The sequence below is a fragment of the Magallana gigas genome, chromosome 3, assembly GCF_963853765.1.
Source record: "Magallana gigas chromosome 3, xbMagGiga1.1, whole genome shotgun sequence".
Lineage (NCBI taxonomy): Eukaryota > Metazoa > Mollusca > Bivalvia > Ostreida > Ostreidae > Magallana > Magallana gigas.
In genome coordinates this window covers 23,687,198-23,755,003 of record NC_088855.1, presented here as the reverse complement: position 1 = coordinate 23,755,003, position 67,806 = coordinate 23,687,198, and the positions used below count along the sequence as shown (strand labels likewise).

General features: G+C 33.3%; 3 protein-coding genes across 4 annotated transcripts; 2 read left to right on the top strand and 1 right to left on the bottom strand.

Annotated features, from left to right (window-relative positions):
• The first annotated feature begins 22,430 nt into the window (after nt 1-22,430).
• Nucleotides 22,431-29,449, top strand: LOC105318647 (Fanconi anemia group E protein). Its single transcript, XM_066079003.1, has 13 exons — nt 22,431-22,510; nt 24,303-24,513; nt 25,082-25,271; nt 25,681-25,807; nt 26,046-26,123; nt 26,316-26,368; nt 26,480-26,572; nt 27,309-27,452; nt 27,860-27,974; nt 28,081-28,156; nt 28,366-28,438; nt 28,542-28,667; nt 29,241-29,449. Exons 2-13 carry the CDS (start codon nt 24,314-24,316, stop codon nt 29,340-29,342), a joined length of 1,377 nt encoding a protein of 458 aa, XP_065935075.1. The 5' UTR covers nt 22,431-22,510; nt 24,303-24,313; the 3' UTR covers nt 29,343-29,449.
• A 3,436-nt stretch (nt 29,450-32,885) lies between these two features.
• On the bottom strand, nt 32,886-35,260 carry LOC105318645 (metabotropic glutamate receptor-like protein P). 2 transcript variants are annotated; one of them, XM_011415863.4, is made up of 3 exons: nt 35,118-35,260; nt 34,377-34,450; nt 32,886-34,015 (listed from the first exon to the last, which is right to left on the bottom strand). In XM_011415863.4, exons 1-3 carry the CDS (start codon nt 35,189-35,191, stop codon nt 33,069-33,071), a joined length of 1,095 nt encoding a protein of 364 aa, XP_011414165.3. In that variant the 5' UTR covers nt 35,192-35,260; the 3' UTR covers nt 32,886-33,068. The 2 variants fall into 2 exon arrangements, with proteins under 2 accessions (XP_011414165.3, XP_011414166.3); XM_011415864.4 differs by having other exon boundaries at nt 34,990-35,124.
• A 2,204-nt stretch (nt 35,261-37,464) lies between these two features.
• On the top strand, nt 37,465-54,888 carry LOC105318643 (ubiquitin-associated and SH3 domain-containing protein B). The gene is made up of 12 exons (XM_011415862.4): nt 37,465-37,638; nt 38,122-38,175; nt 42,124-42,310; nt 42,972-43,164; nt 43,421-43,590; nt 46,364-46,572; nt 48,749-48,854; nt 49,840-49,984; nt 50,342-50,461; nt 50,580-50,672; nt 51,201-51,440; nt 51,776-54,888. The coding sequence occupies exons 1-12, from the start codon at nt 37,526-37,528 to the stop codon at nt 52,018-52,020; spliced, it is 1,875 nt and encodes a 624-aa protein (XP_011414164.4). The 5' UTR covers nt 37,465-37,525; the 3' UTR covers nt 52,021-54,888.
• The last annotated feature ends 12,918 nt before the right edge of the window (nt 54,889-67,806 follow it).

Sequence of the window (67,806 nt, the reverse complement as noted above, 5' to 3'; positions counted from 1 at the left end):
CCCCTGACGGAATCCGGTCTCAAAAGAGGCGATATAAGCACCGATTTCCGGTGCCAGGGCGCTGAGTTGACCCTATCATACAGGTTCCATACATTATTGTAGGGTCTCTATACAGGGCGCCTAGCGCCCAAACTAGGAGGTGTGCCATCTAGCTGAGACCGGATCCTCGGGGGTACTGGTGTCCCCTGACGGAATCCGGTCTCAAAAGAGGCGATATAAGCACCAATTTCCGGCGCCAGGGTGCTGAGTTGACCCTATCATACAGGTTCCATACATTATTGTAGGGTCTCTATACAGGGCGCCTAGCGCCCAAACTAGGAAGTGTGCCATCTAGCTGAGACCGGATCCTCGGGGGTACTGGTGTCCCCTGACGGAATCCGGTCTCAAAAGAGGCGATATAAGCACCGATTTCCGGCGCCAGGGCGCTGAGTTGACCCTATCATACAGGTTCCATACATTATTGTAGGGTCTCTATACAGGGCGCCTAGCGCCCAAACTAGGAAGTGTGCCATCTAGCTGAGACCGGATCCTCGGGGGTACTGGTGTCCCCTGACGGAATCCGGTCTCAAAAGAGGCGATATAAGCACCGATTTCCGGCGCCAGGGCGCTGAGTTGACCCTATCATACAGGTTCCATACATTATTGTAGGGTCTCTATACAGGGCGCCTAGCGCCCAAACTAGGAGGTGTGCCATCTAGCTGAGACCGGATCTTCGGGGTACTGGTGTTCCCTGACGGAATCCGGTCTCAAAAGAGGCGATATAAGCACCGATTTCCGGCGCCAGGGCGCTGAGTTGACCCTATCATACAGGTTCCATACATTATTGTAGGGTCTCTATACAGGGCGCCTAGCGCCCAAACTAGGAGGTGTGCCATCTAGCTGAGACCGGATCCTCGGGGGTACGGGTGTCCGCTGACGGAATCTGGTCTCAAAAGGGGCAATATAAGCATTGATTTCCGGCGCCAGGGGCGCTGAGTTGACCCCGTCATACTGGTTCCATACATTAAGACTGGGTCCCTATACAGGGCGCCTAGCGCAAGACAGGGTCTTTAGGGTGATTAGATATTTTTGATAACGTATTTGGAAAATATAGTCCGGGTGGGATTCTTTTGGTTATTTTTTAAAACATTGATGTTGATTTGTTTTGTTACTTATTTGAATGTGAAAGTCGTTGTTATTTTTTTTATCTACTTTTTATCTTTTCAAATGTATTTAGCCTTGCTTGTAAAGATAGCCTAGTCAAGTAATGAGTGATTATAAAATCAGAAGGGGGTGTATCTATGCAAGAGATACCTAGATGGCCGAGTGGGTAGCGCGGTGGCCGCAAATAAAAGATAAAAAAAAAATTTAAGCGCGGTGGCCGCTCACTGCTAGGAAAATAGGTTCCAGAGGTCGTGGGTTCAAGCCTCGGTCGGGGCGGAGGTGGTGCTCCAACAAAAGTGATTGTCCCTGTGTTTTATATGTATGTATATCATACACTATGGGCTGCTAAATGTCAATTTGAGAGTTATTGCAATGTTTGTGCTTATTATATATATATATATATATATATATATATATATATATTTATATATATATATATATATATATATATATATATATATATATATATATATATATATATATATATATATATATATATATATATATATATATATATATATATATCAGGCTTGGGGCGAATTACATTGTAAAGTAATGCATTACATTACCATTACTTCATGAATTGGGGCATTAAATTACCATTACCATTACTTGATTTTATTGAAGTAATGCATTACATTACCATTACTTGAGTAAAGTAATGCATTACCATTACCATTACTTTGTTTTAAAAAAGTTAAGCTAAATAAGAGTTTTGTAAATATTTCATATAATAAAACACTCTTTAACATTTCTACAGGTTCATGTCCAGTATCAGGTTCAAATTCAATGACTATACAAGATTCATTCTTCATTTGCTCAATATATAATCATCTTGTGGCATTATGAACAACATCTTACAAAAGTAAATAGATATTTATAGACATTTGACATGGTATAATGTCAGATATAAAAAGAGACACAGAAGAACATGCATAACAAAAAACAAATTATGGAATAATGTTGCGGTTATTTAAAGCTAAACAGATATTTCCCCAGATTACACAAATAATTATAATTTTGGACCCTTAATTGTATTAATTTATAAACAGAGGGTTTTCCCAGTAATATTTTTTAATCAGATTTCTTTATACTGAGGACACTTTAAGGCAAAGGATTGCTGTTGCACTATATGATCATCAAAGTTTCAAAGGGTTCATCTTTTAACTGCATCCTGTTAGGTTTGAAAATCTTCCCAGCTATACTAAATAAACGTTCTACAGGAGCAGTGAAAGCTGGGACTGAAGATTTTTTGGGGAAATCTTTATCTTAGGATATATATAAAGTGCAATAATAGAAAATTACATGAATCTTGTATTTTCTATCGATGCAAAATAATGTTCTTTATATACAACAGAGAGAGAGAGAGAAATTATTTTCAAATGGGTTATAATAATAATTTATATATTATAATTTTGGAAGTGATTTTGATTTTCATCATGGATGGACAGGGCATTCATTTTGTTTTTAAATTAAAGGTGCGTGTCTGTCCTCTATTTTATTGGGACATAGCCAAGGGAAGGGGATTAGGGTGTAGCGCTTCTTATAACAATAGATTGTTTTGATACTTAGAGTATCCTGGGGGCATAGTGTGTGTTGTTGACACATTCTTTAATGAAGTGAAAACTAATTAGAGTAAATTAAATGATTTTAAACTCTTAATAACAACACTATTAAAAATGTTATGGAATTGTGTTGTTATATCTAGTAATATTAAGAATTTAAAAATGAACTTAAAACATTTTTATAATACAACTAAAACATTTTTATCTCAAGAATTATTTTTTTCTTCTTTTAAATAATTTTAATCAAATACAATTTCAGCTAATCATTTATTTATCACATATTTTAAAGTGAACATGCATAAATAAGCATAGTAATGCAAAGTAATGCCATGTAATGCCAGCATTACACTAGATTTTGGAAAGTAATGAATTACATTACCATTACTTGTAATGCTAATTTTGTGGCATTACACATTACTAGCATTACTTTGAAAACATGTAATGCATTGCAATGCATTACCATTACATTTAGCATTACCCCAAGCCTGATATATATATATATATATATATATATATATATATATATATATATATATATATATATATATATATATATATATATATATATATATATATATATATATATATATATATATCTTCTCTCTCTCTCTCTCTCTCTCTCTCTCTCTCTCTCTCTCTCTCTCTCTCCATTTGTACATACATTTGTATTCTTTTGATATTTAATTTGATTAAATCATAATGTAATGGCATTGTGTTTTTGTACCATAATTTGTTACATTATAATTTTAATTAATTTTTATACCCAATTATTACATGTTATATCTTTATCTAATTATTCAGAAACAGCATCTTAGATTCGTTTTAGATTCTACATGTATTACAGAGATGAAACAAAGCGAAAAAACAAAAATGGACGCATATTGATTTTTTCTCTCATTTTCTTTTTGCTGCTTTTATAATTTAATCTTATGACTCTGAATTCATGCATGAAGTTTTTGATATATTTTAATTAGATAGATAGATTGATTTGAGTTTGTTATAAAGTTTCAAGCTCATGCTGAAATGATAACTCTGTGACGAAATAAAGTTTAGCTTTGGGTCTGATCCCCTACTATGTTGTTTATATTTTTCTTTACTTTCGTCATTTTTAATAAATGACATATTTCATCATGCACAAGTGTTGAGTTCATTTATCAGACAGCAAACACTGAGCTGCGGTGGGGTTGTGCAGCATGAGAAAACATAAATATCATCTTAGTATTTCGCTTTAGAGTGACCGATTTCATTTTACAATGTACATGATTTCGCCGATGTTTGTAAAAAAAAATCAGATATAGCCATCTTAGGCGCTAGGTGCCCTTTCATAACCGTACCGAAGTTATTACTAAAATTTGTGAAGTTAGGCCACACCAATTTTATTTCTTGGTTATCAGATTCTAGGCAAATAAATATGAGGGCGAGTGGGTGATTTATTAATTTCAAAATTAGAAACTGAAATTTGAAAAATTTTGTGCGGCATAAAAAAAATAGAGGCAAGCGAGTAGATTTTATTTTTAAATATCATTTTCCCCCTGTGAAATACATATAAAAAGCAATAAAAAGTTGGTGACTGTATATGTGTTCGCCATCGTATCAGACTCCTCCTGATGCTAATTCTATCCACACATACAACTCGTTAATCTTAAAATTGCTGACAATCTACATGGACATTTTTTGTATGATCAGAGTAAAAAAAAATGCAATCATGACGAATAAACAAATAAAAGAACCAAAAATGGAGCGGGAAACGGAACGGAACGAAATTTCAGGTCCGGGATTTATTTTCTTTATTATTTTTGGGAAAGCCCTTTTGCAGGCGCGCGCGGACCGGCGACCAAGGATTCAAATTGGTGTGGCCTTACATACACACATAAATATATGACATCGGATATATTTGTCTTTTTATGTCAAACAATTGTACTAATTTATGTTTGTAATATTGCAAGTGAATAGCAGGATGCATGTGGTGCTCTGAGATGGCCTCCTGTTCCAAAAAAACAATTCTGCATTTCTCATTTTCGGCCCTCTCTCTCTCTCTCTCTCTCTCTCTCTCTCTCTCTATTAATTAACGAAATGACGGGCGTACAGACAGGCAGATTATCCGTTCAAGAATATTTCTGTATAGCTAGGGGATTTCATAAATTATTGCCAAATAAATTGCTTCAAAAATCCAAAAAAAATTCCAAAACTGGCTTTCTATATGAAATGCTCGAATAAGGGTTCTATGTCGTGCCGCTAGATTCATTCACATCTTGGCTTTGTATGTTCTTGGGAATTTGTAAAGGACATGCATGTTGGTAATGACCGATCAATGACGTCATCGATGTGGTTTAATACGTCATCGTTTAGACCCGTTACATATAAACGGATGCAGAAGACGATCTACCACATTGAGAATTTCTCTTAAAAGGAGGTGAACGCAGAAATATTTGCTGAGTTGAACTCATTCTAACGCATTGCCTATAAAATATTACTCAATTATCTTATTAATCTATAAAATTACGGTAAGCAATGTATATGTTAACGAACTATGTGAAAGGCATTAAGTAAAACCAAAGAAATGATCTATATTCCCCTTGAGTGTTACTCCGTTTTGTACATGTAAAAACTTTGATTAAAGTTTAAGGTTAACGCATACGATATTGTTTGATCAACTATGATTCACATTATCCGTTATACTGAGTTTTATTGCTAGAACAATGAAAAAACAAAAAGGACAAGAGAAACTAAAGAGAAAAAAAATTGACTACATTGTTCTTGGACGGGCTTTAAGAACGTTTTGTACACCTTCTAATGATGATGATCTATCAGAAAATGGCCCCTTTGGGCAATCAGCTAACTCAATAAGTTGGTCAAACTCAATGAAGAATAGAAAATATCTCAAGCTGATATGGGTATCTAACAGAGGTAACGTAAGAGACACAATAAATGACCATTCTGCTCATGTTATAACCAACCCAGAATATGACCATTCAACCATCGTTAATGAAAAAAGGCCACTTGAAAGCAAACGGAAACGTCTGTCACTAAACAGAAGCAATAGACAGCCGATAGATATTTCGTCTGATGAAGCAGATGATTTAAGTCGGTCAACAAGAAAGTTAAGAAAACAGAAAGTTCCATTTACTCCCCAACCTCACAAACAAGAGTCCAAAACTGAATATTGCATTTGTGGACAGGGATTTGAATTGGTAGATGATGGCAGGATGATAGAATGCCAGTGTTGCAAAACCTGGTATCACTGCTCTTGTTTAAAGTTACCTACATTACCACAAGGTGTATCTGGAAAGCAAATTCAGTTTAAATGTGGAAGAGGCCCTTGTAATGAAGGTGATTTTTTGTTTTTATTGAAGGGCAAGTCTGTTACCCCTGTTAGCTTCATTTTACAAAATATCAATTGCGCAGAGAAATCCATAGCTGAAATTGAGAAAGATAGTAGAGGTCTAGAAAAAGAAATATTGAGGTTTTCAGAAAAAGCAAGTGGCTATATATACAAAGAATTGTCCGAGAAACTCACGATGTGTCTTCTTAACTTAGACAAAATTAATGTATATAACCAGACAAAAGTAAGGTCATACAGAAAGAGAACAGTTGATTATGTCCATCGCCTAATAGAGAAGCTGGACAATGTTAACAGTTACAACCAAGAAGAAAATATAAGTAAGAACACATCCAAAGATGAAGATCTTGAATTAAAAAAAAAATCTCATAGAAGGGATTCTGATTTATGCCCCGATATCAACGCTGATACAATTCTGTCTCCCACTGTCTTAACACCACCCCATGTTTTGCAATCAAATTTCCACCACCATGACTGTGATTCCTCATTTCATCTTGATTCTGGTGTATTTGAAAGTGTTCTAAATGATACCAAACCACAATCAAAATCACAACATGACGTAGATCTTGAAGTTCCTCCACCAACGTTGTTGCAGAGATCTGACATTGCTGATATACTCCACTGCGATATACCAGAGTATTTTAATTATAAGATTCCAACCGATACAGAATTTGTCATTTCAAATGATGACACTCTTCATTTAAAATCCATACAAAATGGAAGGACGTATAGGAGAGGACAATGGCAACATATTTTTGCAAAGGGCTTAAAAGATTCGAACAAACACTGTGTCTTCATGTTCGATGAGCACCGAATAAGCAGTGCTCATATACGACGGAAAAAACATGATACGCCTTTATTTCAGTGCCGAGCACATTGTAAATTCAGCGATTGTCCTGTTGAGGTTCAAATTAAAATGTTAAAGGAAGGCATCGCCAAGGTACAATACAAAGGAGAAATAAAACACAAAACGACCCAAGAACATGCACGCCCAATTAGGAAATCAGAAAGAGACATTTTGAAAGAAAAATTTAGGAACGGGGCAAAACCTCTGAAACATTTCTTAGAAAATTTCCAGAAAAAAGAAACTGCTCAATTGATTTCCGGTAATCTTGATGGAGTTGGAAAAGATGACCATGTCTATCGGCAGATAGCAACAGAAGGTCGACATGTAGGAAGGAAAGATGATGATGTAATAAAGTCTTTGTTAAAAAACATGGAAGATCAAATTAAAGAAGGTCATGGTTTTATTCAAAAAATTTCTGCAAAACCTTGCTACATTTTATTTTGGTCCGAGGAAGGTCTTCAGTTTTATCATAAACTTGCCTCAAAATCTGCTTTATTTTGGGATGCGACTGGGAGTGTTGTAAGGCGGGAAAATGGTAAACAGTATCTTTATTATGAACTCGCCATACAACATCCCGTACGAGGCAAAATGGGCCTTCCTTTAACTGCGATGATTACAGAGGACCAAAGTCTTCCTTGTGTCCAAGACTGGATAGCAAGATTCAGACATGCTGAAAAAAAATTATTTGGTCATAACAATTCATCAAAACCCCAAATGATAATAAGTGATGAGTCTTGGGTTTTTATCATAGCAGCACTTAAAGAATTCAACACAGAAACTTTGCAAGAATTTTTAGAGCGGACTTGGAATTTTTGTTTTGGTAAACAAGTAGAGAAAACAAATTGTAATAAAACCATCGTCCATCTTTGCAAAAGCCATTTCATGAAAAAAGTACGCAGATTTTGTATGGTACATTATAAGCGTAATACAAAACTTGGTATGTATATGGTAAGTTTACTGCTCAATTCAAAATCCATCGATGAAGCCACAGAAATTTTACATGACATAGTCGTTACACTTCAATCAAGAACGATATCTAAGAAAAATCAAGGTTGTATTGATAGATTAATTGGAAAAGTAAATACTTTTGACACTTCGATTTTCAGTGAATTGTTAACTGATGAAGAGAGTATTTCTTCTCAATTTGATCCAACCCGTGTACCCCCTGGAAGGTTTACCGAGGAAGAGTTTTTAAACCTTGCCAATTTTTCTCCTTTTAAATCTTGGGGGCATAAAATTGCAAATACAGCCGCTTGTACATCTGTTGAGGAAAACCACGGATTAAAAAACCCATATCACTCCGAAGTTTTTCTGCAACAAATTCTAAATAAGTACATTCCTATTTTTCCTCTATGGGGTAGTCTTCTAACATCCAATTTCACAGTCCCGGAATGCACAACCCAAGGAACAATAGAAAACAGGTTCAGAATTCTAAAGTTCATAGGTTTAGACGGCAGAAAAAACAGACGGTTGGATGACTTTGCAGAGGAACTAAAAAGGCAAACAATAGAGATACAGCGATTGGCTGCCAAAGACTCTCTAAAGTCTGTAGGAAAACTAAAGAGAAAAAGAAATAGTTCCACTATGAAAGAAAATTGGTGCAAGAAGCAGAAATCCGACTTCTTGGATAATGTAGGCAAGTTTCAAAAAGCACCAACACAACCTCTGTCTTCCCCTAAACCTACTGAAAGAGTAATACATTTGAACAAAGATTCCTTTTGTCCAATTGAAAATCTTGGTGCAACCTGCTGGTTTAATGCAACAATGCAGAGCCTTTGTGTAACAAACATGGCAAAAGCTATCCTCCGCTTGTTTGAAACTGCCCCAATCAACTTAAACAAAGACAAAAATGATAATATGAAAGAATCTATGCGAGATATTATTCAATACATTGCAGACAATACATTAACAGGAGAGAAGGTGCCCAGACAAATAGTTCAAGTCGCGTTACGCAATTTATGCCTTGTAGTTGGAAATCTAGGGAGACATCATGGAGAACAGCAAGATGCAAATGAATTTTATTTGCAGGCATTGTCACCATTAGCACATGATCTTGGTGAAAAACTCGAAGTCAGCCAAGTCTTTACATGCATTGACTGTGGAAGACAATCCAACAAAAATGTTTCCCATCTCCAAAACTTGTGTCTCACTATTCCTAAAAAGCCAGGTATCCAAATGTCTGTAAGTCAATTATTAAAAGACTATTTTGAACATGACATCATAGAAAAATGTTTATGTGGGGGGTTGCTTGATTTGCAGCAAAAGTTGCTGGATGTTCCGAACACATTGGTGATAACAATAAATCGTTTTGAATATGATGTAAAAAGGCATCAGTGTAGAAAAAATGAAGTATCAATTCAATCTGACAAATCAATTGATCTTACACCGTATACGGAAACACTCCAGAACGTAAAATATGCTCTGCGGAGCGCCGTTTGTCATCATGGTCGTTCTATCCACAGTGGACATTATACAGCTTTCGTAAGCAAGGATGGTCATTTTGCAAAGATAAGCGATACCAATATAACATTAGGTTCCGAGTCTGAGCTGTCCAAAGGTTCCTATTTCCTATTTTATGACAGAATAGAGCCCCCGCTTCCTTTGTACACAAATTCTGTTTTGCAATGCATTGGCAATACAAAGGGATTTCGTTCAGCTTTGGCGTCACTTGACAAGGTTTCCTCCCAAAAATGCACAGTTATGATGGAAGGCATTAGAGATGGTAAGACGTTAAACCATGAATCACTCGACTTATTGAAGTGTACAATTGCACAAACATCCCACTGCCAAACGTCAGATGTTCCCGAAAAGTTCGTTAAACAACTTCTGGAAGGATTGTTTGGAAATGCTTCAAACAGTAACACATTTAGAATTGCATCGGAGATTGTTGTCAGTTGCAATTCATGCAAAAGGAAAAGTGTTGTTCCCGAGACACAGTATGCAATATTAACCCCACCTACTTTCTCATGTCATGATATAGCAAACTCATTGTGTATAAATCATGCTTGTCCTCTTTGTTCTTCTAAAAGAGTCGACTACACATCATACGTATCATGGCTTCCTGAGACAATGTGTATTGTTACAAACCAAATTACTACAACAGGAAGTCTACAATTAGAGTTTGATCTCAAGGAATTCATTGATACGACTGTGCCTCTGATAAGTTCGAGTTATAAGCTGCAAACTTTGCTAGCGCATGATAGTGGAGAGTATATGAACATCATTAACGAAAAAGGCAGCCTCTTCATCAAAAATTCTATTGGTAAGCTTGTCCCATTCGAACCCAGCAAACTGAAAGGTATTGGTTTAATTTTAGGTTTTTATGATAGAGTAGAAAAGCAGGTCTTGTTGAAATCTATCCCCAAAAAGACTTTCAGTCTCTCTAAATTATCTGTTTTGCATATTCCAGAGTTAAATGTTACAGAAAAACAAATACAAAACTTCCAAGGGTGTTTTAACACGAAATATCATCTTGATAGATCTGCAGTTCAGTCCATATCAAATGATATGTATTGGCTCTCAAGTGATGATATAAATTGTTATATGGAGATGCTGTCTGCTAACACAAATAAAGATGCGCATATGGTAGATGCTGGATGGTTCAGTCATAAAGTTATTGCCAGTGTATCCTCCACTACTATTAAATGCGACATATTTCAGCTTCAGAGCAAAAGTGTCAATTGGTTTGAAAAATCGCACATAGTCATTCCAATTAACATTCGAAATATTCACTGGATTTTAGTGATAGTTGATATTAAAGAGAAAACAATCTATTACTGTGATTCCAACGGCAAACTAAATAGAATGATTCTCTTTCAGTTGTGTCGGTATCTAGCCTACGATTTCCTAATAAGGAATGGCGAAACTTTGGATATTAGTCGGTGGCAATATGTTGATTACTGTAATGATTCAGAATTCCCTTTGCAAAAGGATGGCACAAGCTGTGGTGTTTACGTTTGTCTAATGGCTAAAGCGATTTTGTCTGGAAAAAAGTTGCCTTTGATGAATCATCTTGCCCATTACATGCGAATGCAGGTAACAAGGGAGTTGCTGTTCAGAAGAATTGAGAATTGAATTATATTGTCAAATATACATGTTACGTCGAAAACAAAACATTAACTTTTCAATTAATTCCCACCTTGGCTTGATCCTGAAAAGAACGCTAGAGATAAACGCCTTTAGGTTTCCTTATTTTTGAAAATGGCTACGGTAGAGACGACGTTTTCATAGCAAGTCTAAGGTAGCTGGAATAAAACAATAAAAAGATCCCTTTTATGTCTTCTGTTTTTGGTTAATGGTGAGAAAATATCTCATTATAGTAGACCCATGGTGAGTTGTACATATTTTTAATAAAGTCATTGGTTTGTAGTAGATACAGTGGTGAATGTTTTGTTGATGCAAAGTAAGGTGTTAACTGCCCTTGAAAAATTCCAACCAATTTTGATCTGAATCAGTAAAACCAGCTGATTTTACGGCTTTGGAATTGTGTACCGTTTGAAAACAGTGTTTAAGCTGCGTTGTTTAAAATCATTAAGAAAACCATTAGATCCACGCTTAGAATCTGCAAGATCTCGTCTCCTTCAAATTGTTTTATGGTGTTTTTGTTATATGATGAGAAATATTCTTTGGTCATCAAAATAATACACCATAATCGTTCATAAGTTGTACATATTTAGAAAATGAACACAAGTATGTTGTACATAACGCAATCAGTATTTTGTTGATGTAAAATAAGGAGTCGATTTTCATCACAAAGACTAGATATTCTTGAAAATGACTAGGGTAGAGATTAACCTTTTTTCATTGCTTTTTTGCCAAATTATAGGTTCACTGGCATTTGAACAATGAGGTGATACGTCTTTTGTTTTAGTTTCAAGGCGAGAAAATATGAATTAAACCATTTTATAAAAGGCAGAAATGGGACTATGAATTTGCACAATCTAGTGTTTAACTTTATTGGTCCTTTTTTTTGGTTCATAGTTAGGAAACATCTTTTGTCATCAAAATAATATATCATTATCATTGATGAGTTGTACATATTTGGAAAATGGCTACAGGTATGTTGAACATAACGCTATAGATATTTTGTTGATGTAAAATAAGGAGTCAATTTTCATTTAAGAAAAACAAAATTAAGTAAGCTTATACTTGAAAATGACTAGAGTCTAACGTCACTGGCATTTAAACAATGAAGTGATCCGTCTTTTGTTCTTTGATTTGGTTTCAAGACGAGAAAATATCTCAGTATAACGTAATTATTGATGAGTTGTACATATTAAGAAACCTACCGTACTAGTTAAATTGTTGTACATATCGTGAAAAATATTTTGTTAGATGCAATACAAAAAAAAAAAAACAAAAAAAACAAAAAAAAAACCAAAAAATCTGCGTAAAAAAATTGTTAGGACTGATTTTGAAATGAATCCTTGATTATGGTGATTCGTCTTCGAAATCCTTTTACATTTATTACAGATATTTAAAGTATGGTTCAATTTAATCATTTGATAAAAGCAAAAAAATTGGGCAACGAATTTGCATGATCTCGTGTTTTACTTTTTGTGGCTCAAGGATAGAAAATATTTCAGTATAACGTAATTATTGATGAGTTATAAATATTAATAAAATTAGAATAATTTTGTTGTACATTTCGCGGTTGTTAGATGCCAAAGAGAGATGAATTTGCGGAGAAGGAAGTGTTAGAAGTAATTCCGAAATGAGTCCTTGATTAAAGTTTATGGCCTTGAAACCCTATTACATTTATTACAGATATTCAATAGTATGATTAAATTTAACCATTTGATAAAAGCAAAAAAATTGGGCTACGAATTTGCACGATCTCATGTTTACCTATTCTGATCTTTTGTTTTGGTTCCTGGCAAGGAAATATCTCTGGTCATCAAAATAATATATCATAATCATTGATGAGTTGTACATATTTAGAAAATGGTTACAGGTATATTGTACACAACGCTATTGATATTTTGTTGAGGTAAAATAAGGAGTCAATTTTCATCAAAAAGATAAAGTAAGCCAATTCTTGAAAATGACTGGGGTAAAGAAAAACGTTTTGTTCTTTTGTTTAGGAAAGTCTTTTGTCATTGGCATTTAAACAATGAAATGATCCGTCTGTTGTTCTTTGATTTGGTTTCAAGACGAGAAAATATCTCGGTCTAATGTAATTATTGATGAGTTGTACATATTAAGAAAACTACCGTACTAGTTAAATTGTTGTACATATCGTGATAAATATTTTGTTAGATGCCAAAAAAAAATCTGCGTAAAAAAAACTGATTTTGATATGAATCCTTGATTATGGTGATTCGTCTTTGATGAAATCCTTTTACATTTATTACAGATATTTAAAGTATGGTTAAATTTGATCATTTGATAAAAGCAACAACAACAAAAAAGAAGAAAAAAAAGGGCTACGAATTTGCACGATATTATGTGTAGCTATTTTGATCTTTTGTTTTCTTTTTGGTTCCTAGAGAGGAAATATCTCTGGTCATCAAAATAAAATATTATAATCATTGATGAGTTGTATATATTTAGAAAATGGTTACAGGTATGCTATAAACACCTATAGATATTTTGTTGGTGTAAAATAAAGAGTCAATTTTCATCAAAAAGATAAAGTAAGCTTATTCTTCTCTAAATGACTGGGGTAAAGAAATGATCCGTCTTTGTGTCTTTTTTTTTTTGGTTTCAAGGCAAGAAAATATCTCAGTATAACTTAATTATTGATGAGTTGTACATATTAAGAAAATTGTCATAAACTTGTTGTATATATATCGTGGGGAATAATTTGTTGTTGCAACAAAGGCGTTAGGTTACCTGTAAAAAAGAAAACCAATTACATTTATCAACAGATACTAAAGAAAATGGTTCAATTTAAGCCTCTTAAAAATAGGGCCTGTTTCACAAAGCATACTCAGGACTAAGACATATCTCAGGAGAGAACTATTCCTAAGTTCGTTACTAATCCGTTTCACTAATCCATTTCTATCTTACTAAATTCTTAAGTTATATCTTAACTTTAATAGAGGTGAATCAACGTCTTAGGAATAACATTATCATGGCAGCTATTTATGTTCCACTGAAATGAAATATATGAACATTAAAGTTGTTGAACAAAAATTACTAAAATACACGTATCATTAAGACTTTTCTTAACTTTACTTCTACATTGAAAACTTTAGAACAATCTTAAAGTATATTTCTTCGATTAATTTCTTTTGTGTATTTTTAAGTATTTGATGTCCGATATCTACATCTATTATTTATAACAATGTGCATAATAGCAATGTTTACATTTTTTGGATTTTCTAGTCGCACGCGCAGAAGGATAACGGGTATATTTAAAGATGATGCACTGATAATAATTCAGTTTTACATGTCCAAGAATCAGTGATCGCTTAAGCAGTTTAATTAAAATACTAAATAATTTCTCATTTACAGAAAGACTACACTATTTATACCATCCCTACAGTTTTATTAGGAAATATTTGCCTTTATCCTCAATTCTTCTTCTTGCCGAGATGCTTTTGATTTTGATGTTTCCTTATATATAAAAGAAAACGCCCCATCTTTTTTTAAACCACGTAAAAAAAACACGCGCTCCACTGAACTTCAAAAGTTCCACATTTCTTTGATCTAAATCCTACTTGTCACGACATTTTACTATTGTATTGCATTTGTATTGCATACTGTACTGAATGATACAGTAAAATGGTTTTAATGTAGGAAAGAGTACATCAATATGTTTATTTCAGCACGGGCTATAAATCCACTTGGTCACTTTTTAAAGATTTATAACAAAAATTATAGAATTGATATTTTCATTTGAATCGTGGTGTCTTATCAAAATTATATTTAAAATAGAGAAAATTTATATGTAAATGAAACAAAACAAAAATTATACTTCGATTATTGCATTCTGTCTTAAATTAAATAAACTAAACTTTGACCCGTGCGTGCACGGGTTGACTTTACATAATGGACATTTACGAAATAGATACATCGACACACCGTTTTGTTGACATTTACATAACAAATCTATAAGCCTACCATCTTTGTTTATAGATTAAGGCAGTTTGCAAATAAAATTCAAAATACCTGCACCAGAGTAACTGCTTACAGCTTTGGTATTTCAACACATGTGAAATGATGTCCGTAAGGTATAATTGAATTTTAACTGCTAAGTTATTAGTGTGAAATGAATCAAAAACCCAGTTTCATTTTCGATAAACAAGATTGAGAGTAAGGTGGTGGACATGCTTTGGCGGATCTAAGTTAGGGGTACTTTTGATCAAAATATATACTTCCAGTAAAATATTATTGAATGATTACGTAAAAGTGAATATATTTACTGTAAGCCTATTTAGAAAATACATAGATGTTAAGATTTGACAAATGTGGAATAAATAAACTGAGTCGATTCGTTTCTTCAGTGGGTAATTTTAGTTCGCTTTCGCTTGCGAAGCATGGCCTCTGGGGAGAGAATGGGATAGAACTTTCCAGAACGGGGTAACCAAGAACGCGGATTGACTAATTAATGAAAAGTGTAGGACGAGTTCATCATGCATCGCGGGCAGATACCTTGGATCGGACTTCGATTAATACAAGAAGTTAATAAATTAAATGGAACAATTACTGCTATTTAAGTAATGATGAAAATAACTTTTCAGGACGGGGTGCCAAGAAACGGGTTGATTAAATAACATCATGGCGGAAAGTGTAGGGAGAGGTAACCATCGGGCAGATACTTTGAATCTGACAACTTTAGTTCAAAATATGCAAATAAATATGAATAACCTAGCGTGTTTTAATTTCATACATTTATTTTCATACCACGACAGATTGGTTGTAAACCTTAGACATTATTTTGTAAACATTATTTAATTAACAGATTATTGCATTCTATGTCTATATTGATAAATGATATATGCATAAAATAGGGAAGTTTAATCGGGACTCCCCCCGGCCCCTCAAATGGATTGCTTTTCACAAAAGTCTTTTATCTGAAATACTTATTTTGGACAGTAATAGAAATTTTATTGAAAAACACTAAATACCAATTTACTGGTTTGAAATAAACACAATAAAAAAGTTTATTTTTTCAGTCAGCTGCAAAAAACAGAATTTAAGCCACGTACATGTATATATTATTTATTTCAGTTAATTTTCTCGGGGTCATTATTCTACGTTACACCGGCTCCTCTAAATATCCAACAATGCAGTTTTTAGCTCACCTGAGCTGAAAGCTCACGTGAGCTATTCTGATCGCATTTTGCCCATTGTCCGTCCGTCCGTCTGTCTGTCTGTCCGTCTGTAAACTTTTTTACATTTTGAACTTCTTCTCTAAAACCGCTTGGCCAATTTCAACCAAATTTGGCACAAAGCATCCTTATAGTAAGGAAAATATTAATTGCAGAAATGAAAGACCGATCTTTTTTCAAAGCAGAAAAAACCTCGAAACTGTAGAAAAAGGGGGATGCATTTTTAAAAATCTTCTTCTCAGGAACTACTGAGTCAAATTCAACGAAGTTTAGCATAAATTGTCCTAATGGGAAGGGAAATATAAATTGCCAAAATTAAGGGCTAATTCTGTTTCAAATTTGAGTAATTTACGAAAATAATAAGACAGAGAGAATGGGGGTCAATCAGTTTAACTTCGGATTCGGTATTCCATATCTCAAAACCTCTTTGAAGCGGCCATTTTGAACGTATGAGAAATGGGTCAATCTGACAAAGATGAATTTGGTTGTTGGGGATCAGTTTGCGTGCGAAAGGAATATTTGAAACATGCAAGATACATTAATGCCGATTTTGTGAAGTAAATTGAGATTAAATATTCCAATGCGTTGACATCGCCTGTATTTTGTAATTTTTACGTATCAATCAAATATAGACAACGGAAAATAAGACAGCTGACTGTTACTTGCGGAAAATAAGATACATTAACAGGTAAGGTACTTTAACAACTACAATACAAATTCTAATGGTAATACGGTATGGTCTTTGCGTAATAGTTGATTACTGCAATGTGTTTTAGGCTAGTTGTCAGTATTTTCTCTAGTCTATTAATTCATGATCAGTCTAAACGGAGATTAATTTTGCTGATGGAAATACTAAGTGTGTGTACATGTAGCAGAAACATAAATAATTGTTAGCTCACCTGAGGTGAGATATGCAGAGAAATATCTTTAAAAATATTCTTCTCAAAAATCAATTGGCAGAAAAGCTGTAACTTGTGTGGAAGCATCCTCAAGTAGTGTAGATTCAAGCTGTCCAAACCATGATCCCCGGGGGTACGGTGGGGCCCCAATGAGGGATCAAATTTTTAAATGCAAATGTATAGAGAAAAATCATTAAAAATCACTCAAAAACCAGTTAGTCAGGAAAGCTGTAACTTGTGTGGAAGCATCTTTCGGTAGTGTAGATTCAAATTTGTTCAAATCATGAGCCCCGGGGGTACGGTGGGGCCACAATGGGGGTCGAAATCTTTATATATTTGCACGAGGTCTCGCATTCGTTGCATGCGTTTAAGTGCTCGCATCAAGTCTCCTCAAAATAGTGGACATGCACACTATTCACTAAAAACTTGTTTTTCTGGGGGAAAAGATCTTCATATACCCTGAAAATTAATGCAATAAACGAACAACATATGAGTATACGAAATACGTGGATTTCTAAAAAAATGTTTCGTTTGATTTCCTCTGTTACTCTCACTTTTCTTTCATAATTTCGAATCATAGATAGTTAAGTTGGTTTTGTGATATTTAGAGAATCATAATGATTTAATATTTTTGATTTAATCATACTTGTCTACATCATATGCTCATATCAGTTTTTTCAACCTTTGAAATGGCCCTGTCACGTGACTTTCTAGACCAATCAAATATAATAGAATAATCGTATGGAGGTATAATAATCAATGCTGCTGCATCTCTGTTTCCTCTTCGGCGGCATGTTCTCTCGCTTTCAACTATGTCTACTGAAGAGAGTCGGAAACGGGCGGTATATATACCCCCTCTGACTCGCACGAGCATTCATGCCATGGAACACATGATCTCACGTCAAATCGCATTGGCGCACCTTCAATGGTCCGATCATTTGGTCTCTCGCGCGATACTATCGCATTATCTTTCAAAAGTCACTTTCATTGTACAAGAGTCGCATATAGACGCAAGATATATCGCAAGATTTAATGCGTTTACATCGCACAACGCTCGCTTAGATCGTGCGAATTTCGTACGTCGTCGAATACTTTTTTCAGATGCGATTATTTCGGCAACCGTTTACGATTCATATCTAATTTTATCGGTCGCACGAATATTCAGTCGCTTCTGCTCGTGCGCCAATTGTGAAAGGGGCTTTAAATAGCAGAAAATTGCAGACTGTTCATGGGACCTCATTCTTATTGTCTGCCAAATATGGAACGGAATGAACAATTTATAAGGAAATCCTGAAATCAAACGGCACGTTGTAATTGTATGGGGAATGAAAATATACACAATGCATGGGATGTAAGCAGTCGTATGATAATTCCGGTGCATGTATATTTTTTGTATTCCGTTCAATCTAGACCACAGACAGCGTATGAATTACTTCTGAATGTAAGAACTGTGAAAATTACAGTCATCGACTTTATACTGAATAAATTTGCATGTTTCGCATTTCGTCATTTCTTCATTTATCAAGAATAGATCAATCCCGTTTAATTCAAACATTAGAACGACGTGACAAAAACTATAAAAGCTGTAATACATGTACACTGTACATGTGCAGAATGCATTCTCTAAAGACTGTAATACATGTGCAGAATGTATAAATATCCAATGTTTTTGGACTTCCCCGCGTTGGTGTATACTGAACCCACGATTTCTTATTTCGGTATGAGCTTCAATATCTCGATCACTAATATCTCGAATATGATAAAATGATTCAGTTTAAGCCTTTTAAAAAAGGGGGCCTATTTCACAAAGCATAATCAGGACTAAGGCATATGTCAGGGGAAAACTTTTCCTAAGTTTGTTATTTATATGTTTTACTAATCCATTCCTATCTTAATATATTTTAACTTTGATACAGGTAAATTTAAAAATATACATATTATCATGAAAAATATTGACAAAAAAATTGTTATAACATCAGATCCACCATGGCCTCCTATAGTAGTACATTTGTCAGCAGCGTCCCTCCGATGTGTCCTCCTTAGGTACCATGTCCTAAAAAAATTAAACAATACGACAACTTAGCCAATTATGTGCTTACGTTTTGCGATTAGTGTTGTTATATATAAGGAATAAGGAATCATTCTTTGAGTATTATGAGGTGATAATTTTTATCGGGGCGTGATCAAATCCAATAAAGCCCGGAGGGCTTTATGATAGATTTGATCACGCCCCGACCGAAATTATCACCTCAGGAATCATTCTTTGAGTATTATGAGGTGATAATTTTGGTCGGGGCGTGATCTATCCAATAAAGCCCGAAGGGCTTTATGATAGATTTGATCACGCCCCGACCGAAATTATCACCTCATAATATTCAATGAATGATTCCTTATTACTTATATTTATATAATTTTACGCCATCGTACGATTAAATATTTTAAAAACAAACCCTGCTGGCGCCTCGATTTGGCGTCATTTGTATTATGAGTTTTATATTACAAAATCGATACGTAGTGTTTTCACAGACAAAGACACTGGATAATGTAAATATATATATATATATATATATATATATATATATATATATATATATATATATATATATATATATATATATATATATATATATATATATATATATATATATAATGCATGCTCTACACATTCATTATATACCACCATCTAAGCATTACATATACTAAATTAATTGAATTCTAAATTGTTGAAATATGTCGTGTGTACCAGATCATACATATACACAATTGAAAATGCATTAATTCTGAAATATGCCGTCAGAATTTTTTTAAACAATAAAATGCTTTCTTTGGGGATTCATTCGGGATATGAAGGTAACGCGGGTTATGTAATTTTTTTCTGCAATGATCGCTACCTTCATTACCCGCATGAATCATCAAAGAAAGCATTTTATTATTTATTTTAACATCTTTCTTTTAACTAATTAATAAATTGATTATGAAAAGTTACTAAATTACTGTTAATGTACATAAGTACGTTAGCTAAAAGAAACAGCCAAATCGTCCCCTGTGAGACTTTGAGTCTGACATCATCATGATTATTTTGTGCAGTCCATGTTTTTTCTTAGGTTGCTGGTGGCTTCGACCAATCGATAAATGGGCGTGTCCATTTTATTCCTGTCAGCATCTTGTCAGTTTCACCCGTTGTAGATTTCGACCAATCGATAAACGGGGCGTGTAGATTTCAGTCTGGCTGTTTCTATAGAGCTATGAATTAACTATATGTTTCCGTAAGAAATAGAGGAAATGATACTTAGTAGATGTAAATATAAAGATATATTATTGACACATGCGACGTTCCTCATTTTAAGATAATTTTCCTTGATATAACATTTCTCTTTTATTTGCATTTAAACCTGTTAATGCCCAAAAAAAATCGTAGTGTATTACCAGGCTATTTTTGGAGTTAGATATTTTGATTTTGTCTTTTAATAGCATGCAAAATGTAATTGAATGCTTATTGATAAGGTAGCAGTATACATTTTCAACAGAAACTATATATTCAAATAGAAAATTATTAAATAACATGAAAATGTAAATTGGGAATTTAAGAAATGGAAATCTTCACATTGCTGAGATAGGAAAAAGTTGAAAATAATTGATGATAGGCCGCATCTTCAATTAAACTCTATACCCTTTGAATAACATTTACCACCTTAATAAAGTTCATTGCGGTTCATTGTGTTTCATTGCAGTTTACAAGACACGGCGTATTTGGCACCCTTTTTTATACAACATGTCATTTTCCTGTAAAAATACAACTGATGTATTTTACATTATACTTTATTTAAATAAGGCTTCTAATTGATGAGCTAGTCGCTCTATTTAAACCCATGATGAATGGAATCTGTATACATGTAATTATACGGTTCACTTAGCGCCATGGCGGTAATTATCGTTGCCTCTATTACCCTTTTTGAAACCTGATTCCGTCAGGAGACAACTGTACCCCCAAAGATCCGTTGTCAGATGGATGGCACACTTCCTAGTTAGGGCGCAATGGACCCTGTTTCAGAACCATTATATTGTATATAAAACTTGTATTAAAGGGACCATCCAGCGCCCTGGCGCCAGAAATTGGTGCTTATATCCCCCCTTTGGAGACCGGATTCCGTTAAGGCCACCTGTACCCCCGAGGATCCGGTCTCAGCTAGATGGCACACCTCCTAGTTTGGGCGCTAGGCGCCCTGTATAGATACCCTGTCTTAATGTATGGAATTGCATGATGGGGTCAACTCAGCGCCCTGGCGCCGGAAATCGATGCTTATATCACCCCTTTTGAGACCGGATTCCGTCAGGGGACACCCGTACCCCCGAGGATCTGGTCTCAGCTAGATGGCACACCTCCTAGTTTGGGCGCTAGGCGCCCTGTATAGAGACCCTACAATAATGTATGGAACCTGTATGATAGGGTCAACTCAGCGCCCTGGCGCCGGAAATCGGTGCTTATATCGCCTCTTTTGAGACCGGATTCCGTCAGGGGACACCAGTACCCCCGAGGATCCGGTCTCAGCTAGATGGCACACCTCCTAGTTTGGGCGCTAGGCGCCCTGTATAGAGACCCTACAATAATGTATGGAACCTGTATGATAACGTTAACTCAGCGCCCTGGCGCCGGAAATCGGTGCTTATATTGCCTCTTTTGAGACCGGATTCCGTCAGGGGACACCAGTACCCCAGAGGATCCGGTCTCAGCTAGATGGCACACCTCCTAGTTTGGGCGCTAGGCGCCCTGTATAGAGACCCTACAATAATGTATGGAACCTGTATGATAGGGTCAACTCAGCGCCCTGGCGCCGGAAATCGGTGCTTATATCGCCTCTTTTGAGACCGGATTCCGTCAGGGGACACCAGTACCCCCGAGGATCCGGTCTCAGCTAGATGGCACACCTCCTAGTTTGGGCGCTAGGCGCCCTGTATAGAGACCCTACAATAATGTATGGAACCTGTATGATAGGGTCAACTCAGCGCCCTGGCGCCGGAAATCGGTGCTTATATCGCCTCTTTTGAGACCGGATTCCGTCAGGGGACACCAGTACCCCCGAGGATCCGGTCTCAGCTAGATGGCACACCTCCTAGTTTGGGCGCTTTGCGCCCTTTTATCTTATTATACAATGCAATCGGGATCGGACGTCTCTAAAAATAGTCGATAAAAATACGCTAAGAATTGTTATTGGCAGGTAGCTTATTGGCAGGTAGCTTGACTAAAGCATTGATGAAAATTGTTCAGCTCTAATTTGTAAGTTAGCATGTAAGGAAATTAATGCTATTCGAATATTTTGCGATATGGTGGCTGCAGCATGAATAAACGATGTAAAAATCTGAAATAAGTGATTGCATTAATCATATAGACCACACGCTGTTGTACAGTTGTAGCCACTTTATCATCCCACTACCAGCAGGTGCGACCATATAGAAACGTATACCGGGGGCTACTAAGACTTATCAAAATTCTTGACAAACCATAAAAGGTCTTTGGTTATGTTTTATTTTTCCAAAAAAAGTGAAAGTCACATTTGGACGATTTATAATAAGAATTTACATAGGAATAAAAAGATCGATGCATATCTGCAAATATTGTAATTTAGGGGAAGTCGAGGATGAATTCCATTTAATATTTATCTGTCCTTTTTATAAATGTCTACATGTATTGTATTTTAAAAAATATTACTGGACTCGTCCTTCAATGTTTAAGTTCAACTCCTTGCCATTCATAATCGCAAACAATTGTGCCATCTCACAATGTTTCTGCATGAGGCCGGTAAAAAATGGGAATGTCAGACTATTCGTACATCCGTATTACCATTATTATTATTATTTACATAACTTTTTGATTTATTGATTTATAGGGTCTCTCCTCTTATGAATGTGCATTTATGAATAATATTTTTTGTAGAATATTGTATAACGTTAATACTAGTTGTGACGTGTGCTTTTGCTTAGATAGAGTGTATGGATATGTTTATAATAATGTACTTATGTTACAACTGCTTATAATTCATATGAATTTTAGCAAATAAACAATACAAGGGGTTAAAAAAAAACCCCAAAAAATCAAAGCTCTTCTGATGAACTGAAACAACAAAGTGGTTAAAAAATATTTTAGAAACAGACATCACCTGACAAATTCAATCAAAGTGGCAAAACTCTGAACATTTGCAAATTTGAAAGAATAAAAAATTGACCAGTTGCAGATGAATAACACATTTTATTAGTAATACCTTTAAGCAATATTTTTCAAGAAGAGGTTTCAGCGGTTTTAAAATGTCAAAGAGTATGGACAGCCATCTTGGACAACAGCTTTGAAGTTTTAATACTAGGTGTTTGTTATCTCTAAAATTAGTCATCATTCTCACATACACATATATCTTCCATTGGAAGAGCTTGGCTCTCACAGGCTCTAAGGGCCCATAAGAGGGTCCCACCCTTTCTCAATATGTTTTACCATGAAAATGCAACTTAGACTTTAAAATCCAGATATACTTGTATATTTGTATGATACAAAATGTGGGCACTAATAAATGTAACATAGATGTATATCTTTGTAATTCTTGGTTATTTGAATGAGACATGATGTTTCCAACACTACTGCAAATGAGCATGGGAAATAACAACAAAAATATACATGCCTCTCATAATTTTCTCTTATGATATTTTTTATCCGATTCATTAAATATCCTTATTTTCTACTGTCCAGAAAAATCTCATTCTGTCATCTCTATTGTTCTTGATAATCAAAATGGAATAACAAGACCAATATTTATCTTTTTAAGGCAATAACATTTTTTCCTCAATGGAAGTAAGTTAAGCATGAGGAGTGGACATGAGGTAGATGTAAATATAAAGGATCTCTAATGATTTGTGAATGATGGTACTGGGTATATATGATTTTTATCCAGCTCATTTATTTTCTATCCCATTACCAAGAAAACACACGAGTTGGATAAAAATCATATACCATCACAAAGTGTAGAAATTTCTATTTATCACATTTAAATTCTGTTTCGATGAGCAATTTTATTGCTTTTGTATGCAAAATGTTTTAATGCTATTTCAAAATCCCCTGTGATGTCATCCGCAGTTTATTACCCAAAATTTGTTACATGGGTGACATTCACCACATATTGAGGTAAACGTGAAGTAAATATACATGTTTCCAAAATTGATTATTACTAATTTTTTTTTTGTTCACAGAAATTGTATTAATGGACTATTACTTGGGTAACTGGAGATCTCTTGTGGACGAAATTGAGAAAAACAGCAGAGATGAACAGCATTTGACAACTGCAATTCAGTGGTATGAAAATGAGGCATCATCTAGATATGGCTGCCAACCACAATGGAATGAGTTACTGACTTGTTTGCTTCACAAGGAACCTGTAATCAAAAATGGAGTGCTTGAATTGTAATTTTTTTTTTACAATACATTGTCCTTCATAGTTTCTAAATGTGTCCATCTTTGGTTATAAACATCTATTATAGACTGCCATTCTCAAATTAAAAACATAAATGCAAAATGTAAATATTTGTTTAAAGAATGAACAAGGAAAATTAAATTTTTAGACAAGTAACAAAGAAAACAACAGAATACCTTTGAGTGAGCATTCCAGCCGAGTGATTTTGTACTGCAGTTGCATGCTGTCACTGACAGATTGCTGTTGTTTAAATATATACTTCCACCTTCTTTTGCTTGTATAAACTTTTCCATATTATGGGGCACTCATCTGTGTATTGGGTCCAAAGAAAATACTTTATGTTCATTTCAAACAACTTTGAAATAAATGCACGGAATACTATATTCAGAATTCATAATTTTACTCTATCTTAACTGAATTTTTTAAACATTTGTACTATCAGTCCATTAGCAGATGTACATTTTGGGGGAGGGGGTTGAGGGGGGGGGGGGGGTAATTTTTTAATAATTTTCACCATCTGTCTTATTTGTAGCTGATTCATGTTATTTACAATTTCAGTGATCCAGTTTTCCACCTGCTTAACCCTGGATTACAGTCCACTTTCCTTCAGCTCTTGCTCCACTTCAGGCATGTTATACCTAGGTCTGAACTCCTGCCGTTCACTAGAAACATAGCACAGAGGTGTGAGGGTGGGGAGTCGTGGCTGGATGTATACATTAGGATGCTTGCAGCTCACTGCCAGCTGTCGGTGTGTACTGCTATCAGTGCATTAACGTTAGATATCAAACCCAAATTTCTGATTTGGTTTCATTATTATTAAAGGAATGTATTTCTTGATAATATATATTTAATATGGGATGGGGTGGGTAAATGAGATGAAGTAATTTATTATTTGGCTTGTAGAAAAAAAATTGCTGATAGTGCATCTATTTATCTATTTGTTGACCAATGAAGTAAAAAGTTGGCAAAGTCAAAGTTATGAATTACATGTACTAAGGATTAATTTTTATGGCTTTAGTTGTACAAAAATGGTTGCCACAAAACTATTGAGAATCAAATTTGTGATATTTTTAACAAATGAATATTATAATAATATACCACACTCTTATGTATTTTAAAGCAAAGCAAATTCATGTAAAATGAATATCTTTCTTCAGGACTTTAAGGGACTTTCTGAAAGTGGACAAGTTGAAGCCTATAAGTTCACTTCACAGAATGAAGAGCGAGCAGCCATCCTTTGTCAACAGCTCTCTCATGTTACAGTGCCTCCTTCCCAGTTAACAGGTAATATCCACATGACACAATCTCTCTCTTGGCTAGCAAGGAATGCAAGAAATTTAGCTGGTCATTTTTATGCATTAGATTTGTAGAATAGATGAACTATCCATTAAAATTTGTGCTTTGATGGAACCCTTTTAGATGACATTCTAAGAAAAGCAATATGTAGCTTCATGCTTAAATACTTGTGTACTATATATTGTGTAAAGTAGTGATTCTCTCTTTGTTTTATTACATAAATTAGATTCCACAAATTTACCTGAAGCAATTGAAATAACAGAAGAAATTGAGAGTGAGGAACCAAATGTAGAAGAAATGACTGGTAAGTAGAACAGACTCAATATTATCAATCTTAAACAACAAACTTGTCAGATTTTTAGTACTGACATTTCTTTTTTGTTTTCTAGACTGGTACCCTAGTTTTACTAGTTCTTTTAAAACTTACATACATCCAAAAGCTAACATTATAAATATTAATATTCAATAACACACGTTCTTTTTCATTTACCTTTAGATTCAGCATTGGAATCAAAAGAATGTTCTGAACCATTGAATACAGTCACAAAGGTATTGATGAAACATGAGTATACGGTATTTATCATTGCAGTCCACAACATTTCAGTGAGAAATGATAATTTTCTTAATATGGAAGTAAATATTTAAACTTATTCATTGCAGACAAGCTTGATGAAGCTGAGAGAATGTTGGCAGATGGAATGTATTGACTTACCAGAGGAATTCAGTTTATTTTACACATCGACTCCTGATCAGGTGAATAATGCTTATATGCAGAGTAATCGTGAATTCATGCTTCACTTACACTGATGAGAAGCTTATACTGTACTGACTTTAGGTTAACACTGTAGAGAGGTTTAAATCTCATTTGAAACACATTATGATGCCTGCATGTGTACAATACTGGGACATATTTGTAGATTTGATTTTTTTTTTCTGTTTAAAGTGTAAAATAAGGGTGTTTGGAAATGTTCTTGATTTAAAAGAGAAAAGATATGTAATTAACGAGGCTAAAAAAACAACTAAGCTTAGATCATTAATAAAAATACCGGTACATGTGTATGTTGATATCGGTACATTTTTGTTGGTTTTAAAAGGAAACTAAACAATATTTTTAATATAACCTTTACCTAGAGTACTGTGGTTTCATTAATATTCAAGGGTATCAATTTTCGTGGATAAAGTGAAAATCACAGTTTCAAGGACACGTAAATTCGTGGCCAGTGACCCTTATCAATACAAAATGTTAATAGAAATTGCACTTCAATGAACACTTAATTTTGTGGATCATCTTTTTAACGAAATCCACGAAAATTGGTATTCAACGAATATTGATGAATCCACAGTAACCTTCTCAGTCTCAAATTGTTGTTCTAAGCAATATTTCTTGACCTTTCTGTAACAAAATCTTTATCTTTTGTTTTACAAGATCACCCTTTCTGAATTCATTAAGTAAGGTAAAGATGAGTAATACAGATGCAGTCGTTTCTAGGTGACTGACTATTGCCAGATTTTGGACTTTGGGACCTTGACAGAAAATGCCGTGGTATGTGCTGGTCAGCATTTGTTGACAGTCAGTGAAAATATGAGCCACAACAACATTGTACAGTTTCTTCAGTCAGCTCTACTTAAAAAGGTAACAAGGAGTATTGGGAGTTTGCATTGACTATATCAGACTACTGTACTGATGTAGGATAAGTTAATATAACTCCGGTAGTACCAGTAAACATTCCTCCTCTTCGAAAAATAATAAAATCATAGCACAGTCCTAAAATTAGTTTCATAAACTCTTAAGCTTGACAGGGATTAAGATGATTACAGGTTTCTTTGTCTTCTTTTTTTTTTTTGGAGGGGGTCCAATTATTACTGAACCAATGTATATCAGAATGCACTTCATGTACATAGACAAATACTGTATTTGTGGTACAAAGTTATGCATGTAATTGATTTACCCTTATTAATGTAAGTACAGTGTACATGTATTGTCTCATCTGCCCATCTCAAGAAATATACAGTCACTTATTTGAATGTTCATATTTTCAGCTTTCAGAGAATATTTCTAGACCATTATTAGGCTTATTGAAGAAGATGGGAGAAGAAATTCCCAAACCACTGGTTGATGGTATATTTGTGCCACTTGTCATGTCAATGGATCAAAGTAAGTACAGTGTATTACAGTAGCTGTAATCAGACAAAGATCATCTAATGATTATATGTATAAATTGCAATAACATCATTTCATTTGTACTTACATTTCCCTGCAGGTTCCTCAACAACTGAAATTATTTGCAAAATAATGAAAGAATCAATGCAAGCCAAAGATCTGATTCATATGGTTAGGTAAGTTTATACACATATCTTTAAGTCTCCCAAAATCTTTAGTTTTACAGAAATTTTACCAAAGTTTATGATTAGTTCTTAAATATGATAGATGTAAACTACAATGTAGGTAAATATTTTAAGATAATGCTAGAGTTAAGTTTAGTATGATCTGCTTTGTCTATGATTTAGCTTGACACTCCATGTATTTGCTACTTTTATATTTGTAGAAAACTTAACATCATCCAACAAGAGTTAACAGAGAGTCATGTATCTCTATACCAAACACTTGTTGAGCTCAAGGTACTATTTATCATTCTCAAAAACATGCCAAGTTTTGGGGAAAAAAACTATGAACTTTCAGAAAAAATTGTCAACTATATAAAGGTTTTCTTTTTTTAAACAGATTCCAATGGAAGATGAAGATTTGACCACAATGTTGGAAACTCTCAAGAGATCCTCAACAAATTTTTCAAAAAACTTGAAGTTTGGAAAGCTGATCCTTGCAACTGTTAATATATATGGAGATCAGGTAAAATAGGATATAAAGTATGGTACTGTACCCTGTAACACCAGTATCCCTTTGTAAAAATGTCTCCTTTTTTATCCACAAATCCACATTTTTCTTATTTAATTCTTCAATGATTATAAACTAAAAATAATTAAAGTACACGTATTGTGAAAGGCATTTCAAGAAAACTGGCAGAATATTAGTAAATATTGAAAAGGGAGGTATTTTTTTAAAGCCATAATCGTTAGAGCTGTTTTAAAAGAATTATTTTGCTGCTACTGGTATGGAGTTTCAACCATAAGGTCCAGTGGACTACAATTTTTTTTACTGTGTGTGATTCTGATCTATTTTGTATCTACCAAAAAAAGATCAAACAAACTCAAGAAGTTTGTGGCTGATTTGACAGACTTACTATTTATAGTAATCATTTTACCCTCTTCCATTCAGTCCCAGTTACCAGATTACATTTACTGGGTATTTAATAACGAGCTGGGGTCTATTTTTATAATACCTGAATGTTATTATTAGGTTTTATTTCACAATATATTTATAAGAATGGCATTTAATAAAGGAATCATTATAAATTTGTTTCAGATGGACAAGAATCACACATCAACACTGCATCAAATACTTCAAAATCATTCATCTTTCTTGAAGAAGTCGATAAAGTCGGCAGTGCAGAAACTCACAGTTTAATAAAGGATTTTTATTAAATTTATCCAAACTTTATTCCAATGATCGCTAGCTTGTCATTCATTTCATGTTTACTTTAAATATGATTAAACTTATTTTGTCACATGGAAGCACGATCTCTTGTGATTTGTGATGGTATTTTACGTGTCTTCTCGTCAGATTTATCCGTTTTGAATTTTATTCATTTGAGACAAGTAATCGTAATCATTGGGAAGAAAAATAACAAGGAAACGATTTTAAAGATGCAAAAAAAATAATTAAGTATCAATCATTTCACACGTCCTTAGGACGTTTTGTGCATACTGGATTATTTTTACTCCTCAATGAACTTGATCTTTATTGTCAGAAAATCATGACTGAATACATTTTGTTTTAAATACAGAAGTTAATATTATGATAATTCAGTGATTCATAACTAAGTTGTATCAATGTTCGACAATGTTTCACGGATATTTATAAACAACGCATTTTATTAATAACACGTGACTGCTTGAAAATAACAGGCTGTTATATAGGATCTTTTCCTCTGGACTTCCTGCAGTTCCTCTTTAGTAATGCCTAGTTCCTTCACCGTGTCCTCGACTACAATCATTAGGCGCAACAAAAGGTTGTTGGCAATATTCCGGAACTCACGTGCCTCAACTCCAGACCTCTGAAAAATAATAATCTGTGGATGAAGACCCCAAAAGATAGAACAAAATCATTTAGTTCTGTTTTTCTTATCTTGGAATAACTGGAAAATACGTTGAAGTTTTTCTTTTTATCGTACATATGGGACGAAAAAAAGAAAAAGGTAACATTAAGATTTTGAAATAAAAAACCAAAATGAATTGCATACATAATTTAAGAAATGTTGCAGACTTTGAGCCCAATAAATGAATTTGGTAACTGAATCCAGTTAATACCAACAAAGATTTTGAGTCTTTTCCATATGGAATTCCAGATAACTGCTTACTGTCGGCTTATTACTGCTTGATGCCTACTGTTCTTGCCTCTGCGCATATGCGACAAATGCTATACAAGCAGCTCACTTGACATTAAATTGTGCATTCAAAACGCTGTGAAATTTATGCCGATATAATATACCACAGAAACTGTCTATTTGGCTATTTTGATACGTATGATACGGGAATTTTTAATTTGTAGATAAAGGAAAAGTGCAACATTTAGACAAGTTTCAAATTGCAGATTAATGCAACAGTTACTGTTATTAATGAACAACAGATTAAACATGGGTTCAATCTGAATAACTCGATCATTCAGATGTTTTTTTTAAAGTTGTATTTCTATAAGAAAAATCGAATATAGAGTTAATTGACATGGACTGCTAGGGCCCATAAAGAATGTTTAAAATGTTCGAAAGATGCGAAGAACAATTTATGCCCTAGATTTTTACCACTGGATTGCATTTGCTTTTATGTGAACATGAATACCTTGCATCGCAATTAGTTTGGTTCAGTCTTGTGCAATGTCATACAAAAAGGATAAGCACTATCTATTTATAACTTGTTATGCAACAATACTAAAACGTTTCTGTTGTTTACCTAATTCGTTGCGGTTTTCTATGTTTTCAACTTTCGTGGAAACATAATTTTACATCCCTATTCAACTCTTTAATATCAATGGTTTTGCACCATACATGTATGGATTAAAATCAACATTGGCGCCTAAAGAAGAGACATAAGAACCAAACGAACGTAATATTATCGTCGGTGGTGCTCTTTAGATTTTCGTTCCACAATATTAAAAGACGTGCTTTATTATTTACAATGATGACATTTCGTTTTGATATATGTAAAAAAAAAAATATATTTCCAATCTTCATTTAAGATACCTCAAGTAATAATGTCATAAACAATCAGGTAAACTTTTTATTTTTTTAAATAAAAGATATTTATGAAGAATTAAATCGGAAAAATGCCTTGTTGTAAATTTTGAATTTTCCGGGTCCCAGTAAATACAAAATTACAACATGACAAATATAAGATATTTTAAAACACATGTGTTATATATATATATATATATATATATATATATATATATATATATATATATATATATATATATATATATATATATATATATATATATATATATATATATATATATGGCTGAAAGCGCTAACAGTAAACAATTTATTTAATCTGGACTGTCGCATTCTGTTTTATTTATTTAAGTATATATATATATATTTATTGTTTAATTCTTTCTTTAATGGTAATGAAGAAGGCGATTAGTGTAGAAAAAACTACGTAATCAGCTAAATATTAATTTATGATGGAAAAACTGAAAACAAAACAAATAAGTAAGCATTATACATGTACCTTACTTTGATATTTTATTGATTATAAAATTAAATATCTTCTTTTAGCTATAGCATTTTAATACTATATATAATCAGTTGTTTTTCTTACCTCTTTTAAACCTTGATACTCCCCCCTTTGAGATTCCGCAGTTGAAAGGACTGAAGCAATAACATTTGCAGCGACCATAGTTCTTAACAATAGTGGGAACATAGCTTCGGAAAATATTACAAGAAAATGTTCTCGTACGGACTTGTGAGTTCTTTTTAAAAACCATACACCAATTTAACACCGATTGCTTGAATAAATTTTGATTGGGAAATTTACGTATGATTTGCAAGCACAATATGGTTGATATAAAATTGCAATCAGATATGAAAAGCACAGCCTACAGCACACTCATGTTTTTGCTTCATATCGCAATTTCATGCTGAATTATTACTTTTCTCTCCATAATAAGATAATTGTTCCCACTAATATACAATCTGCTACCGAGGCGAAGTGTGTCATTAGATAAAGAAAATATAAGTGTATTAAGGAAACCAGAACTGCGCAAAAAGATACTGAAGTGACCATATTAATCAACACGTTTCAATAACATTGATTTAATTTTAAGAAGGATCGGTGGTTAACAAATTAACAATCAGATTTACATAAAAATTTAAGACGTGATTTATTTACTTATAATCTATTATTAATTTAAAAAAAGAAAGAAAAAATCTCGAAATTAAAATTTGGATATTTTCCTATATTTTTATATTGAGCTTTTTTTTTTTAAAGGAGATAAATACAGTCTAAAATGACCACAACCATTGAGCACTCTTAATATGTAATTAAAACCGTGTGCGAATGAAACACCTTGCTCACAAAAAAGAAACACAGGCTTTGTATATTTAGCTAGCCAGATTATCATGTCCGAAATTCATTACACAGAACATGGTGAACACGTGCATGGCTCATACAATGTGTATTGGCAACAACAAAGACGGGGTAAATACGTTTGAACCATTTAATCTAGGATTTGGTTTGAGGACATTGCCAAAATTAATATTTTTAGCATTTGATAATAATAAGTTTTCAACTTCAATTATATAATCCTTTAAATGCTGATAGGTTCAAGTTTAGTTTGTGAGCGATGCCAGAATAAAAGATGACCCGTATAAGTTACATGTCATGATAAGTTCGATTACCATGTCATATAGCATTACCAGCATATTTCTTATAAAAATATTGTACAAATCTATACTTTCTTCGTTTTTTAATTAAATTAAGCTACATACAGATGTTTCCCTCTACATTTGGAATGTCGTTAAAAACTTGCTAAGGTAGTTATATAATAACTCTTATTTTTCATCGAAAAAGACAAAGTAACATGGTTTTTTGCTTCAATTCTTGGCTCATTTTAATTTTCATTTTGATTTTCACCTTAAACTGCGTTGTTGTTATTGATAGGACGAGACAAATGGTCCTTCATTTGCTTCAGGTATGCCAGTAATCCACGAATTTCTCCCACAACCATCTTCTTCTCTGACTGTTTATCAATGGGTTTTCTTCCATTTCCTTTCGAAATTTGATTTTTTTGCGTTTTTGAATTGGCGGACTTAGTCGGTGAGGAGTTGTTATTGGCATTTTTCCCCGTCTGGTTGGTTGGGTGTTTATTTTGATTTCCAGATTTTTTTGGATGTGTATTAGCGACAGTTCTTGAAGGAATCTGGTTGGGAGTTCTCAACGGCGGTTTCTGTGGCAGCTTCATTTTCCCTTTCGATGTTTTTGTTTTGGTGAGCAATTTCTTTCGTCTTTGGACTTTTTTCTTGCGAGTTGAATTCAACCGATTGCACCGATCTACTTCTATTTTTCTTTCGTTGATACACTCATGATAAATCTGCACACAGGTAGGAGATGTTTTTATTTTGCTACAACTCAACTGAGAAAAAATTCCTTTCTGTTGTTTCTTCGTTTTTTTCTGCACTTGTTTTGGGCGATTCATTTTTCTCGTGGTTTTTTGGATGTTTTTTAGAACTGTACCATTCGCTTTATCCGCCATTTTCTCCTTGTTCGTGTGATGATTATTTCCCGAAGGTTTCTGTTGTTTTGCTTCTACAATTTTCTCCTGTGTTTTATTCTTGTTTACACTGGGCAGCGGTGTAGGTGTCTGCAGATTCGGTTTTGCTCCAGTACTAACTGGAATTGGTCTTTGAGTTGAAATTGGGTTTATACTGGAGTTGGTTATGGTTGTACTTCGTGTGGTTAATACGGGTCCTTTTGGTTGGACACCGGAACTTCTACCCGCATTTCTTTTGCTTGATTCAGAGATTTCACCAATGTCATTATTCAGCTCTGACAACAACTTTTTAAACGGCTCGTCATCATCGTCTGTTAAAAAAAGACAGTGAAATAATAGTACATATGTTATTGGCATGATTCAAAATAGTCAAGAGCTGGTTGAGTTAACTGAGTTGATATGCATGTTGGTAAATACATGGTTTAATGTAAATATTCTTGACTACTTGGCACTTTGCAGAACGGAACAGAAGTAAAGAGATGTAAATTGGGAAATTGAAATACAGGAATATATATATAATCATATAAATAAAACAAAACAATTGTTTTCATTAATTATTTCACATTTGTGGTATCAGGTATTCCTTTCAATTTCAATGATATTAATATTGTATAAAGATATCAAAATACTTGTTTATTAATTAAATTATTTAACAGTTATAAATAGACATACCCGCATTCCTGATCACTGGTGCTTTTTCTCCCTCTAATGCTAATTCATCTAGGATGTTGGTGTTATAATCCTTACTGAAAATTAAATTTGAATAGAAAAGAACTTTGTATTGAACACAAACAAATACAAAGAGTAAGGTTTACCTTCCGCACGTAGTTATTTTTTTTCAACTCAGTTCAAACCAGCTACATGTATGAACCGAAACAACTCAGACCAAGACACGTCAACATTCTGGATGCAGTTATGCATATGATTTTCGTTTAAACAAAACACAACGCGACATGACATTTAGATTGTACTTTTGTATTGAAAACATAGTGCTATTTTGTCGTTTTGCCCCCATCGAAGTTTATAAAAATTCTGTTCAATCAGATATTTGTAACATTTTTTTCTAGTTCGTATTAAACGCAAATAATGTTTGTTGTATTCAGTTATATTTAAGGCTTGTTGATTCAATATTTGTAAACAACAACATGAAATTATAATGTTAGGCTATAAAATACAGCTCTGTATCTCGCTCGACGACTGCCACCCAAATTATTACGGCATGACATCTGAATGATATGGATAATATTTGATTTCACCACAAACACCTAACGGAGAAATCACTTACCCCATCAGCTGTTTGAACTTTTTTAACTATACGAGTTTTGTTTCACATGAATGATTCAGATTGTTGTTTAAAGAAAATGTTACACAAATTGTGAAATTGCCATCGTTATCATCAATTGAGTTACTTACTTCCTCTCACTTAACGAAGAAACTAAGTCGCTGAAAAGAACGAAAAATATGAAAAACAACTTCATCAACATCATTATCGCAAACAATCTATTATCACATACGTCATTATTGTGACGTCATTTTGAAAACACCACGTGATCCTCTATCCCGAGTTGTCGTTCCCGATGCAAAGCGAAGCACAAATCGTACATCTCACGAGGCCTTCGTGCTTGCACTTCGGAAGGCCTCGGGAACCAGGCTAACATCTCATCTCTATTATAACATGTCAACGTATTCCTAACATATAATGCTTTAGGGTGATAGAATTACTGCATGATACCACTGTGTGTTTAGGCCTTAAAAAAAAATAATAAATAAAGTACTGTAACAAACTCTCTATAGGAGAACTTTTTTTTTCGTTTTAGTCACATTGACTTGAGCAATGTAATAGCCTATATTTATAATATATATTATATTATAATTATTGTTTGCATTCTCGAAAAATTTCACTACACTTCTTCTAAAGCAAAAATGAAAAAATAAATCGAGCCAAAGGTTCTTTTTCTGCAGACATTTGAATGTCAAAAGAGGTGAAATCATCTTGTATTCCACCATCTATTTTCAAGTTTCAAGTGTATCTTTGATGGGACACAAACAATAACTATCATGGAAAACAAACATAAAAAATTCCAAGTTCACAACAAACACGTATCCTGTTGTTCTCTGCATGTTGCTATAATGTTTATTTGTACTCTGTTTGGCGATGGATTTCATCCAATGATAGTGCAGAATGGTAAAATTACCAACTTTAATACAGCCATGCATGTACTGGAAAATTGATTTTGTTACTCAACTATATTCTCATCTTCGCAAGCCAAGGGTTTAACGATTCACTCCGTTCCTCTACTCTCTACAACCCAAAATAAAATTGTACCGCAACCTTGGGTCGGAGTGGATTTCCTAACCCTTGGGTTGTATAGAGAAGCGGAGTGGATCGTAAACCCTTGGCTACCAAGATGTATGTTCTTTACAAAACGCACAATTATTAGAACCATTTTAACAAGACCTTGGACTTTCAGTGGGATGTAACGACTAACGACTAACGATCTATTTCTTCCATGAGTCAAAACAAGTTAAAATGACGCTGGTTTCAAGTGAAATATACACCGATTGCGTCAGTAGTCTTTGCTCAAAAGCCAGACAAATCGTGTTGATTTCAAAGAGCCATGCCTGAGTAGCCTACAATGAAATACGTCACATTGCCGTTTGACTCAACTACCCTAAGTCCAAGCTCTTGTTAAAATGGTTCTGTCTGAAAGAATACTATATAATATTTTTCAAAAAATACCGTTTGTAGGAAGATTTCTCTCAAAACAAATTTTGATAAAACTTTTTGCCAGAAACATTAATTTTATATTCAAATGAAGCGATAGTTCAGTGTTCCAATTTTTAATTGCCTTGGGAATAATATCTTTACTGTTATTGAATGGATACAGAATTTGGAACATTTTTCATTGTTGTTTTTTTTCAAAATCATAATGTGATGAAAAAAGTCACTTGTTATTTGTACTTCCTGTGGTAATTCCCTTCCATAATGTTCCGGCATATATCAAATTTAATGTGACAAATCTGTTTTTTGTTACCGACGAATTTATTTGTATTAAACTGGCATAAAAAGAGTTTTTGTGAAGTTAAAATGACTGTATACTGTTTTATGATTCATTGCATGAAACATTGGTAAATATGATAGAAAAAAAAAACTTTCCAGAAAACAGTCAGATATTTCCCGCAATTAAAATGGCGCATTTATAAAACGAACAAGGTGTAATTTTGTTATGTTTTAACACATTCTTAAATTTGACGGTTGCAAATTGTTGACATTTGATTGAAAATTTTGGGCATACAAAAAAACCCGTTATATTCTAATCGTACTTGATTTCAAACGGTGAGGAGTTTTTCCGAAAGTGACGGAGTTAGCAGGGGTTAGGGGGCTATGCGATAATATTTTTGTGTTTAATAATATGCATAAATTCGTCACCAAAATCAAGTATATTTTATTATTTTTATTTTTCAAAGCCTCATTGCCATGCATTGCCAAAAAAAAAAAATTAATACGTGGTTTCCTAACTAACTTTTAATGGCCTCTTTAATATAGGCGCTAGGCCAAATTTAAATCCAGTAGCATTTTATATTCCTAGCTTGTTGAAAATCCCCTTTTTGAATATATACTCTTGAGTGATGATTTGTCTCTTGACTCTTAACAAACGGAAAAACTGTATTTAACCTATAGATACCCTCCCCTGACACGATTTCGATGGCCTGCTATGCATTCCATCGTTGCGGAAGGAAGGGAGGGGGGTCACTTAGTCAACGCTACAGAGTTATATTCCTTGTTCCGACACCCCGGAAGTGTTTTCAGTGATCGAAGTATGGCGTCTGCAAGCTTACCAGCTCGAAGTAATAGGGATGATTCCATCAGGAGGACTAAACAGCAGACTGCCCAGGAAACTTTAATGTCAATGGGATTTCCCAGGAAAAGAGCGTAAGATCTTTGTGTTCTTTTTTGTTCCACCGTTTATGTTCTGTCTTTTGCCAAACATTACAGTGGCGAAAATGTAAAGAGTTTTCGTTGGCACTTGAACAGTAGTGTTTCTTCTGTAAAAATCTTCCCATGTTTACCGAGATTACATCACGTCACAAGACCAGAGTCAAATAGCAGAGGTCTGCAATGTTTAAAGATAACTCGATTAAAAATAAGGCAACTCATTTAAGTTTACACGGAAGGAAAAATTAATCTTTTTTACATGTAATTACATATTAAGGATGTAAATAAAGAATTTTTTCATGTATAAAAAAAAACTACAGGGTTATGAATCCATTTTAGAATTTTTAAAATTTTCTCTCATTTCCACACAACAGTGTGCACAACATAAAACATGCTAATATAGCAATTTTTAAATTTCCCTATATATGATAAATAAGTGAAAATATGCACTAACCTGTACCCTTTCATGTTAATTTTTAGAGAAAAGGCGATTGCAGCTACTGGAGATCGGGGAATTCAACTAGCTTCAGACTGGTGAGTTATATCATTGATTGTACTGTCAATTTATTTGCAACAGCTATAATGCTCTGTACTTAAGGTAATTATCCATTCATCACAAAACAACGTCTGACAAAATTCACGCGTTATTACGTCTTATCCGTGCCCGATCTAATTGAGACCTAACTTTAAAAGGTGTATTTCAAAACAAAGAAACAAGCTGACATAGAAATTGATTCAAAACAAATATATCAAAAATCCTGACAACTGCAATCAATTAGGCCTACCGGGGTATTAATCAGCGAAATAACATGACTGGGTTGTGTCGATTGCGTACTCGTTTTGAAAATATAGACCGCTTACTTATGTCCTGCATAAACATCAATCCATTATAAGGTTGAATTTAATCCAATTATTTGAACATTTTTCCCTGAAAGTCCATAAACATCCAAAATGAAATCCTGACTGAGATCTATATTACAGTGCATAAGGGAGATAAAAACACAAGGGGAAATGATTTGACCTATATCATCTTTATCCTATTCGCTTAGCAACGAGCATAGATTTATTTTCCACAAAAAAAAAAAAAATGTTTTTAAATTAAAATCATGCGCTGAAGAGGTTATTTCATTATAAGAACAGTCTTTAAAACCAGTAAAAAAAGTTTGAATAGAGGTTTTGTCTTGAAGGCATATATCAGGTAGTTAGCATTATCCACGCATGTGACTGCAATTTCTTAATACCGATCTCAATCCATAATACTTACCGATATCCAAAGAAACCATCTTTTGCGATTTAAATAATCCAGATTAATCAACAGTTTGTTTAAATCATGTTTTCTATTTAACAATAATCAAAACATATTTTTTAGAGTTATGAAGTAATAAACCTAAGCACAGTTTTATTTTTATGGATCTTTTTTCAAAATATATATTTTAATGATTTTACCAAAAATATGCCAATTGTGATCCAGAAAATGTCAGTCCCTTAGGTTATTTTATTTCCATTTGATTAAGGGCGTTAAGATGTAAATAATATCAAAATTTTAGAGAATTCTGTACGTAAATAAAATTATAAGAGTTTAAATTCTCTTTGAAAATTTATTCATTTTATCTAATTTATATGCAGATTTATCTATTTTTTGATAAATATAAGCAACTGTTACATAAAAATTTTTGTTTTGAAATAATAATTCCTTTATTTTACATAGGATATAAGTCAAAAAATAGTTTTGTGAAAGTCAAATTTCAGGCTTAGGCTTATATTCTTTTATGAGAAAAGCGCCATTTTCCGCAATCTGTTCTATTTTTAGCAACGGCCCTAGCTTTTAGAATACCGATGGACCAGCCAACAGGGTAAAATTTGATATTAAAGAACATATCCTCAGATACACGTTTGAAAAATATGAAAAAATTCTGTACAAATTTTATTTATCTAGTGGGGTATTGACCATTACCATATATACTCCCTTATAAGTACGGTTCGTCTATAAGTCGGTTGCCTTTTTCCAGCTTTAATTTGAAGATTTTGCTGTTGACTCCCTTATAAATGGGTCACTTTTTCAGGACAATTGATGTACAGATATTCTCAATAAAATACCACATTTTATCATACATGTTTTGAGTTCTAAAAAAAATTGTCCTTGTTTCACCCCATAATTGCTTCAAGACTATTTCTATCATGGGTCTATGATGTTGATATCTTTTGATTTTAAATGCCATTATTTTTTATAACACTAATTATACGTTGGTTATAGCTTCAAAACTACCAGGTATTTACGGTAAATAGAGTCCTTTTGAAAACTTGAAGATAGTGATTTATTTCCTTACTGACTGATTAGGTTGGTAAATAGCCCCTTAAACTGGGGTGTTGGCTTGTGTTGATTTAGGTGACATGACCCCTATATCTGTTATCACCTTAGGTGTGAAAAACTGACTGCTTGAATTTTCTTTTTTTGAACACAGGTCCAATGCATTTATCTGTTTATTATTTAAAAAGAAATATAACTTACTAGTCTCTTGTGAAATTTTTTTACTATGGTTCACCTAGAAGTCGGACCCCCACTTTTCACTCAATTTTCTACTCCCAAAAATCCGACTTATAGGCGAGTATATACGGTACCTAAATTGTAAATAAATGATTTCCCATATTTTTGGTAAATGTATAATTGGCCACTTTTTTTTGCACTAATGGTTTATACATTTTCTGAGAAGCAGTCCCCTGACATACTTTATTTAGGTTTCCCTTTTTATGAAAAATTGGCAAACTTTGGTGTTTTCCTGGTTTTAACACTTGGAACCATTTTAACAAGAGCTTGGACTTTTAGTACATGTTGTTGTATCATACAGCAATGTGACGTAGGCTGGCTACTCAGCCATGGCTCTCTGAAATTAACACAATTTGGCTGGCTTTTAAGCTATAAGACTATAAATGTAATCGGCGTACATGGGTATATTTCACTTGAAACCAGCCTCATTTTTAACATGTTTTGATGCAAGAAATAGTAGAGCTCTACGTCCTACTGAAAGTCCAAGGTCTTGTTAAAATGGTTCTACTTCCATTTGAAACAATCAATGACAGGATTGTCATACCATTCAGTATGTAGCCATGATATTGGAACTATACTAAAAAAGCATGAGAAAGTGACTGAAAAATCCAAATTCATGATGTTCTCTGTCTTAATACCTTTATGTACCACATTTACATTAACCTGGATGATATTTGATAATCAGAAATATGTAAGAATGTGACACTGAAAAGAAAAGTTTGTAATGCTCATGTACATTTGAATTTCCTTTGCCATCAAGTCTAGGACCTTTTACTTTTAATAACTTAAGGTACTAGTTGTGATCTCTATGATATCTTGTTCATATATGCAAAAATAAAATGCCAATTTCCTTTTGTGGCGCCAACAATCAATCTTTTCATGGGAAAAAATTGTTTCAATGTCATAAACTCATGTAACGCTGATTTTGACTTTTAAACGATTATATTTTTAAACAGAATCAAACTGTTCTATTTTTTCCCCTCTAAATATGAGCTTGTGTTGTACCATCGATGTCTTGTCAGTGCATTGAACAGACCATTTTTGGGGTACTTGGTGTGTCCAAGTAGATTTTCTGTTTAATAGATGTACACATGCACCGTGTAACAAAATCACAGCGTGTAACACTTCATGCTTTCCAAGGTGCCGTGTGGTATAATCGTAACCTCTTTTGGAGTCTAAATTTCCTTCTTATTCACCACAAAAGGTTAACACGAATGGGTATGTTGACATAAATGAAAGATGATGTACTTAGATATTCCCTTCCTTTTCACAGATGTCAAATGTTGATTGAGTTTATTTCAAGGATGTTGCTCTTTTTTAACATTTTACCAATGGAAATGCAAGTACAATATTTTTATGTAACTTACTAAAGAGACATTCGTGTTATTACTTAGATATGAGTATCATGATTCTCCTCCTCCAATCAACTTGTTTAAAAATTTGGGTTTATCCTTGTAATAACCATGTAAATCTTGAAAAAATTTAAGAACATATTTTAATGGTTTTGCTTTATCATATAATTATTATTTAAGAGTTATTATATTGTGGATCATTAATAGGGCTTTGTTTACACTCAAATTTATACTGTTCATTTAGGTCTCTTGTAAGAGGTTATAAAGCACATTATTTAGATTCATTTATTCATTAAAATAGCAAAGTGTGTGATCAAGATTTAAATAAAGGAAGATTATATGTGTTTGATGAAGGGTTGTTATTAAACGTTATTACGGGTAATGGCTGGTTCTCACAGGTCGGCCTTAGCAATTTATACCAGTATATGACCACTGATGGTGTTTAAAACTCAAAAGTATATAGGTCTTACAAACATTGATACTTTGCACATATGCATGTACATGTAATTTTATGCTAAGGTGTCAAGTACCATTCAGACTAATGGACCTTTGTAATAATTTGTTACCGATTCTTTATCTTGACAGGCTACTGTCTCATGTGGATGATCCAACATTGGATGATAGAACCTGTAGGGAATATATACTTTACCTCTGTCCGAATGGTAAACTACAGGATGAACTTAACAAATTCTGGGAGAAAAGCATGTCTCAGTGTGGATGGAATGGAGCCCACTCCTACTTCCCACACATCACAATGTGCCCATTCTTTGCTGTGAGTTCTCTTATATACATTTACTTTTTCTGCGAAGTTGATCAATTGAGTCAAAGGTTCTTGTTCTGCAGACATTTGAATGTCAAAAGAATTGGTGATTGTATTTCACGGTCTATTTCAAGTTTCAAGTGTAAAGGGATACAAACTTAAACTATCATGGCAAAAAACTTTTTAAAAATTCCGAGTACATAACAAGGATGTATTCTGTTGTCCTGTGCATAGTGTTACAATGTTTATTTGTAATTGTCATTGATTTCATCCAATGTTAGCATGGTTAAGTGCATCTCAATCTATAGACACTTTGTAATTGTGTACCCCAAAATTAATCCCCTTCACGGTAACTGCAATACTGCACTCTTGCAGGACAAATTGACATAGTTTGGTGAAATATGACGTAACGTCAATTGTTTCATTTACGTCATTTAAATATCTACCCACTAACACTTCGGCAAAGTATATCAATTTGCCCTGCAAGAGAGCAGTACCGCAATTATCATGAAGGGGTCTATTAGATTTGACAGTCATTGCAACAAAACAACTTTATCTTCAACACTGCTGTTCACATGCTATTTGTCACAAAAAAATTCTTATTGATTTAAAAAATTATTTTAACTTCAGTGAATAGTTCCAGAATTTTATTATGTTAATTTTGTTATTGTAGGCTGAAGATAAGGATGTAGGATTTCTAAGCGAGACATTTTTGAAGTTAGAAAACAAACTCAGACAGGCTCCAGACGCTTTGAAATTGGATTTCTTCAGTCAGATGAATTTCATTGGTCTGTTTGTGAAGGAAGGCATGTACGACTTCCTACAGGATTGTGTTTCCATATTTTGCAGAGAATTAAGCAAGCAAGGTAATGGAACAACATTTATAACAAACTTTAAAAGTACAACATATTATACTTTCAATAATCCACGATCTGAATTTTGGTTTCGCTAACTAAAAGAGAATTAAAAGGAAAAGAAGTACATGTAATAATGCTTATGTTAATTGGATGCTATAACACAGGAAGTGCCACATACAATAAATATACATATACTGAGTAATTGGTTATATGAACAATTCTTGAAATAAAGATACTTTTCATCATCCTATTTTAATTTTAAAAGGGATAAAGTTAGAACCTCACAAGAAGCAGCTTCACCTGACTCTAGCTTACCAGTATCCACAGGAACAGCATGACAAGCTTCTGAAGTACGCCAAAGAAATTGATCTGACTGTTGACGTACGATGGGACCTCCGCCTTTACTCCAGAGATCCAAGGGCAAGCAAAAGCGAGGTTAATATCGAACCATTGTAGTTTGTTCATTTACATCTGGATCAAGATTCGAAATTGTTTTAAAATAGTTGTTAGAAGGATGTTAATCTTAAATTCATTCAAAATTATTTCCTGAATATCGATCACCAAATAGGACTTGTACCAGGTTTGTTCTAAGTAAAAAAAAAAAATGTACACAGTTTTTGCTTTTAAAATGTATATACATATGTGGAACCTTCGTTCAGATATTACATACATTTTTAGGAAATGCCTAATAGACAAATATTAAATTTTCATACATTTCCTTGAAATAACTTTTTTTTTTTTTCAAAAATATTTTAGTCAACTTAGTTGTTTATTGATTTTGTTTTATAATTCTTAAGGAAATATATTTCTACATTTAGTAGGAAATATTAGAATTGTTTTTAGATTAAAGATGTTTCTGTGATCAATAATTGAAAGGTTGAATTATATACTATATATCTGGGTAATAGTTTAATTTTTCCTTTATTGCGATCACTTTCATATAAAAAATACAACACACTGAAATTATATTCATTCGACAATATTGTTTGATATTATGAAATTTTTAAATTGCAAATAAAATAGATTTGATATTTACCATAATTTTGCTGATATAATTATGACACATGAAATGGATATAGAGTGCTTTTATTGAGGCAACTAGTTTACTAAGAGAGGATTTGCAACTTCAATGTGGCACATTGTTACAAAAATTGCAAGATGTGCATTTGAACAGAACTTTAAAGGAAATGGTAACTGCAATGTTTTAACTTTCTTTATAAGGCAATTGCAAATAAAAAAATGAATAAAATCTAGAAATTTATTTACGATTTGGTGAAAGCTAATTTTAAAATGCTCTCATCAAAATCAAATCAAGCTTTTAACAAAACAATTAAAAAATAAACGAGGCTGACAAACAACTGACAATATCACAGCATTTTTGTTCTCCTTCGTTTCACTCATCCAAACATAAAGTATTTCTATTCTAAGTATTTTATAAATAACAACACAGGTGTTAGAGTGAGTGAGCTATCAACCAGTTTATTCACCATAACATACAATCAGCACATGACTTTAATAGCGATGAACTGGAATTAAGCCCAATAATTGTATATTTCCAAATATATCTACAAAATATTATGTAAATTTTATATATAAATACATATCAAGTATACTTCATCATACGCACATGTACCTATAAACAAAAACAAAAAAATTGTGTTCGAACAGGTTGATTGCTCTTCGATGACCTGTGTATACCTGATCGGTTCTATATATACTACAACTTCTTGTATAACTGCGCTAAAAGAAGTAGTCCATAAAAAATACAACTTACAGAAATTTATAGATGTAACATGATCCATCAGTAAAACATTGAACAGAAGTCTATTCCATTCTCACAACAAGGATGATAGGTTATGAAGAACTACATGTATTTTGTTTAAATTGGTTCAGACACAAGTGTTCATACATTGTGTAAGTTTTCAATAAACCAAAATTTTAGCAATATACCCTATATTTCTCTCATGATATTACCATGCTAGACATTTAAATCAATTTAAGTTCAGCCATCTTGACAAGCATGGGTGAACCACATAACTGGTATTGAAGAACATCACATATTCAAAAAAAAAAAAGAGATGTACCTTTAATATGGAGATATTAAATATCTTAAATGTTCCTTTGTCAAGTCTATATATGTGGTGCAGCTTGAATAGGAATTTCACTCAAACTCTGTCTTTCACTGTTGTATTTTTGTTTTAGAAGAAAATTTTGATGTTGCATGATTTAATTGTAGAGGTAAAACAAAAGTTCTTTTACATTTATGCATGGATTGAAAGTTTGCCTGGTCATTTAAGCATTTATAAAAAAAACCCCCCAAAACAGAGCTCATAATTCCTGTTATTTAACAAGGCATATTCAATTTCTGAATTGACGTCAAGAACACTTAAAAAAACATTCTCAATTCTCTTACAAAAAAATGGCTCATTGTTAAGTTTTTATATTTTCAGACTTGTTAAAATGTGGTATGTAGCAAATGCAATAGGGTGTTTGATTAACACATTTTACTGTTTAGTTGGTTTCAAGTTGGTTCTGGAAGAATATTAGATGACAAGAATTTTGCTCTTTTTTTAAACTTACCACTAGTATTTTGTATTGCAATAATCAGAAAAAATAACACATGGGGAATAAGTATCAACAAATATATCAACTTTGATAGTGGGTATTTTCTTGATTGACTATATGTCATTGTTTACTTGGTAACATAAATATTGGTTTTAACTAATACCTAAATCAGTCACTACAAAACTTATTTTCACAAGAGTCACTACAAATTGTTTGAAACAGCACTGCGTCTACACATTTTTCTTTAGTTATACAATAACTGGTCCACATAATGAAGCCATGTTGAATAGGATCTGTTCAGTCTGTAATCTTAAGAATATGTGGATTTTTGCTCTCTCTCTCTCTCTCTCTCTCTCTCTCTCTCTCTCTCTCTCTCTCTTTAAAATATCTTTGTTTTAAAGCATACAATGTCATTAAAAAAATTTTTTTTGAAAAACTTAAATTATTGCAGTTACCTTTGAATCCTTTTATAAAAATTTTTGTCGTAAATGTCAAAATAATAGACTAAGTAATATGATTAAAATTGAGCAATTTATGATTACCTTACTTTAGTTTTAGCATTGAAATATTTGATTAATCGATGTACTTTACAAAGTTGCATTTAATTATTTTCCAATACAGTAACTATGATCAACCATTGTAGATTCGTAAAGTAGTTAAGGCCTACACCCCACAAGTCGGTGATGAGTTGGAACTAATAGATGGAGATTACATCTTTCTGGACCCAAAAGAACTGAATAAAACTAAAGATGGCTGGTACCCCGGAGTGTCATGGCTGACAGGGCAGCTCGGCATGTTCCCTGGAGTCTACACACAGAAGACAGCAGAAACATGGACATGGGCTCTTCACAGGTTGTACTAGTAGAATTTTTTTTTTATCAAGTTGAACCTTTCCTCTAAGACTTTTATTTAAAACAAACATTTGCAGGAATCAGTTCATCCATCTTTGGAAAGACCTTAATGCTGGTAACTTGTTCTGCAGCCTTCTTTTTATTATCTGAAAAATTACTAGGAAATTTTTTTTTTTACCAGATTATGATAGATAACATGATGCAGAAGATGTATATTATATGTATAATAGGTGAATTTGGTGGAAAAATATGCAATTTCGATGAAAAAATTGATTTAAAATGATTTTTCAAAATTTTTCATCAGTATTAAAATAAGAACAAAAGTCCCAGGGGGATTAAAACTCATGATATGCATTTCACCAGCCCGATACTTTAACCATGAGCTAGCCATGATGATAAATTGTACCAGATGGATTGATAACAACAGTTTAATAAAACTAATAAATTGCCATCTTGTAGTGTAGTGTCTGTAAAAGTACCGTATGTCTTGAGTGAGGTACTTAATGGATTTATAATTGTTTTTAAATAGTGTTAAAAAAAATATATGTATATCTTGGTAATGAAAGTATATATTCAATGTTGTAGACTACAGTGTAAGTAAATATAAAATGTTGTACACTATATACTGTAGATTCCTAATGAAATGCAAGGAATACTGTATACAGGGTTATTTTCTCCTCATGTTATTTTTGCCCTTCTACATTTTCAAACGGTTTCGCCCAGTCTTGAATTCGCTTAGTTGCAGTTGTGTTAACAAAAATATTATTTGTAACTTAGAATTTGCCAGTCTTAAATTTCACCCTCTGACAACGAGGGCGAAAGGGGCGAAAATTAAACGGCTGCGAATATTTCCCTGTATACAGTAAATGGTTGCCTTAAATCATGAAAACACTTGCGTACAATAAGAATCTACAGTATATAATTTTTATAATGTATATATTGTCATTATTGAAGTAGGCAGGGTGTGTATGCATCAGTTATCATAATACCCCAATATAATAATTCTATATTTCATGTCATCTGATTGGTCTAGAAACAGACAGAGCAAACAAAACGTTGTGTCTCATGGGGAATAAAAATCATATTCCACCTCTTTTGAAACCTCAGGATTTTTCATTCCAGTGTTATGAAAAAATTGAAATGAGATGATGTAAACAGATTAAATCTAAAATAATTTATAATTTTAATTTCAACTACTGTAAATTCCTTATATTACGCGAATAGTTAATTCTGCTGTTTTGTATAAAATCGTGAGAATATAAAAACACGCATTCAGAACTTTTTTTTCCTTATTTCTTATTGTTCTAAACTCTCAAAAATATTTTGCGAGATTGTAAAATCCACAAAGGAGCTTCTTGCGATTTTACGCGGATATTAATTCCTCGCGTTTAATTAGGAATGTACAGTATCTGTGATTTGAATTAATAAAAAAGGGAGAAAATAAGATAGAAAATCAAATATTCATGACGTTTTTGTCTTTTAAAAGTTAAAAAACTATTAGTACTGTAATATAAAGGGAAACATTCGCCTCCGTTTCATTTTTGCCCTCATTGTCAGAGGGCAAATTTAAGACTGGGGGCATTCCAATCCCTCAAATTATTTCTCAATCTTAAAACAATTTTGTCTGGGAGAATTCAAGACGGGTATGCAAGTGAAGAAGGGCGAAAACCGGGGAGCAAAATAATCTTGTATACAGTATATTGTTGCTTCCCAGGTGTATTAAAAGAAATATTGCACAAATGAACAGAAAACATGAAGATGTATTCCCCAAATTTTCCTTGGGTGATGTCTTCTTGAAATATGATTTTCCTTCCGGGAATAAATCTTCATATCTCCCTCACAATCATGCAATAACGATGTACAATATTATTATGGAATGATAGATTTAAAAAAAACCATCCAAGACAAAGATTGTCTTTAATAACCATTAAAATGATATTGTATTGCATGCGATATACATTTACAGAAAAGCATCATTATGTCAGTTAAGTGTTTTTCCGAGATCCACCAAACAATATTTTGAAATTGATATTTACTCTGTGATAAAATAAAAGTTATGTTTTAAGAACAAAATGTAAAAACTAGTTTCAAATAAAATTTTGAAAACTAAATTTATTTAGAAGAAAAGACATAAAAAGGTATATGTTCACGCTACTCTTATTTTCCCATATGTATAGATCTTTACCACTACACATCAGACCTAAATCTGTGGCTGTCACCAATGGAGTCATTGTTGAGGAGGATTATGATGCTATATGGCATGATGAAAAGGATTATGCAAAGGTATAGTTTTCTACTTTCTTAAAAAATCACTTGTCCATTCTTTGGTGGAAAAGTTTATAATCTAAATGTATTTGATATACAAAAGATATGCAAGACCTGTGATGGTTCAAAGGTTTGGACAGATGCATCTTTAAACTGAATATGTAAGAAATTCAATCAATAATGTATCTTATGATACATCTTTGCTAGCCAAGGGTGACGACCCGCTCTGCTTCTCTTTAGAAAGAGAAGCAGAGCGGATCGTCACCCTTGGCTAGCGAAGATGCATATGATAATACAATATTGATATCAAAATACATCCCAACAACATCCTTTTAAGTTTTTTAGTGAAAAATTTGGCAAATCAAGTTCAGAAGAGCAAGGTAAAGCAAGAAAAAGAAATAAAATCTGCTGTAAATAACAGAGTGTCTTCTCTGAGTATGTCTTCTGTAGTTGTGTCGTCTCGCAAATTCCCTTTAATTAAGGCAAATTTACATACATGTACTTTTAAAGTGCATGAGTTCATTGTTAAAAAGCTGCTCTTATATTTGTCATACTGTTTGAAATTCAATATTCTAACTGATAGCAAGATATTTTAGCATTGATGCACATTTAGTTTATCCATGTATCATGGCCAAAATGACATTCTATCAAACACTACACATTTTGGGGATATAGATGATATACAGTGTTTTAAATATTTATGATTAAGAGGACTGTAGTGATACACATTGCATTGAAAATTCACATATTGAAAGGCACATATAAATATTTTAAGTTTCGTCTGAAATTGCTGTGATTTTATTAAAAAAAAAAGAAGAAGAAGAAGTTTTTGGAATGATAAGTCAAGAAGAACTATGAAAACTGTAAATCATTAAAAAATATATTGACATCTTTTGAAAACTAGCTAGGTTATCATTCAGCCTTGTCAAACTTGAAACATAGTCTGTATATAATAAGAAACATAAAATATTAACCAATTTTCAATCTCTTTTTTTGTGCATAGGTGACTAAAGTTTTCATTAAAGAGAAAAAACGAGTCACCCCTGAAGTAAAACGAGAACAACGAAAGTTAATAATTTGTCGCCATGGAGAAAGAACTGACTTTGCCATGGGAAAAGGATGGTATGACATGTGCTTTAATGATGACGGTAGGACATCTTCATAAAATCATTAAATTTACCAGTTATAGTTACTGTTGGTTTTTTTTTTATTTAATCAGTTTTTATATGGAGAACATCAAAAATCCAACTGTTGACTTTTTGATAGCACAATTTTCTGTAAAAATGTTCATTAGTTTTTGATATTTGACATGTGGATTGGGACACTTTGAAATTTTGAAATAGATGATAGATTATAGTACATTAAATCTGATAAATAATCACTGTTTGGAAATGAAAAATGCATAATATCATAGTATGTATTTCTAAAAAAATCTGAGAAAGGGACAATTAAAAGTTAAAGTTGTTAAGTTTAGATTTAATGAAATTTATTTTGATATTATGCAGGAAAGTATTCAAGAGTGAACCTTAACCTGCCCAAAAAGATGCTGACTCGGGTAAATAACTTGGAATTCATAAATGACCCACCTTTGACAGAAGTTGGAAAATTTCAAGCACGTCTGACAGGTATATTTCAAGGCTTCAAATGAAATGATATGATGAAGTTAAATATTCAACTGAATTTGTAAGATTTATTGTATTAGAAAGTTAGTAAGAAGGCGATATTTTTTTTTTTTTTTTGCAGCTGATGTACTTCTCGAAAACAAAGTTACAATAGCAGGAGTTTATAGTTCACCTGCACTTCGATGTCTCCAAACAGCAACTGAAATTTATCAAGGTCAGAATAATATTTGTTTTGACCAAGTACAAAATGGACGAGATTCCGCAATGAATAAAAAAAGAAACATTATAGATATGGATTTTTGTTTAAGAAATCTTACATCTAATTGAAGTATTTACTTACATCTTTCTAGTTTTTTCTAGAGTAACATATACTTACCCTTCTACCGGCAACAAAAAATTTCCTTTTCCATTCTATAAGAAAGATACTTATTTACCTTTTTGTGGAAGCTGTTGTAGACAAATTTAAAAAAATTTAAAAGACACTAACCCTAAGTACATCATCCAACCATATCCCTTCTTAAAATTTACCCCTATTAGATATAGCAGATACATGTATGTTTTCAAAGTCTTAAATATTGTTATTTCTGTATACTGTCTTTCCTGAGTATTACTCAAAACCAATCAATATCTCTCTTTCCAATCACTATGGATTTATAATGTATTTTTGAAAATAATTTTAGTAAAAGCAAAAGTTAGAATCTATTTTGATATTGAATGCATTTTTATGGCTTTTTTTTTACAGGTCTTAATCTTCAAAGCAAAATCAAAATAGAGCCAGGTCTGTTTGAGTGGACAGGTCACACCAGTGTTGTTCCGCGCTGGATTTCTCCAGACGACTTGTCTAAACAGGGATACCCGATTGACAGTCATTATTCACCCCAAGTCCCTAAGGACAAGCTAGAGGATGGAGAATCCATCAGTAATCTTTATGCACGATCCACAGAGACAACTCGACAGATCCTTAAATTGCATGAAAAGGAAGGTCAGTATACATTTGCATTATTTAAAACAAGAACATCCAGAGTTTGAATGAATTTGATTGCAAATGTGCTGCTTTTGAATTTTTAGTTTTCTTATGTAATTTTGCAATACATGAATGCCCAGTGATTTGTACTTCTCCAACAAATTTTTTAAATCCTTGATTTACATTCTTTTTCATTTTTAAACCCCTTTGAAAAATATTGCCCCAATTTCTTTGCATAATCATTTAGCTTCATGGGTCTCAAAATTACCTTTTTTGAAATCAGGTCTGTTTATGACTTGAAGTAAGTTACTTTTTATCTTTTAAATCTATTATTTTTTGTTCAAAACTTTTAGGTGGCAGTATTCTGTTTGTTGGTCATTCTGGTACATTGGATTTATGTACACGAGTCATCACTGGGCAGCAACCACGCCCCTCAACCTCATACAGAGAACTTTTGCCAAAAGTGCCGTACTTAGCTATGTGTGCCATTGAGGAGGATGCAATTACACGGAAATGGAAACACATAGATGCCCCAACACTACCATTATCACATGGACGTAACATTGTACAGAGTGTCAGGGATATTCTCAATAGTTAAAAGTCAAAAAAGTGCTGGAATGTGCCAAAACTAAGAAAGAAAATAAAGCAAAGATATTTGTGCGAAATATCAAATTCAGATGTTCGATGCAATGGTCTGAAAAAAAAATTGTATGAGTCTCCAAGAGAAACATACAAAGCATAATGTAAAATCTTATGATTTTTGCTGAAATTGATTTTCAGTTATATACTAACTCCCTTTTTTAATGTTCCCAGTGATTTCATATTGTAAAGAGTGGGAAATTTTATTGAAAGTTGAGTCAAATATTAATACTTTAAATCAATAGATATCTTTTTGAAGCTGTAATGTTTGAAAATTAATTACCATAGTCAACTGTGGTAAAATTATCTTTTTTTGTTCTGCATATAGTGTACGTATCATTTACGTATCAGATTCAGAATTTGAAAACAGATCAAATATGAATAAGTCTAAACTCCATTCAATGAATACTTTATATTATTTTAGATAAAGTTTACAAAATTGCTATTATTTACTGCAGTACTGTATTTGGGTTTTTAATTGAAGTTTAACCTTTTTGAATGCCAAATTTTTTATTTTATTGATATTGTAAAAATATAAGTGTAGTTTATTACTCTGTATTATGACTCCCAAGAGGAAGGCTGTTGTACATAATTTCTTAGCAAAGAAAATGTTCAAATGTTGCTGGATTATTTACTTTTTACATCCATTTTTGTGCTTTTTTAGATTTACATTCATTTTATACTTTTATATTATATCCATAAAGTAATCAATTATGATACATAATTTCTGATCATTATTGACATAATTATCAAGAAACTACTTATCTGACCATAAATGATGCAACTCCTGGTTATATGTATGATAAGTGGTCAAAATCTACATCCTCATATACTAATATTACGAAATTAATAAGTCCAATTTATACGTACCACTTTGGGAAATACCTTTGTCTTGAGTACAAGTTTTTTTGCAGACCTATCTTTCTGTTAGCTACAGACACACAGGATTATATTTTTGATTAGGGGTCTTTCTCTGCAGGATTTTAATAGTGATCAGTCTCTGTCCAATGTTATTGGTCCTTAGCATACCATTATTCTCTCCTCTCAGCTCAGTGTGGTTCAAAACACTGTTGTGTGACCTTGAACAATGTTTCTTGATCAAAGGTTAAGTGAAAAGCTAACATATATGTAAAGTTCTTGTATTGACTTTCTCCCTAAACCCAATTTAGCCACATAGTGTTCACCCACATAATGTATTGAAATAAGACTGCTACCAGTAACCCTGAACAATCTTTTTTATGTTAAGAACACAAAACTATGAAAGAAAAACCTTCTTACGACCATAGAGTTTCTCCCATTTGCCTTATCTGGCTTATCTTTTTAATAAAACGCTGTGACTTCTAGCTTACGGCTGAAGGTCAAGCAAATCTTTTTGAAAATCGATTTAGACCATTAATTCTGCTTAGACGTGTACAAAATCTCTTTGTAGATAAAGGATGTTCAGGTTTGAAATAAGTTCGTGACCAAAGGTCAAATATCCTTTTTTGAACGAATTTTTGTTTGACTATGCAAAAAGACTGCAAGGTAAGGTAAGGGGTGTATATTGACCCTAGATTAAGTTATCAATGTCAAATGTCAAGGTCATAGGAAACCTCTTTGTAAAATCCTTGCTAAACTGTAGATTCTTAACCAAGCTTTACCTGCCTCTATTCTTTACCCATTTAGAGCTTTTTTGATAGAGATGTGTATAAATTGTGTTGAGCTTGAAATGAGTAGTTAAGGCCAAAGGTATACTCAAAGAAAATGAGAGGGCTTTCTACTATGTATACGCAAACTGTGAAATATTATCGAAATCTATATCTTGATAAAGCAACTTTCTTGCATAGTCTATTTAAGAATGAAGCATTCATTTTCATTCATCAATTCCTTCCAGAGTTTGTAATATTTGTTGATCTGAATATTATCTACATTGTACATGACATCTTTACCTCCATTTTTTATAATGAAAAACATCAGTTTATGTTCCATATTCAAATCGTTCATTACAAATGTGATTTCTTCTGGGGGTTTTTAGACCACAATTTCCACTGTCTCTTGTCCCGAGTGCCAGTTTTATATTATAAAAATATCATTTAGTGTTCAAAGTTTTGATATTCTACATACGTTAAGCTCCTCTCGTAAGCTCGTCTTGCATTACAATGCAAAGTGACATCTCGGTTAAGCCGGTGTAAAGGAATGCATGTATTCACACTGCTTAAAGGGACCTAGGCACGATTTGAGATAAACACTTAAGTCTTTATTTTTCATTTTTACGTTATAAAATGGTTTACTTATGTATTTTGAATGATTCATCACAATTTGAATGTTGAAGTCAAGTTAAAAGCAGAATACAGTGTAAAGAAGTCACTGATATACAAACAAAGCCCAAGTTTTATATTTGTTTACGAATATTAAGAAATTAAGAAATTACTAATTCTTTGATAAAATAGCTTGAGGCAAACAGGATAAACTGATTCAACATGTTCATAACTAACTTTATCACCAACAAATGCAACATTATGAGAATTCTTCCAATGCATGTATATATAAACAATAACAGGACTTGCATGTAAGCTTTGAAATTTAAGCTTTTAAATACATTCTTTTGCAAAAAATGAGCTCAAATCTAGTACAAGTTCCTTTTAAAGCACGTTGTACCATATCCATGTTTCATTGGAATGAAACAGAATGGTCGACTACGACAAAAAGTGACTTTGCATACTTTCTGCATATTCGCAGTTTGAAAAAATAACCTGTTGAGATTTCAACGATCATTATATCTGAAAGTTTTCTTTGTTGTTGTATTTAAGAATTGTACATATTTATATTATGTTAAATAAAAAATCAATTGAATTTGTATGTCATTGTCTTACCCCATAACATTCCATCTATTTATTCTGGTACTTTCATTCTCTGTTTTGTTTTTTAGAATGAGTGTACCAAAGGTTTGCATAATGTCAAGATTTGTTACGTTACGTCATATTCATGTGAGAAAATAAGCGGAAGTAGAGATTTTAGGATAGTTTTAAATTTGGCCCTCATATGATGAGACTCAATTTATTCAGTCATTATCAATGTATTAGATTTGAACTTCAGCTGCTTAAGTGACAATGTCAACTGTTATCAGACTGTGTAGAATGTCACGAAAACTAAAAGAAGTATATATTTTACTGAGAAATTATAATTGAAATCAAAGCTTTCATTGAACTTCATCTGCATTATGGGAATACGGATTTATATTCTAGCAAACGACGTAAACGCATTGTCATTGTTTTTTAATTTTTATTTGAAATTGAATATTTCAGAATAATTTAATTCTGATTGTAAAATTGGCTAAACAAATTCATATATATCGTATAACATAACTTGCCTACGTCACAATAAGACGCGCGTGCAAAACGTATTAATCCGCTTGACGTTACGTTTAAATTTTGTACAAATCAACCTATTTTAACTAATTAATGGGCCTTATTATCTAATTCAAATAGTAGAAAATTAAATTATAAGGAATAAATTTAATTTCTACCTATGTTATGTTACATTAAAAGTTTAAAATTTATCAATTTAAACTTATACGAGAATAACATAACTTGGAACAGCTTCGTGGTTTATAAAGCGTAAACTGCCCCAAGTTATGTTATATCGTATAACATAGGTAGATATTAAATTCATTCCTCAAATATACTTTACATGTATGTACTTTGTTGATTCCATCGTAATGGACCGTGATCGCATTCAGAATTTAAGGAGCCAGTTTATAGTTGCGCCCACACTTTGAAAATAAATTGTTAATAACGAACAAGCAGATACATGTATTAGCTTTAGCTAAAAAAAGAACTTTTACTGGTACATTGAATCAATGTCAACAAAAAACAGGACACGAGCCCTGTATACACACAGTATTGTAAGCTTTGTATTTTGCTTATACATGTAACTCTACGACTGACACTCTGGTTGATTATGAGGAATGCATTTCTAAAACACTACAACCATCAAAAATAAAAAAAACAAGAGATGTTTGTGAAACATTTATGCCCCCGTCCCTTGGAAACATCCACAAAGAAAATGAACGTAAACTGCAAATAACTGGTATTTTTTTTAAGTTCAAGGGCCATAACTCTGTCGAAAATTGCTCTATCATACCCAAAATCAAACTTGACCTAGATATTATTTAGATAAATCTGTATATCAAATTTTATATCCATATGTGCACCCTCTGCGAAGAAAATGAGCAGAAACTGCAAATAACTGGAATTTTTCTATGTCCAAGAGGCATAACTCTGTCGAAAATTGCTCGATCGTAACCAATATCGAACTTGACCTAGATATTATCATGATAAACGTGTATACCAAAGTTCATTTCAATATGTTCATCCTCTGCTAAGAAAATGAGCGGAAACTGCAAATAACTGGAATTTTTCTACGTCCAAGTGCCATTACTCTGTCGAAAATTGCTCGATTGTACCAGATATCCAACTTGACCTAGATATTATCATGATAAACGTGTATACCAAATTTCATTTCAATATGTTCATCCTCTGCTAAGAAAATGAGCGGAAACTGCAAATAACTGGAATTTTTCTACGTCCAAGTGCCATTACTCTGTCGAAAATTGCTCGATTGTACCAGATATCCAACTTGACCTAGATATTATCATGATAAACGTGTATACCAAATTTCATTTCAATATGTTCATCCTCTGCGAAGAAAATGAGCGGAAACTGCAAAAAACTAGAAATTTTCTAAGTCCAAGGGCCATACATCTAATGAAAAATGCTCGATTGTACCCAATATCGAACTTGACTTAGATATTATCATGATAAAACCTCTATACCAAATTTCATTTCAATATGTTCATCCTCTCCTTAGAAAATGAGCGGAAACAAACTGCAAAAAACTAGAATTTTTCTAAGTCCAAGGGCCATAACTCTGTCGAAAATTGCTCGATCGTACCCAATATCGAACTTGACCTAGATATTATCATGATAAACCTATATACCAAATTTCATTTCAATATGTTCATCCTCTGCGAAGTAAATGAACGGAAACTGTTGGTGGACCGACCGACAGACCGACCGACCGACAGACAGCAGCAAGGCAGCAAAGCAATATGCCCTCCCTTCTTCGAAGGGGGGCATAATTAAAGAACGTGGAGGAATAAGCCGAGGCATAAAACCACTGAAGTCCATTTGAAAAAGCCACAACTTTTTTTCTTACAAATATCACTTTTGTTACATTTATTAAACATATGTAGCCATTTGCATTCAATATTGCCAAAACCTTAAAAATTTGACTTCAAATTTAATTGATATTAAGACATCAAAATATTGATATGTTAATTGAACAACAAAATGACAATGAAATCGGATGTTCAGACTATAATTGTTTTTATATAAGTAAGTCATCAAATCCAGTTTTTTTTTTAAAAGAACGTAAATTGATAAAACATATAAATGTCTATCTTTTTCAATTTTCAAAAAAATGGTACCATGCAGATCCACTCTATGGTAAAAAGCAAGTTTTCTTTCTTCAATTTTCAAAATCTTGGAACGTAAGTATGTTGAAGTAAGTTGTTCGATTCTAATATATCGTCTTGTAAATTTTTTTTTATTATATCTTTGTTTACTTTGTTTACATTTGAAAAACTCTATATGTAAAGAAAGTAAAATTACGGGATAATAAATTAAACACATGCATTTAATAGTTTCATAGATTTATAGTTAACTCAATAATGCTAAATCAGTTATCTTTTGTATTATTTATATAAAAAAAAATAAACATGTTACCTTGTTGAGGGATACAAATTTAAAATGGACTTTAAGACAAAAGATTGGAATTCTTTATTCTATGTACACACATAATACATTCTCTGGAGATATGTAAGCACAGTGATAAAAATATTTGAAGTTAATACACTTATTTTACTAAATGCGTGATTGTCAGTTGAAACACAGTGTTAGGGTTGTGGCACCTTGTTGGAATATGCCTCGGCTTATTCCCCCAGGGGCCCGTTTCTCAAAAAGGCGTAAATCTGGGCTGAAGTTAGTCCGACTAACAAAGTTACGCCAATATTTAGTCGGGTCTAAGTTGCGTTTCTGAAAAAGGCGTAAGTTAGGGTTTAAATGTCGAAAGACTTAGACATCTCCGCTGAATACTAAGCATGCGCATATCGTATTTTGTTTTGCTTTGAGGCTATGCTTATATGTGGTGGATCAATTTTCCAATTCATAGTACATGTAGTACCCGAAAGTACGCATGTTATACTTTACCACTGAATGTGCATAGTACAAGCTGTTCATGACATTTTATATTAATAAAAGTAGAACAAATGCCTATACACTTCTTAAGATAATGAAATTTTAGAGAAATACAGTTGGTATGAAAGCGGCATATATAAGAGGTTTCAGAAACCAAATGTGTGACAATTAAATGCATTGTAGATGATATTGAGGCACAATCTTACATATTGATTGAATGAAACAATACATAGAAGTTAACTTCAATGTTCGTGTAAGCTTCAAATATTTATAGAATACATGGACAAGGTACAGTGGATATGCCCCAATACGTCTGCAGAATGAGAAGTATGCTTCATAGACATTGTAGATCTTTAGACATTTTCAGATGCTAGGATAAGGCTTGATTCTTTTTTATCAATTATTTATTGAAAATAATATGACCATGAGTATAACAGCAACCAACTGAAATCGAAAATATCTACTGTATAAATAATATTACATGAACCTTGTCCATCTTCTGTTCCAATATTGAAAGAATGTAGACAATGACATTAAAACGATTCTTGATTTTCTGCGATTCAAATGATAATAGTTTTGAAAGATGTTAATATCAACAATTAACAAGACAGGAATTATCAACATTTGTGGACGGGGTCTCCCCAACTCCCTTTCCTGTTTTTGGTTTAAATCGATCGATTGTTTTGTTTTGTTTTTTTCGGGGGGGGGGGGGGGGGGGGAATAATATACACCATCCATAAACAGGGAATAATTCGCCCTGTTTAATTTTCAATCATTTCACCCCCGTTGTCAGCGGGCAAATTTATGTTGATTTTCAATAATTAATATTAAGTAACTTAGGTAAAAGCTGTGACTTGGCGAAGTCACGACCGAGTGAAACTGTTTGCAAGTGTAGAAGGACGGAAATATAACCCTGTATACAGTATCTTGATTAAAATAAAGATATAGAAGCAGTTATCTAAGAACACCCTTCCTATTTAAAGAAAGTTTTATAAATAAAAGGTTTTTACAAGTTTAATGGAAAAGGCATCTAAAAACTCTCCTATCCCCTTCCGGATAAGACATTTTGCATTTTTGCGATTTTAACAAGTGCATGTGAGTTTTACTTTCTTCCTTTTTAAAGAAAGTTTTATAAATAAAAGGTTTTTACAAGTTAAATGGAAAATGCAAAATGTCTTATCCGGAAGGGATAGGGGATTTTTTAGATGCCTTATCTAAAAAAAATCCCCTATCCCCTTCCGGATAAGACATTTTTCATCTTTGCGTTTTAATAAGTGCATGTGAGTTTTACTTTTTTCCCTATCTGCTTTGGGTAATTGGGATGGGGGTGTATACAATTGTTTATATAATAAGTATGACAAATGCAAGCTAGTTAAATTTGTAAATAATGCACACTGTTGAAAAACTGCTAAAACAAAGCTTTTGTATTGCAAGTCGACAACTTCGAAATAAAGAAAAATCCCTTGATATACGTACATCTTAAATGTGATGAAACAAAACTATCATGAATTCAAGTAATTAAAGATCAATTCAATTAAATGAGTACAAATAAACAATGCATATGAATATGCACGGAGATCATTGATAGTACATGTGCCCCATACTTTTTTTAAAAAAGAATTACGATCGATGTTAAATATGAACGCAATTGATCACTTCATCCTAGAATTAATAAGATCAATGAATTTGATTTCCAAAAATTCAAGGAGTGCTTGTGAAATTTTATAATAATCGATAACCTTGACAAACGCCTGTCAACAGATCTAAAATTGATGCACACTCTGCACGCTTCTAAAACATATTTTTAAGTAATATTTTAACAGTATCTAAATGCGAGTTCATAAACATTCCAAAATACATGTAGCTTTCATACGGTTTTGTAAAGATACTAGGAGCAAAAAAAAAATGAAAATGATAATGCATACGTGTTGTAAAGTTTTCAGTAATACATGTATATGTAAAGAACAAACAACCACACACAAGGACAAATTACAAATGTAAACGTTTTGAGTTGCTCCTATTCATACATGTAATTTTGAAATCAGTTTCGTTTCACAGGTTCAAATTTGATTAGAAACATTAAATTCTAGTTCATGCTTACTGAGAATCGATAAAAAAAATCAATAATCTATTCGTACTTATATACATCTATATTCTTGGGGAATAAATGTTTAATTTAGAAATAAAGCATTTTTTAAATAATTGTGTTTATATCATTTATTGGGGTATACCCATTCTTCACACTTTAGGTAAATTTCATTACGAGTAGTAATGTATATTATATACTTTTAATAAGGTGAGCCCATTATTTATCAAATTGATTTAATCTTAATTTATTTAGAAATAGAGACAGTTATCGAACAATAGGTATTTCTTAAAGTTATACGTACATGTACAAATAACACATAAAACAAACCAAAAAATAAATTTATCTGTATATTTTGCCTTAGAAACAAAACACTCGCCATTTTTGTGCACAGACTAAGGACTTACGCCTACCCATTAGCAGGCGTAGATTTAAACCCAAATTTAGTCCCGACTAAGTTTACGCCTTTTTGTGAAACGCAACTTAATCTGGTTTTGAGGTTTAGTCCCTGATTTAGTCCGGACTAAGCTTACGCCTGGACGTAGGCCTTTTTGAGAAACGGGCCCCAGGTTCTTTGACCAAAATCCAGTAATGTATTTCTAATGATTTGTTTATCCATTCCTAAAGGTAGTTAAGATTCAAAAGGAAAGCCTGGGCCATTTAGAGATACGTTAACTTCATGAATTAATTTTACAATCTCTTAGAAAGGCGGATACGGAACATGGTTTTGAATGTTACATTTCACAGCAAGTTTGTTTTGTAAGTTTTCAGGCGCATTGTACATGATTGGGTTGACACCAATTGCGGTACCTTATTAAGACACAGGTTTATTTTTTTAAAATTAAAAGATAGGTGAGCTAGCGCTTTAAAGGGACTTGGACACGATATCAGATTCAAATTGTCTTTTTCTTTTTTATGTATAAAATGGTTTGTTTGCTCATTTTGAATGATTGACCAAAATTTGAATGTTTGAAAGTCAAGTTTTAAGAGAGATACAGAGGTAAGAAATCATTGTTATGTAAACAAAGCTCGAGTCTGATATTTGTTTACAAATAATGTAAAGTATGGAATTGCCATTTCTTTGACCAAATGACTCATGGAAAACAAGGTAAACTGATTCAATGTGTTCATAGATAATAAACAGTAACTGATACTTATACCAATAAAACACATATGTAAACCATAACAAAGTTCGTGTTTGTTTACAAAACAAAGATTTTCAAACTCTGTATCTTGCTTATAACTCAATATTTGACTTTCAAATTTTGATTAAAGAATAAAAAGTACCCATATTTACCATTCTTAACATTAAAATTGGAAAAATAAAATTTTAAATTTTGAGCTCAAATCGTGTCCAAGTCCCTTTAACAATCATAAAACACAGAAGATTTCTAAACCATTCGTCTAATTTTCTGAATCAGTTAAATATCCACAGGAGGGCACATTGTTGCACTGAAATTGTGTTTAAGGTGGGGTAGGTGTTCTCGGTCCTTACCAGCAAGCTCTGTAAACATAACTGAGGTTATTTTGCGAGCTTAACGGAAAGATACAGGAAGGTAGTTCAGAAAAGACTTCTGTTTATTATAATTTTAGAGACAACTCAGGCATAATTAGACCTAAGCTACTTTCAAACAGCAAAACACAAAACTTCAGATCATATGTGAATGATAAAACAAAATTGACATGGTACAGGTATCCCCAGAATGCCCTACTTTGAAGTCAACATGCGTATTCCATTAAAAAGACGAACGTAGTTGCTAGCGCTCGAGGTCTTTAGCAAAAAGCATAGCATGTCTTTCATTGTTTTATGATACTATATTTCTGCTAAATTAGAAATTTCTGTAACTGAAAGTGAATGCCCATTTATCAATTTGGGGGGTCCATAACATTCATCCAGTATCTCCTATACATTTTGCATACTTTTGGTTTGCTCTTCTTATACTTGTTGTTTAAACTTCAGATTCAGGTCTGAGCCATCGTAACAGGAAATCTCTTTATTTCAAATCACTTTATGGCTTCAGATAAAATGTTCCTGAACGCACTTTTCCATACTGTGACAATGTTCTTAAACGCCCTTTTCAGTACTGTATACTGAGTATGACGAAATGTCATCGTCGTATCTTCTTAATCGTTGTTAGATCAAGTCTTTCTCATTAGGTAACGGTTCATATTATCACTAGTCACAACACTAGCTGTGTTGGTAAATATCTTATACAACGTCAAGGTGCAATTGACGTTGGGGGACACTGCTATTATGACGTCATTATAGCATGACGTCACGGTTACGTTATAATAATATGTTTATGTTTGAAAGTCAGTCTAGATAAACCAGTCAAAGTGTACAGACGTGTTTTTGCTTCTACCTGACTCAAAGAATATAACCACTATACAATCGCGACAAACTGTTAGACTAGACAAGACGAGTTGATAGTGGTGTAGAATCTAAGACGGTTACACTGTCTGTACGACTACTAAGATGATGTATAAATAGGTTGCATAACATAAAGAGGAAACCTAGGATGGGTACTAGTATACCTCGGCTGCAACAATTGTGGCATATTTGTCTGTTCATGTAGAATATCACATATAACATGGAAGGTACATACATTTATCCATCACACGTTGAAGAATTGAATCGATAATGCAAAGTGCAGAGCTACCAGAGCAAGAACTTGTCTTGATGGTTGGTGGTTTGAGATCTGCTGGGAAGTTTTTCATCTTCGGCAACCCATATTAACATGCATACAAGTCTTCTATCATTTTAAATTTGGCCCTCGACTCCGCAAGCCCCAGTTCCTAGCTAACACAACCATTACAAGCACTCTGATCCTTGACCAATTCTTTTTATTTATGCCATGCATGACACAAAAATGCTAAAGGAATGCTACGCCCAAAAATATAAATTAAACTCAGATATCTAACTTACAGACTAGCAGATGTCCAGTTAATCAAACTAGTTCATAAAATTCATGAAACTGACCCAATATTCTCATTGTAAGAAGACAACCAAAGCTTGCCGGATGACCTACAATTCCTTTCTAAAGATATAAGAGCCCTCATAAGAAATGGTCAAACTGCTACCCATCATTCTGCGCAAACCCCTTAGCACTTCATTCGAACAACGGCTCTTACCAAAACTAAGTCGGACCCAGCAACCCCAACAAAAGTCTCCCAAACTATGGACCTAGACGTCAGGGTTTACTCGGCTAAAGATTTTAACAGTGGAAACAAGAACCCGTTAATACCTTTCCAACCTCAGAAACAGAATCTACCCATGCAAGGTCGAATTCGGATCTCGGAAGCCAACGGTGCCCCAATACTCTTGTTGAGGATAAAATTTCTCCTCATTGTGAATATATTGCCCCTGCCAAGACAGAAAACCCTTTGTTTTGGGATGAGGTTGGAATAATAAGACCGACCAAGAATTTCGTTGCTCAGAAGTATTGATTCCCCAACTCCTTGTAATTGTGGTCAGTGAAGTCGCAGTTCGTTCATGAATTTGAAAAATTAAAATATCAAACGTTAAAAAAAACAAATTCGCAGCACTCATTGATGTTGATGAAGTACTAAATGATCGGAAAGAATCTAACACTGCCCATACCCTTAAGGATCTGAGTCTAGGGTCCGCCGCCATAAAACATCCCAAGTCTGATAATGTTCTCAAGTCTGAATATTCTCAAATCCTCAATTCTCATACTAAGCCGCCGCCATAAAAAAGTTGAGCAAAATAAAATTCTCAAATTCGGTTTTATTCTCAAATATTTGAGTCTACAAAAAAGTAGACTTAATATATTCTCAAGCAAACAAAATGGCTGCAGTGATCAGACGACGACGTCGAAAGAGACAAAACTTGGTACTTTTGAGACAACCCAAGGTGTTTCGTGACTTGAATAACCCCTTAGAAAGTCTAGAAGAGGAAGAGGTGTTCCAGAGGTATCGATTTTCACAAGGAAGTATCCTCTTCATTCTGGATGGAATCGTGGACCTTCTGACACTGCGAGAAATAGACCCATTCCCCCGTTGATTCAAGTGCTGCTATTTTTGAGGTTCATTGCGACAGGTGCACACTTACGACTTGTTGGACACAGTCTAAATGTATCCGAGTCATCAACAGGAAGAGCTGTGAAAGCTGTTGCTAGAGCCATTGTTCGAGTTTTTGTTCATGCTATCCAATTTCCAGTTGTTGTAGAAGAGATACTGGGCGGGACAAAAGGCGAGAGCGACAACTCGAGCCGAGCCGCGCCCTGTATTTTTCCTACATCAGGGAACTCTAAATATTACTTGTAGCTGCAGGTCTGTAGCTCCCGGTTTGCAAAAATTCGGATGGACCACGGTCGTTGTTTTTTTTTTTTTCAGACCGTGACCTGCAGCTATCTTTATTTTAGATAGTTTGACACAAAAAGAAAGAAATGGGAGGAAGTGAAGAAAAAGTATTATAATGAGAAGTCAAGAAGTAAGTGCATATATATATGCATGTGTATTCAATGGTGAATATATGTATGTATAAATAGGTTGATAAAAAAGAGTAATCTTCCCCCAACGCCTTGAGGACTTTTCAACAGTCAGTGGAGATTTGGACCTCAAAGCTTTTTCTAGCAGCTAACACTCGGCTCTTTTTCGCGGGATCTCCTTATGCTATGATTCTCTAAAAAGCAGCCAGAATCCGTCAGATGGTAAAGTCTAGAACAAAAAGAAGCGACCAGAGATCCCTACACCATATGCCCCTGACATTCGAAGCGATACAACGTATAAAAAAGGCAAGCCTGCCAGATGGTACAAAATACTCCCTGTCTGTCACTTGGAAAATGGATCCCCATTTTCAGATGATAAAGGAAGTAGCCACCCAGAAATCGGAGGATGTGTTCAAGTATCAGTATCTCGCTAGGGATAGTTATGGGTGGTGTTAGTTAAATATTGCTACTTCAGTGTATCCCTTGGATATCAAATAGCAAGAACTTAACTCAATATATGATGACCATTTTTGGATGATTCATGCTCTAGTTCTTCACTTTTTACATATGTATGCCATTAATTCATTCTGCATGTATTACATTTCATGATTGTGTTCTAACCTTGATCTTGTGTCATCATCAGTCATGTATTCATGCATTTCTATAATGAAGTGCTAGATTTGTCATACTGTGCATGTATATGCAGAATCAATTTATTCAATATTGAATATGAACTACTTCTACATACTATATCATATGTTATTATTATATGAGGATTTTTTTGGTTGGAAAACGAACAATTTTTGTTTACATTAAATAAAAGAAATAGTGATAAATGTATCATAACGTTAGTTTATTCTATTACTTGTACTTGCATTAAGTTTATTTTGTATAGTTCTAATATATATTGTTACATCATTTGTGCAATTTTTTTTACCATTTATGTAATGAGACATGTTTCGCTATGCTTTCTTATTTTGTAACGTGACCAAATTCATCTCCGATGATTTCCAGTCTGAAGCTACCGTCCTGTTTATTATCTTTAAACTTTGTTAATCATATCAGAACACAAATGCTATTGTTCGCAGTTTTTTTTGTTAGTGCTTTCAACTGTGATCAAGGATAGGTAATGTATCTATGGAAACCATGGAAAAATTACGGTACCTACAAGTAAAAAAGTAATTATCACTTGAAATAAGAATGAACTTTTAATACAAGGATCAAATTTCATTAAATATGCATTCAATAATATTTTTTTCCAAATAGAATTCTAATTTTAGAAATTAGATATCTCATTATTGACATACAAATAATATATTAAAATTTTAAATCAAATGAAAAAACATATAGGTAAAGCTTATTATAGTGTAATACATGGGTTTAGAGTTATCGTTCTTTTTTTTTCCTTACTCCCCTTGTGTTACCGAAATACTTAGCGCAATTTTTGAATGCTGTGTTGCAGATGATTTGTAGTTGAATACATGTATTCATTAATTAAACGGTACATCAATTACAACAACGTGTTGGTGATTGTTGGTGATTTGAATTGGCGACATTGTTTGTGCACGTGTTGGCGATTGCTACAGATTGGTGATGTGGTGAATAAGAAATGTCATTAAATAGCGCTTATTTCGACTTGGTAAACAAATCATACCTGCTAACCATAACTTAGTTATTCATATATTTCCCCATGCTGTTTTATTATCGATGGCATCCCATACCAAACGTAATTTCTCGTAAAATAGTTTTCCATGCACCGCATAAACATTGGTAACTCTGAACTTCCGGTTATGGGAGTTTGGTAAAAGTCACCAAAGTCAGTGACGTAGTTTTGGGTACTACGTCACTATTTACATTGGTGACAAGGAAGAGTATATATAGCAGGCGGATCTAACAGAGAGGGAGAGAACGAGCGGTAGGCTACAGAGAGTAAGCAGTAACCAGCAGAACTGAACAAAATGTTAAGTTTGGGAAACAGTTATACAGACACCAAACATTTACGGAATATTAATTACTAAATCTATATACGTACGTTGGGTGCCAGTCGACATCCCCCACCCCCTTTTTAGCTCACCTGAGCCAAAGGCTCAAGTGAGCTTTTCTGATCACAATTTGTCCGTTGTCTGTCGTCGTTGTCGGCGTTGTAAACTTTTCACATTTTCATCTTCTTCTCAAGAACCACTGGGCAGATTTAAACCAAATTTGGCACAAAGCACCACTAGGTGAAGGGGATTCAAGTTTGTTCAAATGAAGGGCCACGCCCTCTTTAAAGGGGAGATAATTGAGAATTATTGAAAATTTGTTGGTATTTTTCAAAAATCTTCTTCTCAAAAACTATTCGGCCTGAAAAGCTCAAACTTGTGTGGCGGCATCCTCAGGTAGTGTAGATTCAAGTTTGTTCAAATTATGGTCCCCAGGGGTAGGGAGGGCCCACAATGGGGGGATCAAGTTTTACATAGAAATATATAGACAAAATCCTTAAAAATCTTCTTCTAAAAAACTATCAGGCCAGAAAAGCTCAAATTAAAATGGGAGCCTCCTCAGATAGTGTAGATTCAAGTTTGTTCAAATCATGGTCCCCGGGGGTGGGGCCTCAATGGGGGGATCAAGTTTTACATAGGAATATATAGAGAAAATCTTTAAAAATCTTCTTCTAAAACATTATTAGGCCAGAGAAGCTCAAATCAAAGTTGAAGCTTCCTCAGGTAGTGTAGATTCAAGTTTGTTCAAATCATGGTCCCCAGGGGTAGGGTGGGGCCACAATGGGGGGATCAAGTTTTACATAGGAATATATAGAGAAAATCTTTAAAAATCTTCTTCTAAAAAATTATTAGGCCAGAAAAGCTCAAATAAAAGTGGAAGCTTCCTCAGGTAGTGTAGATTCAAGTTTGTTCAAATCATGGTCTCCGGGGCTAGGGTGGGGCCACAATTAGGGGATCAAGTTTTACATAGAAATATATAGACAAAATCTT

What these genes read in the sequence shown, in the direction of transcription:
- LOC105318647 (XM_066079003.1), top strand. Translation starts at nt 24,314, where the DNA reads ATGGACTATTACTTGGGTAACTGGAGATCTCTTGTGGACGAAATTGAG. An exon ending in CAGCTCACTGCCAGCTGTCG is followed by an intron (nt 25,272 to 25,680) that starts GTGTGTACTGCT and finishes ATCTTTCTTCAG; the next exon opens with GACTTTAAGGGACTTTCTGA. An exon ending in CATTGAATACAGTCACAAAG is followed by an intron (nt 26,369 to 26,479) that starts GTATTGATGAAA and finishes TATTCATTGCAG; the next exon opens with ACAAGCTTGATGAAGCTGAG.
- LOC105318643 (XM_011415862.4), top strand. Translation starts at nt 37,526, where the DNA reads ATGGCGTCTGCAAGCTTACCAGCTCGAAGTAATAGGGATGATTCCATC. An exon ending in TGGACATGGGCTCTTCACAG is followed by an intron (nt 46,573 to 48,748) that starts GTTGTACTAGTA and finishes CCATATGTATAG; the next exon opens with ATCTTTACCACTACACATCA. An exon ending in AGCAACTGAAATTTATCAAG is followed by an intron (nt 50,673 to 51,200) that starts GTCAGAATAATA and finishes TTTTTTTTACAG; the next exon opens with GTCTTAATCTTCAAAGCAAA.
- LOC105318645 (XM_011415863.4), bottom strand. Translation starts at nt 35,191, where the DNA reads ATGATGTTGATGAAGTTGTTTTTCATATTTTTCGTTCTTTTCAGCGAC. An exon ending in TCTTCGTTAAGTGAGAGGAA is followed by an intron (nt 34,451 to 35,117) that starts GTAAGTAACTCA and finishes TTTAATTTTCAG; the next exon opens with TAAGGATTATAACACCAACA. An exon ending in ACCAGTGATCAGGAATGCGG is followed by an intron (nt 34,016 to 34,376) that starts GTATGTCTATTT and finishes TTTTTTTAACAG; the next exon opens with ACGATGATGACGAGCCGTTT.